General features: G+C 39.7%; 4 protein-coding genes across 4 annotated transcripts in view; 2 read left to right on the top strand and 2 right to left on the bottom strand.

Annotated features, from left to right (window-relative positions):
* Positions 1-1,180, top strand: part of ccdc14 (coiled-coil domain containing 14) — an 11,307-nt gene extending 10,127 nt beyond the window's left edge. Inside the window, exons 10-11 of the mRNA XM_053314496.1 lie at positions 264-366; positions 442-1,180. Coding sequence (XP_053170471.1) covers positions 264-366; positions 442-934 — 596 coding nt within the window. The 3' untranslated portion in view covers positions 935-1,180. The remainder of the gene's footprint in view (positions 1-263; positions 367-441) is intronic.
* Positions 1,181-4,533: 3,353 nt separating this feature from the next.
* On the bottom strand, positions 4,534-19,705 carry ankrd10a (ankyrin repeat domain 10a). The gene is made up of 6 exons (XM_053314495.1): positions 19,462-19,705; positions 17,173-17,325; positions 15,034-15,125; positions 6,686-6,912; positions 5,570-5,644; positions 4,534-5,062 (listed from the first exon to the last, which is right to left on the bottom strand). Exons 1-6 carry the CDS (start codon positions 19,663-19,665, stop codon positions 4,671-4,673), a joined length of 1,143 nt encoding a protein of 380 aa, XP_053170470.1. The 5' UTR covers positions 19,666-19,705; the 3' UTR covers positions 4,534-4,670.
* A 479-nt stretch (positions 19,706-20,184) lies between these two features.
* Positions 20,185-34,706, top strand: hsf2bp (heat shock transcription factor 2 binding protein). The gene is made up of 9 exons (XM_053314494.1): positions 20,185-20,235; positions 20,922-21,057; positions 21,497-21,600; positions 31,319-31,468; positions 31,575-31,719; positions 32,066-32,183; positions 32,993-33,096; positions 34,369-34,568; positions 34,698-34,706. Exons 1-9 carry the CDS (start codon positions 20,185-20,187, stop codon positions 34,704-34,706), a joined length of 1,017 nt encoding a protein of 338 aa, XP_053170469.1.
* A 6,062-nt stretch (positions 34,707-40,768) lies between these two features.
* cryaa (crystallin, alpha A) lies at positions 40,769-42,127 on the bottom strand. The gene is made up of 3 exons (XM_053314590.1): positions 41,930-42,127; positions 41,425-41,547; positions 40,769-40,978 (listed from the first exon to the last, which is right to left on the bottom strand). The coding sequence occupies exons 1-3, from the start codon at positions 42,125-42,127 to the stop codon at positions 40,769-40,771; spliced, it is 531 nt and encodes a 176-aa protein (XP_053170565.1).
* Between the last annotated feature and the right edge of the window lie 22,258 nt (positions 42,128-64,385).

Genomic DNA, 64,385 nt, shown 5'->3' with positions numbered 1-64,385 from the left:
GCTGCCTATAAAATAATAATAGAACTATAATAAAGCATTCAGAACTATAGTGCGCATTGATTTCTTATCATCCTTTTTGTGTTTTTCTGTTATTTATAAACTGTTATGATGAGTTCCAAAGCTTGAGGTTAATGTTTTTAGAAATGATGACTGTACATGTACAGATGTGTCTGGGAAGAACATCATGTCAGCTGTAGATTGATTTACAATATGTGTATAGGTTTTTGTAGTGATATCATTCATATGTCTGTGTGTGTTTGTAGACTTGGAGGCCACTACATACAAGTTGGTGCACAGTGAGAGAGAGAAAAGTGAGTTGATCTCACTCGCCCAGCAAAGACTGGAAGAGATAGAAAAGCTCAACAGGTACAGTAGCAGCTGAATGAACTCAAACAGACTGTAGCAGAGAAGTCTCTTCTATGTCTCTTCTCTCTGTTTCAGGATTCTTCAGTGTCACGACTCATCTGATCATCACACACTTGTTAACAGCTCAGTGTCGGATGCTCCAACAACAAAGCGACATCAGCAGAGACAGGATCCAGCAGAGCTCCCCAAAGACCGCATCACTCAGTACTTGATGTCTTTGGATCAGCTGGAGCCCACACACATAGACGGCAATGTGTGTGTGGCTGCAGAGAGGGAAGAAGGAGAAAAGAAAGTGAGAGAAACATCATCACAGCCTTACATGAGGTCACACTGCCTCAGCTCAGATGAAGTCCAGTTATGTGGCCTGCAGCTGGGGAAGGAACGCAGGCGCTTGTTTGACTCCACACTCTCTCAGTGTGATGTGGAGACTGTCACATCTGAGTGGAGCTTGAGGTCAGGGTCGACCTTTGACACCAGAGATGAAGCAGCGTTCAGAGACGGTCTGGCAGCTCTGGATGCTAGCATAGCCAGTCTGCAGAATACTATTAAACTGGATTTGGGGAGATGATATTCACTCAGTTGACAGCTTGATTTTAAATGAGCTACTCTTGCTGTCGTGTTTTAATGTGATACAGTGTGATGTAATGTGATATTTAACATTGAAAATAAAGGATTGTTTTGATTTAGTCTGTTGAACTTAAAGACTGTGTAAAGTGAATTCAGACATTTTCTTCTAAACACATTAAATAGGTCATAAATGTATTTCTAAAAAAGGTGTAAAAAGCATTTCAACCATTTAGATTTGAATTGTGGAGCTAGGCTTCACAAACTGTTTCAACATATCACCATAATTAGCATAAACCTCCCCCCTGCTGCTGTAGAGGTATAAATACATTCAGCACACACTACTACTACTACAGTCTACAGTTAGCCAGTTAGCTGAGTTAACCGCCGAGCTAGCAGCTGAGTTAGCAGCAGAAAGCTCTCAGATGTAGCGTCCATGTTTCTGGTAGAGGTGGTGACTTTGATTGACAGGTGACACTTGGTAGGGGGCGGGGTTTCAACAAACATGGCGGGCACTCCCACAGTTTTTGGGAGCAGAGAAAGAGGCTGATTTTGAAGCCTAATATATATATTTTTTTTAATCATTCAAATTTGGCAGGGTGGTTGACAACACACTTTTCAGTGTTATGTCAAACTCAGAACACATATTTATTCTTACTGTACACAGACTTTAATGGTTTTGATGAAGACAGTCTGCTTTGTTTCAGCTGCTCCTGTGTGACTGTCTTGCAGCAGTCTAGTCATGAAAAATGTAGTAAATTTATTTTTGTGAACTTTTCTGTGAAAGTAAAAAAAAAATGCACATGATTACTTTTTCTTGTCAGTGTTTTGGGGGAATTATGCTGTAAAAATGTTTTTCTTGTTTTTACAGTTTGATATTTCAGTTCTCTGTGCAGAATGACGTATGTGTTTGTTTTCACATTCATCTGAGCTCACTGAAAATCTGCTTTTAATGGACGAGCCTGATCTGTAACATCACAACCAGTTTGAAGCCAATCCTGCTCTGATATTCAAATCATATAAATGTGATGTGGAAGTTTGAAGTCTTCAGTGCACATACACTGAGCATCTTGTGTCCAGTAGGCCCCAAACAAGTTTTGATATAATAAATGATCCTTATAATTAAATTACAGAAAAAACCCTTCCTCCTTCAAACTGCACATCATAGAAAGGTTTTTGAGCATCTATATTGATAACAATATACAGGTGCTGGTCATATAATTAGAATATCATGAAAAAGTTGATTTATTTCAGTAATTCCATTCTTAAAGTGAAACTTGCATAATGTATACATTCATTCCACACAGACCGATATATTTCAAGTGTTTATTTCTTTTAATTTTGATGATTATAACTGACAACTAATGAAAACCCCAAATTCAGTATCTCAGAAAATTAGAATATTGTGAAAAGGTTCAATATTGAAGACACCTGGTGCCACACTCTAATCAGCTAATTAACTCAAAACACCTGTGAAGGCCTTTAAATGGTCTCTCAGTCTAGTCCTGTAGGCTACACAATCATGGGGAAGACTGCTGACTTGACAGTTGTCCAAAAGACGACCATTGACACCTTGAACAAGGAGGGCAAGACACAAAAGGTCATTGCTAAAGAGGCTGGCTGTTCACAGAGCTCTGTGTCCAAGCACATTAATAGAGAGGCGAAGGGAAGGAAAAGATGTGGTAGAAAAAAGTGTACGAGCAATAGGGACAACCGCACCCTGGAGAGGATTGTGAAACAAAACCCATTCAAAAATGTGGGGGAGATTCACAAAGAGTGGACTGCAGCTGGAGTCAGTGCTTCAAGAACCACCACGCACAGACGTATGCAAGACATGGGTTTCAGCTGTCGCATTCCTTGTGTCAAGCCACTCTTGAACAAGAGACAGCGTCAGAAGCGTCTCACCTTGGCTAAAGACAGAAAGGACTGGACTGCTGCTGAGTGGTCCAAAGTCATGTTCTCAGATGAAAGTACATTTTGCATTTCCTTTGGAAATCAAGGTCCCAGAGTCTGGAGGAAGAGAGGAGAGGCACATAATCCACGTTGCTTGAGGTCTAGTGTAAAGTTCCCACAGTCAGTGATGGTTTGGGGTGCCATGTCATCTGCTGGTGTTGGTCCACTGTGTCTTCTGAGGTCCAAGGTCAACGCAGCCGTCTACCAGAAGGTTTTAGAGCACTTCATGCTTCCTGCTGCTGACCAACTTTACGGAGATGCAGATTTCATTTTCCAACAGGACTTGGCACCTGCACACAGTGCCAAAGCTACCAGTACCTGGTTTAAGGACCATGGTATCACTGTTCTTAATTGGCCAGCAAACTCGCCTGACCTTAACCCCATAGAAAATCTATGGGGTATTGTGAAGAGGAAGATTCGATACGCCAGACCCAACAATGCAGAAGAGCTGAAGGCCACTATCAGAGCAATCATAACACCTGAGCAGTGCCACAGACTGATGGACTCCATGCCACGCCGCATTGCTGCAGTAATTCAGACAAAAGGAGCCCCAACGAAGTATTGAGTGCTCTACATGCTCATACTTTTCATGTTCATACTTTTCAGTTGGCCAGCATTTCTAAAAATCCTTTTTTTGTATTGGTCTTAAGTAATATTCTAATTTTCTGAGATACTGAATTTGGGATTTTCATTAGTTGTCAGTTATAATCATCAAAATTAAAAGACATAAACATTTGAAATATATCAGTCTGAGTGTAATGAATGAATATAATATACAAGTCTCACTTTTTGAATGGAATTACTGAAATAAATCAACTTTTTGATGATATTCTAATTATATGACCAGCACCTGTACATTACAAAATCAAAGACTCTGCATATTGTAACATTTTTATGAAACTGCAAAATGTGTTTAATAGGAAAAGAGGCAAATCCAGACCATGGTGTAGTATACAATCAGTGGTCAGACGCAGCAGTGCCTGGTGTGAATCCGTTTTTGGCACAAAGTGCACATTCCCAAAAAGCTGACAGTGTTTAAAAAAAGATGACTTGTTTTCAGCTTACTGTACAAAGATTTCCTAAAAAGTTTATAATATACTTTATAAAATGACTAACATTCATCTTCTAACACATAAATAACATGATTCTGATTGAGAAAGCAACAAAAACAAATCAATCATTATATTCCCTTTGGTAGATCAAGGTTTCTTGTTCCTCCCTGCTGAAGGACGGGAGATCAGTGCACACAGACACACATCACCAACTACACAACACACACACACACACACCTCACAGCCCTTATACTGTAGTACAAATCAGCCAACAGTAGCGCTAAATGAACAAAGATAAATGGAAATACAGAAATACTTTGCAGAAAATAAATGTATGTGTCATATTACATTTTTCAAAAGAAAAAAGGCTTCAAGGGAGCATGTGGAGAGGACAAGATTGGGACAAGATGGTCAATATCGGTCTAACTTGATTTCAAGGGGAAATCATTATGATTTTGAGGATGTATATTTTTGTTCTAAAGTGAAGCTAAGATACAACATGGAATATGAGCTAGTGATCATTACAGATTCCAGCTAACTCTATCTGCTGTTGGAGATCATGAGCTATAACTGAAAGCTCAATAAGCTAGTAAAGATGATTTAGTCAAACAAGGATGAACATGTTCTGGATCTCTGTAGTGACTCTAGATCTGACAGCAAATGTCAAACTGTTCCTTTAATAGCAATATGCAGGTGGACAGTCTTGTTGCATGTGTGATGATGAATCCTCACTCTTTACGAGCCATGGTAGAGGTGGATGCTGCTTGCCACTGCCTGGTTGTATTTCTGCTCTGCCTGAATGCTGCTCTTGTAGTCCAGGCGGCTGCTATCAGTCAGCTCCTCAGCCGTGTCTCCAAAGCCGTGGTAGTGTCCATAATGCTGGAAGTCTCCACAATCGGCTCCCATCAGCCCCCACCAGGCCGGCCGGTGGGACACACAGCTGCTGGGACTCCCGGTCAGATGGAGGGAGCCACACATGTCAGCTGAAGCGCGCTGACTGGATATGACTACTGTCTGCTGATTAGCTGGAGGGCAGGACTCCTTGTTACATGTGGAGGTTTGCATTGGTGCAGTGTGATCCTGGTCAGCAGCTGGCAGTGTGCTGCTGATGGCTTTGGTTCCATCTGCTGGTTTAAAAAGTTTCAAAGTAAATGTCATGTACACAACAGTTCTCTCTCTGTGTGCTCTGACAGCTTGCCTGAACACAAATGTGCGTCATATGGAACACACTTTGTTTTCAATCCAAAAAATCTACCAAAATCCTCTGAACTCTGAGGCTCTTCTAGAACATGTAGAGAAATATGGGAGCAGAATTATATTATTATATATTACCTTCCCAGATACGCCCGAATAAGATCCCACTTAAGTTGATGTACCTTTTGTCATTTATTTATTTAGTTCTACTATGACCTGTAAAGTGAGTTTATTGCATTTACTGTAATAAGTGAACTATGGCTGAGCTGACTGTCTGTGTAGTTTTGGTCTGTTGCAGGTTGCTGTTCTTCTTTTCTCCTTTGCTTGTATATGATATTCTCATGCACTTTATTATTGTCAATTTGTGTATTAAAAATCAATAAACAAAGTTAATAAAAAAGAAAAAAAGAATCCTAAATCACACACGCCTCCAGTCTCACCTGAGCTGAGCTCCTGTGCAGACTCCATGTTAAAGCTGTCCAGCTCCTCACCTGCATTACTCTGCATCAATACGTCTGCAACACAAACCATTGAAATGACATCATACAGGTGTGATGATGATTAGAAGTGTAGTTGAGTGGTTAATGACTTTAGGCTTTTAAAAAGAAAGAGCAGTCTAACTATGTAATTGACTAGATAGTAAAGAAGCAGCTCTGGAATCAAACCAGCAGTGTTACAGTTACAGTGTTCATTCCTTGTAATGCTTGACACTTTACATTTCACTATGCTTTCTCTGCTATGCATGTGAAAAACAGAAATAGAAATTCATGGATTCTTAAATAAGGAGATATAGATGTGGGAACACTCTCTAGTTAAAACTGTTTGTTCTTGTTACAGTTGAAGCTTAACTGTGCAGAGTTTGCTCAAAGTGCAAAGTTAAAGGCCTGTACCTGTCTGCATGATTTGTGACTTTTCAACTAGTTTAGACCTAATCCTGGTCATACATTAAGAATGGACTTTACATTGAAGCAGGACATCTGGTGTCCAACAGTCCAACAGTCCAACCACTTCTGAAATGAACTTTTTGTATTTTCATATATTCTGGAATTTTTAATGAGGGATGAATAGATGCCATTGTTAGGACTTAACATGGTAAAATGTGTACTTCATACTTCCACAGGTACAAAACCACTGTGTCTCATATGTTCTGAGAGGATGATGATTGTGAAGTATCACTAAAGCACTAATCTTTGGAACAAACATACCTGCTCTAATCTGAATTGAACACACAGAAAATAGGAATGATTGAAGAGCCCAATATGATCGATCCACTTCTTCTTTTTTTTGTTTTTTGTTTTTTAAAATGCAGACCTTCTTTTATTTGAAATGAGAAGAGAACATGCATTTACTACACTGCTAAAAAACACTTAATCATCACAGTGTAACACCAAGTCAGTTCAACTTCAGGGAGATCAATGTGTTCATTTAGGAAGTGATTGTGAATCAATGTCAACAGGTGCAATGGAGGGGCAAAAACAAGACACCCCCCAAAAAGGGAATATTTAGGCATGTGGAGGCCACAGTTGATCAAAGTTAAACAAACTGCTCATTATTACCGTTTTTGGCCTTCTTCATGTAACCAGCCTCAGTGGCAGTCAGCAACCTCTTCCTGCTGAGCACAATCTGACCACAAGAGGCGCCGTTTCCATTCTGCACTCCGTTCACATGGAGTCCACTCAGCTGCAGCAGGTGTTTCTGGGCATTGGAGATGAAGCGGGAGCAGTCGTGGAAGCCGTGAGTTTGGGCCAGGTCTGCTGCTGTCTGCCCGTTAGCATTCCTTAAACTGAACAAGAGGGAGGAGTGAGAACATGCTTTGTTGTTCCACTTCCACAATGTCTCATCTCTAACAGTTTGACTCTATCTTAACCTGCACTAATGACTGCCTGAAGGGTTACACTCACTCTCATTAGTTCTATTGCAATGGGAGATAATCATGATGCATCAAATCAAAAGAGTTTAGTTTGTTGTCAACATGTACAGTTGTGAACATCTCCCCCTGCAACACATCCTAAATGAATTCATCTTACATCTTAGTGCTCTTACTTTGATAGTCATAACAGAACTAATTGAATGTAGGCTTGGCATTGTTTACATTAGAACATTCATTTTACATTTAAAAATATTTTAAAAATTCAACATTATGTGTCATTTATGACTAAAAGCTAAAAATGCATTAAACACAATTAATGAAATGAATATGGAATTTATAGATCACAGTGGTGTTATGATGAATTTAACTCCCTGTACATTCACATAGCATCTGACATAAAATGAAATGTGTCCTAACAGGTTCTGAATGGACATGTCTTCCTAAATACAACACAATATAACACACTAAGCACAACTACTGAATATATGATGTTTTATTGTAGCTAAGTTTAGTCACTCATTTATATGCTGAGTTTAAAAAGAACAATGTGTGTGTGTTCATGGTGATGAAGGACCATGATACACAGTGCAACACTTATGTGTTTCTAACATTTTCTAGACAACAATGGACCAGGGGAACATTACAAGTATTAGCATTTCACAGTGGTGGATCAGAACCAGGTTGGAAGTAGAGTTTCAAAATGCAAAAAGAAGAAACAGGAGCAAGAGACAAAAAACAAAGGGGGCAATTTCAGCTGATCAAAAGGTTAAGACCATAGCCTTAAAAAGTCCACATCTGTGCTTTCATGTCATTTTCTGTCAGACAGTCACACTGTCATCACCTCCTGATGGTAAAAGCACAAAGGCTTTGTGTCTTTGAACATGTCAGGATTGTTGAGGTTGGACGCAGTGAGACATCCTGAGGGTTATGGAGCCGGACCCTGCAGCTCAGCGCAGGTGACATTTTTTTGGATGTACCACTTGACTTTTTTTGTCCCATAACCCTCAGGATCTTTAAAGACATTTAAAGTCTTACTGCGTCCAACCTCGGCAGTGACGGCTCATTGTGAGCCTTGCTTGTGCTCAACAATCCTGCAACGTTCAAACACACAAAGCCTTTGTGCCTTTGTCATCAGGAAGTCATGACAGTGTGAATGTCTGACAGAAAATGACATGAAAGCCAGATTTTAGTGCAGATTTGGACTTTTTAGAGCTATGGTCTTAAACTTTTGATGAGCTGATGAACAGCCCGTTTGAACTTAAATGCAGTTTTCAATAAATTGCCCACTTTATGTTTTTTGGCTTCTCTTTGCATTTTGAAGCTCTAGTTACAACCTGGTTACGATCCACCACAAAATGCTATTACCTGTCATTTTCCCCTGGTCTTAAGACTTGGTTCAGTAGTGTACATCAGGCTTTGGTTGTGGGATTTAATGGTAAGGGCAAAAAAATTGGATTTCAGGCTTGATTAAACAACTTGCTATTTTTTCCCAGAGTTTTCAACTGCATCTCACAGTTGTAATGAGATGGCTCAGAAGATGCTATACTTGTTTTAAAGCATTTATTTATTCAAACAGGAGAGGGCCACGCTGAGATTAAATAAACTTTGACAGGATGTCCTGGCCAAGATAGCTGCACCACATACTCTCTGTGTAGCGATAGCTTTGTGGCAACAAATTTAGATCCCCACGAGAATTTCCTGCTGACTACTTTAACCACAAGGGTTGCTATTCCATTGTCCTGGTAACTATGATGGATGGCTAGGGACTATTCTGTGCTGATGTGTCAGCTGGAACCCTGGGCAGTGTTCATCATGCCAGAGTCTTAAGGCAGTCTCACATTTGGCAGTGTGGCACTAATGGGCACTTCACACCACATCTCCAAAGGACCACAAGTGGGCAAATCATCAAATCATACAGTACTACCTACTTGGAGATGGTGTATATATACTGGATGCTTGACAGCAGAACAACAAACCTCCAACTACAAAGTCAGCAAGGCGAGGTTTGTGTTGGAGGATGTTCTCAGAAGGCTGAAAGGAATGTAGTGTTGTTTGATGACAAAAAAAAGACTGCCAATTAGATTATGACATGAATTACCATTACCTGCTGTACTCTGCACAATTAGTGTGAGACATGCAGAGAAATACTGAGACAGGAATGGCACTGCCAACCCCCGCTTGAGTACATGTGGCAGCACATACAACTGATGTTAGAAATGCCCTAATGCAACATTTGATGTCAATACAGTAGTGACGTCTCATTTGTATGTCACTTGCTGCTGACAGTAAAGAATAAAGAAAAGTGACCATCATTCCATGTACTCTTTATTTGAATACACAACTGTGAGATTAGCATGTCTGCATTCTCATAGAAATAAAGGAAAGGTCAAGCAGGCATCAGCATCCATACAACACATCTGTTTCACACAGCCTGTTCTAGCCATCATGTGCACTGTGATATTAATGTGTAAGAGACATTATCATTCTCTCTGAGATGTATTATTATATATCTAATGACCACCTCCATTTATTTACTGAACATATTGATGGTGGACAATTCCAGAGGGAAAGCAGGGAACCCTTTTTATACTCATCACATTAACATGTGGATGAGTTAAAACAGACCCTTGCTTGGGTAATCCGCCTCATCCACTGCAGTGTTTGCATATTATATGCAAATTACATATATAAAATGTATAGTGCATGCCTAAAGAGCCTGCTTTGCTTGAGTCCTAAACATGGCCACAGTTCAGTGCCAATAGAACATAGAACATGATGCTTCAAGTTTCTTCCTGTCTTTTTTCTTTTGCAACTGTCACCAAGTGTTTGCTCATGTGGTATTGTTGGGTCTCTAAAAATTCAATTACCATGTAGTAGTAGTCTATTATTATTATTATTATTATTTGGTACTATATGAATAAAGAAGTGAAATAAATTGAATTGGAGGTTCAAATGAGGTCTCTGTCTGACACAGACTCCTGGCTGACTTTGACTACAGTGGTTAACATTTACCATTATTTACTGTATTTCAATCACTTATTAGATTGTATTTGTGTTATAGAATCTTATTCGATTTTCCCTCAACCATTTGATCTGGTTTTATTTGAATCTATTAACTTATATTATTTTATGATGTTTTCTTCACTGTCTATGTCTTATAATCAGATTGTCAGTCATCAGTTTAGCACCTTGACTTGTACTAACCTGTATGAAAGGTGCTATACAATTACAATTTGACTGAGCTTGACTGATTGACAGTTCAGTCATGTGACAACAACAGAGCCAGCTTCATTCACCATTCACTGTGAGAAGCAGATAAAAGCTCCTGAAAAAGCAAGTAAGTGAACCTTTGAGTTTGATCATACAACTATTCTGGAGTCAAAATCAACATCCATGCTCAGTTCTCCTCTACAGGAAGTAGAGGAGAACCTACCTACACAGTTACATTTGATATTTCTGTGATATGAACATGCTAACACTGTGAATTACCAGTTACATCCTGCCATTCAGTGAAGAACCTGTTAAAGGAAGCATTTCATCTTATTCAGCTCCTGACATGCTTTACTACAGCACAATAACCTTCCAGCTGATTCTGTGATTCCTGATGCAGCTTATAGTTAGCTAGCACAGTGTTTCAATGACAGCAGAATAACTACAATAGTTGTAAGCTAAGCATGCAGGTCTAGATATGACTATCATCATCATCATCATCATCAGTGCTTTCTTTGCATGGAAACCAATCACTGCAGGAAATACCTCGCCAGTTTGCCAGTTGCAGAAACTGTAGGAAGCGATAGTGAACACTCATTGCCACAACTGTAAGATGCTCGCTGATGCACGTGTGGCAGATTCTGCAGTGCCTATTTGGACTGCTCCCCCTTTCTGGGATTACTCAAGAAAAGTCATGTTTATGTTCAATAGCTGTAAAACATCAGAACGTGCAGGAGGTTTGTCTCTGCCAGCACAGTGGTCATCCTTTCTTTACATCAAAGCACATGATCCAACAGCCAATGTGAATATGTAGTTCAAAACTGTAAGTGTAACACAGGACCAATTATACAATGTCAAATTTAAAGTAACAGGTACAATAGGTTTATACACATCCTCTTTACTGTCTCTGACTGAAACACCCTGAGGCTGAAAAGCTGATGTGAACAACACAAACTGACTCAAACACCACTCATTTGATTTCTCTTGAAGTGAGATCCAAAACCAACTGCACTCAAGTGATATAGATGTAAAAAAAGAAAAAAAAAGAAAAAGAAAAAAGAAGGGATATCAGTGTAATTAAAGACTGTGTAAAGTGAATTCAGACATTTTCTTCTAAACACATTAAATAGGTCATAAATGTATTTCTAAAAAAGGTGTAAAAAGCATTTCAACCATTTAGATTTGAATTGTGGAGCTAGGCTTCACAAACTGTGTTTCAACATTTCTGTGTTCAGGATTTAGTGGGCGGGTCTGAAAATCATATTAGCATAAACCCCCCCCCTGCTGCTGTAGAGGTATAAATACATTCAGTACACACTACTACTACTACAGTCTACAGTTAGCCAGTTAGCCATCAAGTTAGCAGCCGAGTTCTGGTAGAGGTGGTGACTTTGATTGACAGGTGACACTTGGTAGGGGGCGGGGTTTCAGCGGACTCGGTGGGCACTCCCACAGTGTTTGGGAGCAGAGAAAGAGGCTGATTTTTACAAAACTTTGAAGCCTAATTTCATATATATGTTTAATCATTCAAATTTGGCAGGGTGGTTAACAACACACTTTTCTGTGGTATGTCAAACTCAGAACACTTATTCTTACTTTACATGGACATGTAAAGTACATTAAATATTAAAACTGTATTCATTTTTTTAACCACATGAGGGCAGCAGAGAAAGCAAATCACTAAATTCTCTAACTATTGGCGCTTTTCCACTACACAGTTCCAGCACGACTCGACTCGGCTCGGTTCCAGGAACGACCTTTTCCATTACAAAGAATTACGTACTCAACGTGAGCGGGGTCATCATAGCACGGCTCTGCGAAACTGCCGTGACTTTGTTTTATACACGACACAAACACATAAACAATGGAGGACATGGAGGCAGTGGTGTACTTGCTGCTGTATGTGTCTTTCTGTCACACACAAAGCAACACAATTGAGCCGTATGGCTGTAACACTGCTGCCGGTATTTAAAAATGACGGGTTTGATTCTTGTGTGGGACGGCTCATAACTCTTCCAGCGACAACTCTTCTGACCAATCAGCGGCCAGCAGTCTGTTGACATCACATTTGGTATCGGCTTGGCTCGCTTGGAACCTCAGCAGAGCAGGTACTAAAACAGTAGCAGGTACCAGGTACTATCCCTCGTGGAAACACAAAGAAAACCGAGTCGAGGCGAGTCAAGTCGTGCTGGAAGTGTGTAGAGGGAAATCACCATAACAGAAAAACTTTCATGTTAGGTTGTTTCAGTTATTTCCTAAAAGTAGCTTCTGTGTGTTTATTTATTAGCTATTTACAGATTATCAGCTCTACACCAACCCAGATATAATCAGCAGCTACTTATAAACTACATCAACTTAACAGCTTTTTCTAATCATTTGTGTCAAATTGCACCATCCTCTCTGTAAACATCACAAACCTGCCAATTAGTATAAAATGAAGGGACCTGTAAAATAAAGTAAACCCATTTGTAATTTGGTAAAATAAGACATTAATATTTAACTTAAAAGAAGAACTTTAACTCAATAAATACAGTCTGTAATGATTTTGCTGAGCAGCAGTGTCTCAATTTCAAGAGAAATCTAAATGGTTTTCTGGAGCCAGGATCTTAGCACACTTTAACAGACAGTAAGAGTTTGACAGAGTAAGAGTACTCTTTACTTACAGTCAGGGATGGGCAGTATTTCTAATACATGTATTTAAAATATGTATTTAAAATACTAAATACTATTTTCTAATTTGTATTTTATTGACATTATGAAAATGCCTTCGTATTTTGTATCAAAATACTTCAGTGTGGTGTATTTTTGTATTTTCAAAATACTGTAAAATACTTTCTGTGAAACACAGTGATGACATCTATCTATCTATCCATCTATCCATCCATCTATCCATCTATCCATCCATCTATCCATCTATCCATCCATCCATCCATCCATCTATCTATCTGTCTATCTGTCTATCTATCTATCTATCTATCTATCTATCTATCTATCTATCTATCCATCTATCCATCCATCTATCTATCTATCTATCTATCTATCACAAAATCTCTGTCTCTCTGTGTGTCTGAGGCACCCTGGCATGGTCAAGCCCCTGTGTATGAAGGTATTATTGGTGCAAAAGGTTTGAGCACCTGTAACAGTGGAGTGTGTAGTTGTGTACAGTGATTGTGTATGTGTGTCAGTACATTTGAGGTCACATATTCTATGAGTTGTGTACTTGTAGATTTTTTTTCTCTCCACAAATACAACACAACACTTACACATTCACAAATTCTTAATTACCGGTGCACAAAAAGTCACAGATTAAAAAACTATTTTTAAGGTGGGTATTTGGTATTTTACTTGGAAATACATTTTGTGCCCATCCCTGCTTACAGTTCATATATAAACCTCAATCATTTCAAACAATGACAATGTCAGTGTTTGAGGTGTTTGAGATTAAAAATGAGAAGAAACAGTCGTTATTTACACAATTACACACTTTAGATCATTAGAGACTGTTATGTTACAATTTCTCTGTCATGTGAAATTCTGGAATTTCAATCAGCTTGTCAACAAGACAACAGAAACACATGAGCTTTTCTACCTTTGCATATTGTCTACACTCTCACACCTGTATCATATAACATAGCAGTGAATACAGTATTTTACCTGTGAAGCTGTTCAATAAAAGACAATATGAATAAATAACAGTCCAACTAAACTACTATTTAATGTCACTGTATAAAATAGGACTTTACTGTATGAATCCATTTTCAGTCAGCAGGTTTGGAAGGGAACTGGTGATGGCTCAGATTTAACAGCTTGTTTCAGGACTTGTAAGAATAATGTCATTACAGTGAAACAAGACTAAATGTGTGAAATTGCTGCACTACATTCAAACAAACTCAATGTGGAAGAGAATCTTTAAGAACCACTAGATTGTACATTAGCACACAGCAGATATTACTGTACTTCTATCATTAGGGCTATGAGAGATCCTGTTCCCTTCCAAACAGCTGATATGACATTAACTGAGACATAATGAAGAATAAGAACACACCACAGCAGCAGAGCTACTCATGTTATTGCTATATATGTTTTACATGATATTTAGTTGTGTCAGTACATGCTTCCTTTTGAATCCATGTGATCCATGCAGTATTAACTCCCTCCTAACTTGTATTGAGGATGTAAAATGCTGGATGGCACAAAGCTTCCTCCAGCAGGGACAACTCTGAAACCACATTCAATGCCTCGGGCATGGAAATCTATGTGAGGTGCTGACCAATCACTGCTCTCCATCCCACAACACCCAGTTAAAAACCAGAGGTGATCAAGCTTTTCAGCTGTTGGCTGTAAAATGTGGACTAGTCTGCCAAACTAGTCTCCCTCCTTTGATATCTTAGTTATTATCATGAAGTCATGCCTGAACACCCTCTAGTGGTTTGTGTTGTAATGTGATGTCCCATCTTATTCATGACTGTGTTGTTAGTTTTGATCCTGTGGTTTTGTGATTGTAACTATCTCTCAACATGTGTTGATGTTTTTAAATACATAAATTGACTTGACTTATATTCAGATGATCTTAATTTCAAGAAAATTGAGGCGTCTTAATAAAACTGAAATATTGTGTATGCTGCCATTAAAAATACTGTGTCAATGTGAACAGTTCAAACTAAAATGAAGCAAATTGTGATGATTCTCCATCAAACCCAGTGAACAGACTGAAGCAGAGTGACTGAATGTGTATTTGGAGCTGCAGCTGAGGAGCTCTGTTGCTGTGGTTCACACTCAGCATGTCAATGTTGCTGCTCAGAGGTCAGACTGCAGGATACTTACTGTGGTTTAGCACCTGCTATCAGCAGGACCTGGATACACTCCAAGCTACCTGACCTGGCAGCCTTGTGTATGGGAGCCTCTCCGACAAAGTCCTGAAAACAACATGAAAACATTGGTGTGCAAGTGGTGGAGTCGACCCCGGCTCAAATCTCAGCCTGAGGTCCTTTACTGCATGTTACACCCCCCCCCCTCTCCCATGCTTCCTGTCTGTCTACTGCTGAATAAAGGTGTCTATGACGAAGAAGAAAACAAGATTTAAGGCCATTGAAAACACATTCCATATTTGAACATGCGCAGTATGTGCCAATGTTTGAGAGTAGAGACAGTTCACTGTGTGCTTCTACATAAACTAGTGAATTCTTTTCACTTTTCATACAGTGTTTCCCACACATTCATTCTTTCGTGGCGGCCCGCCACGAAAGAATTACGTCCGCCACGAATAGATTTTTCGGCTTTTGGCTCGCTCGACCTCGCTCATAAAAGCATAATAATGGGACTCTGTCTGTGAATGTAGCTTGTCGTTACAATTCCGGGGCAGTAGGTGGCGGCAATAAAACCAAAGAAGACGCACTTAATTCACCTGGTCGGCCAGAAGAAGAAGAAGATAAAGAAGAAGAAGATAGACAGACGAAGATAGACAGACGAAGATAGACATAGACATATGTCTTTGCTAGAGGCTATCTGCTGGTGTGTGGTGTGTATGAAACAGGAGGAGTTCACGGACGTAAACAAAACAGTCACGTGTCCCACAGATGCAGTGTCGGGAAAGGGACCGTATATAGTTTGTTCCGTGTCTGTTTCCTTACGTGTTGGACTAAATACATGGACATATTGAGGAAAATATTTCGGTTTTATGGAAACGGATTTCATATTTCACCAGAATGGATACTTGGCGAGCTGTACAGAAAGTCCTGAGTCATAAGATGATCGTTGTGGATAAACAGAAGACTTTGAAGGTATGTAGCATTATAGCTGTTAGCTTACTTTAGCGGAGTTGCTAGCCGAGCTAACAGCTAATACTATTACAGCTGTGAGCAAGCTGGTGGAGTGGTCTTGAATGAATCAGGAGAATCTAAGCTTTCAATGTAACAATGTACGACATGAATATATATGTTTAAGGGTTGGTGTTTAAAACATTCAGAAGAACTTGTCGCTACCTCTCAACTTCCGGTCCGTCCCGTAGGCGGAACAGCGTGTTTTAAGTGTCTGCAGTTCCGATCCTTCATGTTGGCTGAAACAGACAAGTCACCCTCAAATATGCTGAAACCCATGTTGAAGTTTGGCCTGCAGTTAGTCTTCCCTAATGTTTATGTGGCTTTGAGGATGTTCCTTACGTTGCCGGTGACAAACTGTGAGGGGGAGCGATCATTTTCTCATTTGAGGAGAATCAAAAATGAGCTGAGGACCGCACCACCACAAATAGATGCCTGTCCTGTGGGAAACACTGTCATATTTAGTACATTTGCTGGATGTGGAAGTACACATAATTGAATATAATTTAATGTAAGAAATCTTATGTTGCATGTGCATAAAACACATTCTTGTGAATTTACAAGGATATAACCTTTATATTTATACACCACATCACTGCCAGTGGTGGAAAGTAACTAAATACATTTATGGTATTGTAGTATTGTACTCATACTTTACTCTGGTACTTTCATTTTGTTACATTTCAGAGGGAAATATACTTTGTACATTACTAGGTTTATTTGACAGCTATTTCTAGACTTAATACAAGTTTTTAAAAACCTGTAAGGAGCATATTAAACATGAGGCACAGTACATTTGACAACTAAACAGCATATAGGCAAATTCAATTCATTCCAACTCAACCAACTGACCAACTTTGTTTATGTGTTAATAATAATCCAATAATAAAATGTCTAATTATACAACACGTGGAGATTCTCAATATTGAGTACTTTTATTTTTGAAACTTAAAGTAAGCATTGCTGTTAATACCTAAAATGCAGTAAATGCAGTAAATGCATGACTTTGACTTGTAATGGATCATTTCCTACATTGTGCAATTATTACCTTACTGAAATTAAAGGGGACCTATTATGATTTTTCTTAATTATACACACTATACATGGTAGATTCAGCTGTAATTGCACAATAAAACATGTGACTGACCTGCTTGTTGACATCAGCTCCAGCCTGAGTCAGCCATACCACACAGTTAGGATGTCCTCCAAACGCTGCAGTGTGTGTTGGTGTCTGGTTAAAGCGGCTGGTCACCGTGTTCACCTCACAGCCCATCTGCACAAGGTGCACCACACACTCCAGCTGTGTGTATAGAAACACAGATGTTAGTGTTTGCAAATAATCTCAATCAACAGGAGGGTCAGGTTAGTGAACTGTTAGAGTACTGACAGGAGATTCCTGGTGTGCACTGATTGTTTATTGTAAGACATCTCTCTACAACCCTGTTTGAATATCAAGTAAGTGACACTATATGAGGTTGACCCTGAAGGTAAGAGACACTGGTGTACATAAAGCACAAGAAGGTTTTGGTGTTGTAATGTTAGTTAGGTTCATGACCTTTCATGTCTTACAGCAAAAGTCACATGTCCATATGCTATGAAAGAGTTGTTGATCACTGTCATTTCTCTTGTTCATTTTGTCTCTTTAAAAAAGAAAGTCTATGGCAAAAAGTCTTTTTTGGGCCCAATAGCATTATGTGACATTGTAATTTTTTGGCCCACTATGTCAAAATAGCTTCCAACCCTGCACTCTTCCTCAGGGCTGTCTCCAGTCTGACCATGTACAGATCCCTGCATAACATAGCTGCAACATCAGAGATGCCTGGTTCCATTCAAAAATGCATTTAAAGTTCAGATAAAGTCAATATAAATTGTTATCAGTCACACTTCGGATATCTTCCAAAGTTATTAAGCAAGGAAACATTATGTGTTTAAACACACAGAGGGAATTCAACTATAAAGACTTTTATTTTGGAAGACACCTACTGGATTTGCCTCATACTAGCTTCAGTTGAACTTCAGAATGTATTTACACAAACTGAGGACCTCCATCACTTTCATTGTGCCACCCAGGTTACAAGTAGAGCAATAGGGATAAACAGAAATTTAACAACCAATTAATAGATCGTAGAAAAAACAGATAAAAACAAATAATTCATGGCAATTAATAATCTTTCCAAAATATATGAAAATCATGCACTTATTTTTTCATTAAAATAAGATTTGTTGTAAAGAGATTTTTCTGACAGTTGGAGTGTTGTTTTTGTGAACATTCAGTAACTTTGATGAAGTTGACTTTAGATAAAAGTTTTCAACTGAGAGAGTTTTTCTAAAGACCTGATTAAAAAAGACACCCCAGTGTCCAGATGTGATCTTCAGGGTTGATTTAATTGAGCTGGGAGATATTAAACTGCTAATAACTAATAATTGCTAATGTTTGTATAGCCTATATCGTGGTAAGCAATCAAGTTAAACCATGGTCCAGTTTTTGCTGGATTTTTCATTGTGTGGCTGTTAACCAGTACAGTGGAAACACAGGCCTATATGTTTTGTTTATATCTTTTAAATCATTTAAAAATGAAATAGATTTTCAACACCAATAATGGCTGTATCTGACGGGGGAATAGTAACAACACACAAACCAGTGAAGAACAAATCTGGTCGCATAATTCAAAGTTGTAGAATGTACCATACAAACAGGATGCACCACTCTGATTCTAATTTATAGACTGCTGGGCCGCTTAAACACTTGAGATCAAGCTTTAAAAGCATGTTTGCACAGAATGACTGTGTGGACGGACACGCAGTGGATTTTGCCCCCATCAAGCACGTCTGGAGGTGATTTTTTCAATAGCACACATGAAAAATGGTGAACCTATCCTTGTTGTTGTTTACTAAAGTTTCGTGAATTGAAGCTAATACAAGTTGCTTTTCCTGTTTCACAGAGCTGTTTTGGCGCTTCAATGACTATTGGCTCCACTGGAACCAATGAAGAAGCTGCAACCAGTTACTTTATTTATTTAATTTTTTCAGTCCAAAATAAACTTTATTGAGCAGAAACCGCCACGACATTTTCTTTACAGCCGCTAAACATCAAAGCACGCTCACAACACTCAGACTCAGTGCTGCAGACGACTTTTTCGCTAATAACATACAAACACTGCATTTACATCAAATGTCAACGTTTTGAAAAGGTTCGCAATGGTCGCAACCGTCCACCGCTATGCTGTTGTTGAACACTCTTATGACAACAATTAGCGAAGCCGTGATTCAAGTTGCGGTTAAATTAAAACCTGTAACGTTATAATCACTGTTTTGCATGCAAGCAGAATGTAAAAACAATATAAGAAACACCCAAAAATGAATTTGACCCTTTATAAAGACTACTTTTCGAGAGGCAAAGCTCTTAATCTATCTGCGTTAGTAACTTAATCCCTACCTGTCCATAGTGAGCTGCCCAATGAATGGGGGTCCATCCATAACATGAGTCCTCAGCGGTGAGAGGAGCCCGGTCTATGTGTGAGAGCTGCTGTAACAGTGAAGCCAAAGCGCCAACATCTCCGTCCCGACAGGCGCGGTGGATGGGAAACATGCTGGTAAACACCTCATCACCAAATAAGTCTGGTTCTAGTCCCACAGACATGAGTAAACTGTGAAAGCCAGAGACACAAAGGATTCTCTCAGGTGTTCTCGGAGAGAAGAGCAGAGCAGACGACACACGGTTCAAACCATAGCTCCAACCAAACACAAAGGAAGAGGAGGCCGGTTCTGGCCAGCCGGAGAAGCACAAAACCCTGACTGGAGTTTAGTTGGCGGCAGCGGCAGTCACATCGAGGCGTTTAGACGGTGGTGGCAAAAACCTGGTCAGGAGCATTATCAGCGCTCTTCACTATAACACCCCTACTAGAAAATCACTTAGAAGTAAGAAAAATGATTCCTTTATCTTTGGAAATATTATTGATACTGGGCTCGAGGCTCATTTCCTGTATAGAACATTTAGCATGATGTACTTATTGCTGGGGCATGTTAGTACATTTAACCACAGGAACACGTTGGGATTAAACAATGAATTGATGCTACGGGTGATGCTAACGTTACTTTAACCATACATCAACCCCACAGGAAAAGTAGAATCAACAGCAGGAGACACACAGACCATAAGATGTCAGCGTCGTTAGGCGGGAAATCGCTAAATCTGTGTCATGGACCAAAGGTAAAAGCAACAACACAACCTGTGGTTGATTTATTTATTTGTTTATTTATTGATACTAAACTGCTGTAAAGGGCCAACTCATGGTACAAGCAAGCAGTTACATATTTTAATAGTTTTTGGCTGTACTTAAAGATCCCCTACAGACATATTTTAAAACAAAATAATAATAATAAAGTTGAAACATTGTTGAAATAACATCTACTCACAAACAAAAAAAAGAACCCATATGAAACTGTTTTTTCTTTTTAAAAGTTTAAGTGCTTGACATGTTTGTTTCACTTAAAAGTGTAGTAAGTCCACACATCACATCACACTTGTAAGAAATGTGTAAGCTACTGGACCTTTACTTTTTGGACAGTAAGGAGAAACTTTCCCTCTTCAGCAGATGGCAGTGAAAACAGTTTTACTGGTGAGCTTATAGGTCCAGTATTATCCTGAATCCTGAATGTGTACTGTTTTTTAATGCAGTACACATTCAAGTTGCTGTGGTTTTGATAGTTCTTTAACACTTTCCACTATATAGTAAATGGGTTACTGAACACTTGAAAAACCTTCAAATAACATGATGTACCACCTTGTTCACCCTGTGTTGTGTGCAGATCAGTTATCCAGTGGCTTGATTGCAGTCATACCTTTTTAAAATATTAATTTAAGTTTATTGCAAGTTTGTCTGTTTTTTCTTTCAGGATGGTTTTGTTACAGTGAGGAAAAGAGATTTAGAGAAGCTAACCACAGAAGTCATGCAGCTGAGGGAGTTCCTGCCTAGAGTTCTGAATGGGAACCTGATTGAAATGCTGCGCAAAGCTCAAGCAGCACAGACACGTACGCATAACTACCAAGGATTCACTCCTCCTACCTGACTCGTGACCATGTGGTGACATAGAAAGTTGGGTTAGCAGTCAGTACTCTGTAATAAACTTGATGATGTTGATCATGATGTCATTTATGTACTTCTGACTCCAGAAAGCAAATCGTGTTTGTAGTTATACACCTTAAAGTCAGATTTAGCGCAAGGCTGAAAAAATTCCCTCTCTGGCAGATGAATGTAAAACAAACACATGTATATCATTCTGCACAGAGGAGTTCAAACGTCACAATGAAGCAACAATAAGGAAAACACATTTTTGATTAGTTTATATTAATAATCCACTAATTAACATGATATTTGTATAGTTTATTGTCACTGTTAGAGTCAATGGCAGGTCATTATAAGTGTATGTAGAAATGCAGGAGAAAGTTAAGTGTGTGTGTTTGTGTGCAGTGAAGGAACATCTTGCACAGGAACAGGAACAGCTGCGACAGGAGTGTCTTCATCTTCAGTCCCGACTAGATGCAGTGCAGACTGAATGTCAGAAAGAGAGAGAGGTGAGAGAGAGAGCTCATATGTTACTATGATCCAGCTTTAAAGGACAGGTTCACAATTTTTCAAGTCTGTCTTAGAATAACAGCCAGTTGCCCAAATGAAATGAAACAGGCTTTTCTTGCTGTAATCATTCCTCCTGTTCATACTGACCGTTAGAAGATATTTCCACTTGCAATGGAAATCCACAGTCCTCCTTCTGTGGAAACATGTATTTAAAAGTTGATCTGAAGCTAATATGAAGCTTCAGCGTCCAAATGAGTCAAATCTTCATGTTCTATGTTTCAACGTTACAGTGTTTTTAGTAGCAAAGTCTTTGTTACTATACTTCCACCACAGCTCAACAGGAAACACTAAGAGGTAATTTGTAAATGTGTCAGATATCACTTGATATGACTAACTCACACTGATGAAGTTCAATAGAAGCTGATCATCTACTTTAAATGACTAGTATGTAGGATTTATTGAAATCTAGTGCTGAGGTTGCAGTTTGCAACCAACTGAATACCCCTCCCCTTTTAAGTGTGTAGGAGCAAGGCCCTCTCTAGAGCCAGAGTTTGGTTTGTCTGTCCTGGGCTACTGTTGAAACCTGGTCGGCTCTGTAGAAGAGGACCTGCTGTCTGTGTAAATATAAAGGGCTCATTTTAAGGTGACGAAAACACAGTTCTTATTTTCAGCCAGTGTTGGGTGTAACACGTTTATTTGTAACACAGTAACGTAACACATTACTGTGTCTGCATTCAATAATCACATTACAGTTACTAAACAAACAAATATGGCGTTACTTGAGTTACATCAGTTCTTTAATTATTATGTATAAATTGGGAGTATAAAAAATAATCAAAGGTACGTTTCATGAACGTTTGCCCAACAATTGCGTGAGCTCTCATGCTAACACAAAGTCAGACACAAACTCAGCAAAGTACAGATAATAGTGAATGGACCATATATATAAATATCAAATATAATAGATAGTAGTGAACTGATAATATAAAATATAATAAATAATAATGAATGGACAATATAATATAATATATAGTATAATACATAATAGTGAACGGACAATATAATATTATATACAATATAATACTGTACTTTGGTGAGCTATCTGGACCGGTGTTATGCTAATTCTGAGGAGAAACAGGCTGTCTATATATTATTTTGACAGTTATTATTTGTACTACATGGTGTTATGATGGTCAGGACCCATATTATTTTATCTGTTGATCTATTAGTTTCACATGACAGCGCCAGCGTTGCTAAGGAGTAACGCAAAAGTAATTTAATGAGTAATTGATTACTTTCCACAGGGAGTAAGTGTAATACAGTACATTTTTTGAGTAACAACCCCAACACTGTTTTCAGCTGATTATACATTAATTAAAACATTCTTGTGAATATTAGATTCCTGTAGGAGCTATTTGTTAATTTTGTGAAGTTTAGCTATTGTTTATAGTTTGTTTCAAATCTAATTTACTAATTAAGTAATTTTGTTTTGTTTACTTTATTTGGATTAAAATTGGATAATATTTTTTGTTAATTATTTGTTTAGTATATTTAGATTGATAGGATTTATTTTGGGTTTAGTTTTACTAGTTGATTATCACTGAGAGCACTTAAAGTTTATTTAAGTAGGTAGACACACTTGTACCAGCATGCACCTGGGTTGGCCTATGGTTTTTTACCAGCGCACTAGAGGCGGCAACAGCTTTGGATTTCTTTGTTCTTTTGTTTGTTTTTATTATTTTGAAATAAATCACCGCAAACGCAATATTTTTGAATGGACATTCATCTTTTCATCTCCCCTCTTTTGCCTGCGTTATCCCACACCCATGGTGCGTCAGTGGCCTTTTGATTATGTTTAGTTTAAAGTTGAATTTGTTTATTTTTGTTTATTTGAGGACAAATGGCCACTACAACAAGTAAAAAACCTGCCCATGGACTCAAAGGAAGGATTCTTCATCATTGGAAAGAGTGGATCTTCTTGGCTTATGGACTGATCATCAGCACGGATTGTTTTATTCAACGCCGTTTGTAACATCATCAACCGCAGTGGGAAATGGTCTTCGGCTCAGATCAACAAAAGCACCGGTATGTAACAGGACTGCTGTATTGGACAACAGCCAAACGATTGGAGTTTGAAAGTCAGTGTTTCATACAAAAATGGGAAAAGTTTGAACTGTGCTAAAGTGCGCCACGTCATCATTACGCACACTTTACGTCTATCTGCCAGCGGCTTTCATTCATAAAGTCGCCCGACTGCAATGTGTGATGTCTTTGTGTGATGAACTGGATCTGATCAGCCAATAATCATATTGATTTGCTGCTTTACCTGCATGTTTGGACATTGTGGACTTTGTTTTCTGCGCCACAAGCAGTGTTGGAAAGATCGCTAAAATGTCTGATGAAACTGTGAAAGAGTCTGAAACATTGTCAACCAAAAGAGACATTAAACTCACCTTTAAAGGATTGTGCTTCTACACAGAAATGTGCCAAGAAAAAAGGAGTGTGAAATGCAAACAAGCAAAAAAGTTTGTGGACAAAATCACTGCGTTAATGGAATCAAATGAAAATGTCAATTCAGTGAACTTGGAGCTTTCAAAGCTTATCCAGTGTTGTGACGACGCAAATGAACTGCATGAATCTTTAATAAACTTGCCTTTGCCACAGGATGAAATGAAAAGACAATGTGAATATTTCGAGGCAAAGATGATCAAATTGAATGATTTCACTGAAAGGGCAAAAATCTGGCTTTCTGAACTGGGTCATCCATATGTGTTTACCGAGTGTCACAATGAACAGGGTGTTACTGACGAAATACAAGCTGATGATATAACTGAATCTCCTGATGGTGACGCTGATGAAATAAAGCCTGATGATAGTGCTTCCAATGTGTCAAGTGTAAAAGCAAGCTGTTTAAAGCCTCCATCCCAGCTATCTCGTACCTCCTCAACAGCTTCAGCACGCATTAAAACCCAAGCAGAAAAAGCAGCGCTACTGGAGCGCGTTGCTGCGCTAAAAAAGAAACATTCAATTGAAGCCATGGAGGAGAAGCTGAAAAGAGAAAAGGAACAATTGGAGCTTGAAACCGAATTGGCTGCAACAAATGCAAAACTTGTTGTTCTGGAGATTAATTCATCTGAACGTGGTTCAAAACGGTCAGACGGTATGAACTCTTATTTTGAAAGGAATAAATCTCAGAGAGCAAGTGTATTAAATCCAGATGTTGACATGTTTGTGCCATTAACCTTGAATGAAAATGTGAATGTTACTGATGTGCCTGTCATATCTCAACCACAAGTTGTGAAGCCTAAACAAAAAACATGGATGAATGAAAAGTTTTTCAATGTTAATGAACCAGTTCAAGTCACATCAACTGCAAATCAAAATCAAGCAAGACTGATACCCCCTCAACATCAAACTGTGACAAATAACTCTCAAAATGAGATTGTGAATATAATGCAAAAGCAAAACGAAATCACTGCTCTGCTGGTTCAGCAAAATCTAAGCTCTGTACTTCCCTCTATAAGCATCCCTGTGTTTGATGGAGACCCTCTTCACTACAGGTCTTTCATTAGAGCTTTTGAGAATGGAGTGGAGGATAAAACATCTAACTGGAGTGACCGCTTGCACTATCTGGAGCAATATACCAGAGGAGAACCAAGAAACTTAGTGCACAGTTGTCAACACTTACCTTCAGAGATTGGATACAACAAGGCCAAGAGTCTCCTTGCAGAACATTTTGGTAATGAATACAAAATATCAAGTGCTTATATGGAGAAGCTTCTTTCCTGGACACCTGTTAAAAGTGAGGACATTAAAGCATTACAGTCTTTCTCTCTGTTTCTGCGAGGATGTGCAAATCTAACAGAGCAAATGACGCAAATGAAAGAACTGGATTTACCCTCTAACATGAGAAGTATAATCATGAAACTTCCTTACAAATTAAGGGAAAAATGGAGAAGTGTTGCATGTGACATACTTGACAAAAATGGTCGGAGAGCACAGTTTGTTGATCTTGTCACCTTTATTGAAAAGCAAGTCAAAATTGCCTCAGACCCACTTTTTGGCAACATTCAAGATTCACCACCCATCAAATCCAAATCCTCCAAGCCTAGCTCTTTCATGCAAAGGAAGAAGGAAAGCAGTTTTGCTACTAATGTCACCACAGTAAAGGACAAAGACATGGCTCATTGTACAAGTAACAAAGTCAAACTCTCTCCAATTCACAACTGTCTGTTTTGTTCACAAAGTAGTCACTCGCTGGATAACTGCTCACAGTTTAGAATGAAATTACATCGTGACAAGATTAATTTCATCAAAGCAAAAGGGATATGTTTTGGTTGCCTGAAAATAGGTCACACAAGCAAAGACTGCAGGAGTCGTTTGGATTGTAACGTGTGTAACCAAAAGCATCCAGGAATCCTTCATATCAAGTGGCAGGATACAGGTACATCCTCCAAACACTCACCTGTGAGCACTCCAAGTGTTACTACTGTAATGACACAGACCTGTGGACATATCGGGGCCGGTTCTGAAGATGACTCCATCTTTTCTATTGTTGCAGTTAAAGTTAAGAGCCACAAAAGTGACAAAACTGTGCTGACATATGCTTTCTTAGATCCAGGAAGCTCAGGAACGTTTTGCACAGAGAAGCTGGCAAGAAAATTAAATCTGAGTGGAAAAAGAACAAGTTTTTTGATGAAAACAATGGGACAAAGGAAAGTTGTGAATGCTCATAGTCTGTCAGGTCTTGAGGTGTCTGGTCTTGACTTGAATGATTACATCCAGTTACCTGATGTGTTAACACAGAGATCCATGCCTGTTTCCTCACTCAATGTTCCACGACAGGAGGATCTTGATCAGTGGTCTTATCTGAGGGATGTGAAAATCCATGACATTGATGCAGATGTAGAACTGCTAATTGGAACTGATGCCCCCAAAGTAATGGAGCCTTGGGAGGTAATAAACAGCCAGGATGAAGGACCTTATGCAGTAAGAACCAGGGTCGGCTGGGTCATTAATGGCCCGCTTCGTGGAACAAACAATATGAGCAAGAAGAACTGCCCTGCTGTGTCAGTGAACAGAATATCTGTTGAACACCTTCAAGACATGCTGATTCAACAATATAACCATGATTTTAATGAGAGATCATCTGAGGAGCAAACTGAAATGTCTAGAGAAGATGTTAAGTTCATGGATGTTGTAAGCAGCACGGCAGAAATGATTGAAGGTCATTATTGCATTGACTTACCTTTCAGACAAGAAGATTGTATCTTGCCAAATAATCGCTGTGTAGCAGAACAGCGCCTCCAAAGTCTGAAAAGAAAATTTGACAAGAACAACACATTTAAGGAGGAGTACACTAAATTCCTAAATGACATGATAACTCAAGGATATGCAGAGATGGTGCCTGCTGATCAACTAGAACAAAGTGATGGAAAGGTGTGGTATATTCCACATCATGGAGTTTATCATCCCAGAAAAGGCAAGCTGAGAGTCGTTTTCGACTGCGGAGCAACCTATAAAGGAACATCACTGAACTGTCAACTCTTACAGGGACCTGATCTGACCAACACTCTCATTGGAGTTCTCATTCGATTTAGACAAGAACCTGTGGCAATAATGGCAGATATCACAGCAATGTTTCACCAAGTACATGTCCCAGATAAGCACACCAACTTTCTCCGCTTCCTCTGGTGGCCAAATGGTGACATTACACAGCCTCCACAGGAACATCGCATGAGAGTTCATCTGTTTGGCGCTGTATCCTCACCAAGCTGTGCAAATTATGCTTTGAGGAGAACAGCAGAAGATAACACACAGCATTTCCCACTTGAAGTGATCAATACAGTAAAACATAATTTCTATGTGGATGACTGTTTGAAAGCCATGGCTTCAGAGGAAGAAGCTATTCAAATGATCCAAGATTTGACTGCTCTCTGCAACAAAGGAGGATTTATTCTTTCGAAATGGATTAGCAACAACCGTACAGTGTTGCAGTCTATCCCGGAAGAAAGCAGAGCAAACAAAATCATGGAGCTGGATTTGGATGCAGAACAACTTCCAACAGAGCGAGCACTTGGGCTTCAGTGGTGCATTGGTACTGACATGTTCAAGTTCAAGACCTCAGTCCGAGAACAATCGCAGACTAGAAGAGGCATTCTTTCAGTGGTCAGCTCTCTTTACGACCCTTTGGGATTTTTAGCCCCATTCAGCATACCAGCCAAACTGTTGCTTCAGGAGCTCTGTAGGAGAAACATAAAGTGGGATGAGGTCATTCCCCTTCCTCTCTCTGAGCAGTGGACTGAATGGCTCAAAGACCTAAAAAAAATGGCTGAAATTAAAGTGGAACGCTGCATTAAACCCAGAGACTTCGGAACACCTGTTTCAGCACAGCTTCATCATTTCTCTGATGCCAGCCAGGTTGGATATGGAACAGTGTCTTATTTAAGACTGGAAAATAATCATCAGACACATGTGGCATTTCTTCTGGGAAAAGCTAGAGTTGCTCCTCTCAAGCAGACTACAATCCCAAGACTGGAACTCACTGCTGCAGTTCTTGCTGTTAGAGTCGATAAAATGCTGCAAAAGGAGTTGCAACTTGTGCAAAAGAAGTCAGTTTTTTGGACAGACAGTACAACAGTCCTTAAATACATAGCAAACGAGACCAGACGATTCCATACTTTCGTGGCAAACAGAACTTCTGTCATCAGAGAGGCCACAGCTGTTGAGCAGTGGAGATATGTGGGTTCAAAGGAGAATCCAGCAGATGAAGCCTCAAGAGGAATGAAAGCTCAGGATTTCTTGAATGGCAGGAAATGGTTGAATGGACCTGAGTTTCTCTCCAAATCAGAGGAGGAATGGCCTAATCTGAAAAATGATCTTGCTGTGGTTTCTGTTGATGACCCAGAGGTCAAAAGGGACTTGATAGTGAATGCTATTGTCAAGGATGTAGAAAACCCTACCAGCCATCTAATCCATTACTTTTCATCCTGGATTAAATTAAAGACATCCGTGGCTTGGTTATTAAAAGTCAAAACAGTTCTCTTGACATTGGCCCAAAAGAGGAAAGAGTTTTGTGCTTCTGCAAGCCTAAATAAAGAACATGAAGTGGACATAAAAGTGCAGAACTTCAAAGTTACACTCAAAGGACAAAGTCTGACTCCTGAGGATCTGGTGAAAGCAGAAAAGTCCATCATTCGGCATGTACAAACACACAAGTTTAAAACTGAAATTGCTTCACTTAACGGCGGCTTCAAATTCATCTCCAAAGAAAGCCCACTATACAAACTGGATCCAGTGATGGATGACGGAATCCTCAGAGTTGGTGGTCGGCTGAACAAAGCAGCATTACCAGCAGAATCCAAACATCCAGTCATTCTCTCCAAAGACATGCATGTATCCACGCTCATTTTGCGCCATATTCATAATCAGCTGGGACATTCAGGCAGAAATCACATGCTGTCTAGGTTACGACAAAAATACTGGATCATAAATGCAAACTCTGCTGGCAGGAAGGTAATATCAGACTGTATTGTATGCAGACGTAACAGAGGAAAGCTGATTGAACAGAAAATGGCTGACCTACCAGAGGAGAGGGTGTTGCCAGAAAGGGCACCTTTCACAAATGTGGGAATTGATTATTTTGGCCCTATTGATGTTAAAAAAGGCAGAAGTCTTCTTAAAAGATATGGAGTGCTGTTTACATGTCTGACCAGTCGTGCAGTGCATTTGGAAGTGGCTTATACCTTGGATACAGATTCCTGTATTAATGCAATTCGGAGGTTTATCTGTCGAAGAGGTCCAGTTTCAACTGTCAGAACTGATAATGGTACGAACTTTGTCGGAGCTAACCGGGAGTTGAAAGAAAGTTTGGCTGCTTTGAATCACAGCAGAATTCAAAGAGCTTTTGTTCAGGATGGCATAAAGTGGAGTTTCAACACACCAGCAGCTTCCCATCAAGGTGGCATCTGGGAGCGTCTGATTCGTTCAGTTAAGAGTGTTCTCGTCTCAGTACTTAAACAACAAACTCTGGATGATGAAGGACTCCAGACCATTTTCTGTGAGGTTGAGGCAATATTGAATGACAGACCTATCACAAAAGTCTCAGACGACCCAAATGACTTGGAAGCTCTCACACCGAACCATGTTCTAATGTTGAAAGGAAAACCAATTATGCCACCAGGACTGTTCGACCAAAATGATCTATACCTGAGGAAAAGGTGGAAGCAAACACAGTATATTGCTGAGTTATTTTGGAAAAGATGGATTTCTGAGTATCTGCCTATAATGCAGGAAAGACAAAAATGGATAAGGCCAAGGAAAAGCCTCACTCCTGGAGACATTGTTCTTGTTGCAGATGCCTCAGCTCCAAGAGGATCATGGATCATGGGGAAAGTTTTGGAGGTCAGATCAGATGCGAAAGGTCTGGTACGCACTGTTCGACTCCAAACAAGGACCAGTATTCTGGAGAGGCCCGTGACGAAGCTCTGTCTACTACTGGAAGCAGCAGTCTAACGTCATCATTCTCTCTTTTCTACTTCTGATTTTTCTTTCTATTTCTTTCTCTAATTAACCTGTGTTTTATTTTTCAGGTTATTCAAGAAGACAATTTATGCAGGGTTACTACATGATATACAGAATGTTTCATAGTCGTAGTTTTATAAATAGCTCTTTTTTGTGTGTAATTGTGATATAATGCACAATTAGGGGCCGGAATGTAGGAGCTATTTGTTAATTTTGTGAAGTTTAGCTATTGTTTATAGTTTGTTTCAAATCTAATTTACTAATTAAGTAATTTTGTTTTGTTTACTTTATTTGGATTAAAATTGGATAATATTTTTTGTTAATTATTTGTTTAGTATATTTAGATTGATAGGATTTATTTTGGGTTTAGTTTTACTAGTTGATTATCACTGAGAGCACTTAAAGTTTATTTAAGTAGGTAGACACACTTGTACCAGCATGCACCTGGGTTGGCCTATGGTTTTTTACCAGCGCACTAGAGGCGGCAACAGCTTTGGATTTCTTTGTTCTTTTGTTTGTTTTTATTATTTTGAAATAAATCACCGCAAACGCAATATTTTTGAATGGACATTCATCTTTTCATCTCCCCTCTTTTGCCTGCGTTATCCCACACCCATGGTGCGTCAGTGGCCTTTTGATTATGTTTAGTTTAAAGTTGAATTTGTTTATTTTTGTTTATTTGAGGACAAATGGCCACTACAATTCCCTTTGTGCCAAGTCTATTCTGCTAGATACCACTAAATTCTATACACTGGTCCTTTAAATGGACTCAGCACATTTGAAGAGGATCTTTTAATAGCCAGGATGAACAGGAGGAAAACCTTTTTCACTGTTGATGTGGACACCTGACTGTAGTTTAAGACACATCTTAAGCTGACAAGAAAACATCTTATCTAAGCTCTTATTATTCTATTGCTACAGTCGTGCAGATAGCCTTTCCTTTTTAAATAAACATTATGATAAAAATATAAAAGTGACATTAAAAAATGTCCATGTATAGAATATATATTTGGCTTCACCTCTTACATGATTTGATCATATTAGAACCTTTTCATGCTTTACGTGTGTGTGTGTGTGTGTGTGTGTGTGTGTGTGTGTGTGTGTGTGTGTGTGTGTGTGTGTGTGTGTGTGTGTGTGTGTGTGTGTGTGTGTGTGTGTGTGTGTGTGTGTGTGTGTGTGTGTGTGTGTGTGTAGGAGAAGCTGTTGTTACGTGAGCAGCTGTGGCAGAGTGGAGCAGAGCTGCAGCAGCAGGCAGACTTCTGTTCTGGTCTGGGATCTGCAGCCTGCAGCCTGCTGTGGAGTTGCTCTGCCCAGAAGGACACAGTCACTAACTGGCTGGCTGATGTGAGCTGTGTAAACAGTAACATTTGATTTGTGACAGCTGTGACAACTTGGAGTTTTATGGCCTGATGTGTGTGTGTGTGTGTGTATGTGTGTCTGGATGGTGCAGGGGAAGTTGCAGTCCTTCTTGGCTGTAGCTGCTCAGACTCTGGAGAGCTTCGTCAGGTCTCTGGATGAAGAGGTGAAAACACAAACTGAAGACCACAACTCTCAGGAGCACCAGTTTGTTTTGGCTCTGGCTGGAACAATCACTAGTGAGTTCACAACTTCTGTTTTGCAACACATTGGTGTATTCACACACAGATTCATGTTGCATTACTTTTCTAATGATCATCAAAATAAATACTTTATACCAGTAGGTTTAATACTGCTGAGCCTTGCCTGGATCTACTGAGCTCATATGATTTGGATGTGGATCTCACTTAATATGTATGCAGATCAATGATGTCAGTCATTCTTCATACATGACCTGAGAGCAACATAAAAAAACCCAAAGAAAACCCAGAGTTCACTGAGGGAGTTGACTGAGGTTATCTGGACAGACAACGTTAGGCTCAGTGACCCAATCACCTGTGTTGTCTTTGTTTTGCTGTCAATCAGACATAGCAGCAGTAACATGTGGGAGAGACTTCCTGACCAGCTCGGCTCACATTCTGCTGGACACTCTGATGAGACTGCTGGAGCTGATGAAGCCTGGAGTCTTCCCCAAACTTAAAGTGTACGAAGAACTGTGGTAGAGTTAATATTAAATAACTCTGGTAGATTCATTGTTGACAGAAGTCCTTAGGCAGTAAGCACTCATTTGAACCCTTAAATGGGATGAAAATGAAGATGAAGAATTGTTTAAGAGAATTTGTTGCATTCAATCATTTTCTTGTACTTTGAACTCTCTGTGAGGTATGAATGAAATTCATGGGTGGTGCAGACCTTTCTAAACACTCTTTTGATCTTAAATCATAATGCCTTAAAATGAATTAATCAGACTTGAAGCTCTGTACTGTCAAATTCTTGTTTGACAAATAAGCACCTGGTTTTGAACAGATGTCATCTGTCAGGCTGAAAGAAGTGAAGCATGTTTGGTAAATCTGACTTGGAACACTCATGCAAGCAAACCCCACAGAAAAAAACCATCTGCATATGAAAAATCATTGACATATAGAAAAATATAATGTAAGTAATGTTCCAAAAAATAAAATAAATCAATTGTCACCCTCAAGCAAGTAATTTGCTTTAATTACAGGCTCACAAATGTCATTGAGTTCCTCTCAACCTTGGAAACCACAGTTTAGAAAACATACCACACAATTCCTTTAGCAGGTGGGAAATGTACTGAGAATAAATAGAAATTTCTAAATCGTATTATCAAGTCAAAAAAAGTATATTGATCCACAGGTAGTGGATGAAGTCTGCTCAGCATTTTAGATTCAATTAGGCATGTTAGTGTCTGGATGTGGCCAGTAGGTGTCAGTACTGTCCTTCTGCAGTACACACAGCATTGTAACGCTGACTGCTGGTGTTTTTCTACAGTTTGATGCTGATGGCTTTGTATAACGTCAGCATCAGTGTTAAAGGGCTGAAGTACATCAGTGAGAACCCAGGCCTGCTGCCTCTCATCTGGACCCTGCTGGAAGGTAAGGAGAACAGTAGGAAAACTAAACTACAAGTCACACACACACACACACATTAAGGTTTGTGAAAAGCTTTTACCTTCTGCTTCCACAATATAGGTCCCAACTTCCCTCACCTTATCAACGCCATTAACTGTCTGTTCCTTCTGCAGTATGTACACAAAAACACCACTGATGAACAGTGTTGAGCATGTACGTTCTTGTTATGTTTAATTTATTTGATATGTGATGCATATGCTCCAAGAACACACACCCTCTTAAAGTGACTCAACAAAGTTTTGACATTCACAACACCCTCCATGGTGAGAAGATTGTCAAAAATGTACGTTATGCTGTTACAGCTTTTTCTGACTTAAGACAATCTTTCCTCAATATGGATGCATGTTTGATGGAAATGTTCAAGTGTGCCTTGGGATTGAGGATGATTTGGTGTTTTATCAGAGTGAGGTCAAGAATACTGACATAAAATTGTAACCTTGGTCTGTTATTCCCCCATCTGGTGGGTTGGAGAGCAACGTAAAAGTTAAAAGGCTATTCCCTCCTTGATGGCATGGGTCACACTGGCACAAAGTTCACTCAAGCTGAAAGGCATTATTGGAAATTCATCTACTTCTAGCAGTGGGGAAAATTATATACAGAGGAGAGGAGAGGAGAAGCGCATGGTTCACCAGAACAATCCATGAAGGTGGACTTGGCAAAGAAGCTGCAATTCCCCTCAGTCATCCAAACATTCCTGAGGCCAGATATGATCATCTGGTCACAGCAGGGGAGGAAGAAAAAACACCAAGTATCTGGTCCAGGAGTGCAGGGACAGCAGGTGGCAGGCCAGGCTATTCCTTGTCCAGGCCGGATGCATAGGATTCCCATAGTGGACGACCTGCTACCTCCTGAGCCACTGTCACCCCTAGGTTTAAATATTTAAAATGAATGATTGCTAAAGCAAATTTAGCTGCTGGGAAACTTAGTTAGAACAGAGCTATTGTTAATGTGATTACTAACACCTTTGCTTTTCCTAATATGAAGCAGGCAATGGATGAGGCTGTGTGAAAATTAGCCTGCAGTAACAGCAGAGATCAAAACCAAATACATATAATCTCTATCTATATTATCACCCGATTTCCTCCTTTGCTCTTGTCATAATTACTACAGCAGATAAAGGGTGCTGACTACTTAGTGTAAGTATGTGTTGTTTTGGGGCATCTGCTGGATTTTCAGATAAGAGTGTCCAGCTATCAGCTTCCACACAGCTCTGATCTCTGTTTGTCTGTTTGACAGATGGAGACTGGGAGGTATGTCTACACTCTCTGCGTCTCCTGCAGTCAGTATTATTGGAGGAGGAGGCGCTGCTCCTGCTGGGCTCCTCTTTGCTGGATCCAGATTTCCAGACTCGTGTCAGCTTGCTCACCTCCAGTGTGCAGCCCAGCCTGAGACTAGCTGCCCAGCAGACCATGGAAGACCTGCAAGCACTCCAACAGGTACTATGGTCAAAGGACAGAAGTCCAAGAAAAGAAATGCTTTTCTTGAGAGTAGCGTCAAAGTAAATGTGTTTAAACAAATATAAATTTACTTTCACATAACTTATTTCTATGCTCATTCTGTTAAAGCCCGTGTAAAGTAAGAATAAATATGTGTTCTGAGTTTGACATACCACAGAAAAGAAGTGTTGTTAACCACACTGCCAAATACAGTATATGAAATTAGGTTTCAAAGTTGTGTAAAACTCAGCCTTTTTCTCTGCTACCAAACGCTGTGGGAGTGCCTGCCGAGTCCACTGAAACCCCGCCCCCTACCAAGTGTCATCAAAATCACTACCTCTACCCAAAACATGGACGCTAGGTCTGAGATAGCGCTCTGGTTCGCTCTATGGCTCTGGTCTGAGAGCTTTCTGCCGCTAGCTCAGCAGCTAACTCAGTGGCTAATGCAGCTAACTGGCTAACTGTAGATTGTAGTAGTAGTAGTGTGTGCTGAATGTATTTATACCTCTACAGCAGCAGGGGCGGGTTTATGATTTTCAGACCCGCCCACTAAATCCTGAACACAGAAATGTTGAAACACAGTTTGTGAAGCCTAGCTCCACAATTCAAATCTAAATGGTTGAAATGCTTTTTACAGTTTTTAGAAATACATTTATGACCTATTTAATGTGTTTAAAAGAAAATGTCTGAATTCACTTTACACAGTCTTTAATTATTTAAATAGTTTGGGTAGAAAATCCTACTATTGTTTTGAAAGAACAAGATGTTGTTAGATGACCAATCTGAGTGATTGAGGTCCACCATGTTGCTGCAACCAGGTTTTCTTGTTGTCCAGGATGACATTAGTTCTGCATTAAAAAAACACACTTTGACTGGAGGCAGCTTGTTGGCACTAACACAAAGATTTTTCCAGCATTCCTGGTGAATTAAGGTATAGTCACATTTAGACAAATTCATGCATGTATTTCCTGTTATAGTGAGATCTCCAGCTGCTCTGGTAGATTAGCAGGTCAGAGTTCACCTTTGTTTGACTTGGACCAAATAGAAACAGTGCTGGACTGTGTTTGGAAATTGAATGGTTATTATTGTCATTTATTTCATCACCATCTTTATAATCACAAAACCAGACTACAAACTGTGGCTCGCTCTTACACACCATTTATAGTTTGTGATGACTCTGACCTTTACTTTGTCATGTAAATACTGTATTTCTACTGTTTACCTTGCAATAATCACAGCAAACGATAAAATAGTTGCTGCCGTGATAACATTAAACAGTTTAAAAATCCTATCTGTGAGTATTATAAACCATTTTGGTGTTGAATCTGCTTTTAAATACAACTGGACTTTTAGTCATTGTTTAAGGCACAATACAATCTCAATAATTTGTGCAGAACGTAATAATACATACATTACAGGCTCAGGCTATTTTGATACTTAAACAGAACAGAGCCATTGTTAAAGGGGACCTATTATGCTAATTACCAGCTCTTTTCTTTTATTCTGGGACTCCACTAGAGTAGCTTTGCATGATTCACAGTTTAAAAAAACCTCATTATTTATTTTATACTGGCCCTTTATGCAGCCTCTCAGTTCAGCCTTTGTCTCAAACAGGCAATCTTAGCTCCTAGTTATTTACGGACCACCTCCTGATAAGTCCACTCTGTTCTGATAGCTTTCCAGAATCAGCAAAGGGGCAGTACGTACAGTTGTGACCAAAATGATTAGCCCCCCAGGAATTATGGAACATTTTCCTAAAATTCTTCCCAATGTTTGCAGCATTGATAAAACTCGATATAATCAAACATTCACCAGTGCTTTTTAGTAGCTTTTGGTACAGAATATATAATAACATCTTAGGCTTTATATCAAATATAGAGAAAAGTGGGGATGTCAAAAATATTAGCCCCCATGATGGGGTGGTCAATAATATTTCCCCCCATGTGAATTCTTGCCTTCAAAAACACACCTAATTAACCAACCAGCTTTCAAACCACACCTGTGCAGTCAATTGGCTTCCTAACAACACCTGAACATTCAATCAGCATAAAAGGACTTGAACACATTATTGAGAGGGACTACTTTTACTCACCATAGCAAAGACAAAGGAAATCAGTCTTGAGTTCAGAAAGAAGATAGTGGAGGCTCATGATAAGGGGGAAGGCTATACTGCCATTTCCAAGGGTTTAACAGTGTCTAGAACCGCTGTACGTTGCATCATTGCCAAGTACAAGGAGACAAATTCTGTAAGAAACAAACCTGGGCGTGGTTGTAAGCTCAAGATTTCAAGAACTCTAGAGAGGAAAACTGTCAGAGATGTCAGCAAGAATCCCAAGACATCTGCCAAGATGATTGTTGCTGACCTCTTCTGGAGTTGATGTTTCAAGGAACACCGTTGTGAGGGCTCTCCATCGTGGTGGGCTTCAGGGCCATCGTCCAAGAAGAACCCATTTACTCAAAGAGAAGCACATCAAAGCTAGACTGAGGTTTTGCCGTGAACATTATAGACTACGTTTACACGTGCCTGGCTATTTTCATGAACGGACATTTCATCCTCTCCGTTTACAAAAAAAAAACTGCGTGCACACCAGTCCGTTTTCAGAAAAGTTTCCGTTTACACTAACCCGTGTATATATGCCGTCAAGAGCAGCTCAAGCCCACGTTAGCCAATCAGAATCCCGCATAGCAACAACAACAACAACGTCACTTCATTCTTTTGGAAAAGATGGCGCCAGGAGCATGGTTTGTGTGGACGGACCAGGAGGTTGAGCCCCTCTTAAATGGATTGCACCAGCATAAATGTGACTGCTATTCTGCATCCATGATCACCATAGATTATAATCATCCGTGACGTCACCCATTGGTTTGTGGACTGCTGCTCGGATTTAACCCAGGAGCAGTTTCTGTCTCACAATCTGCCGTCGGCTCTTCAAATCTCCGTTTTTCTCTGTTTACATGCAAATGTGCAAACAGAGTTTTCATAAATCTCCACTCTGGCCGGAGTTTGTAAGAAGCATCGTTTTCAGGGGCCAATTCTCCGTTTGCGTCTAAACGGAGGGTGCTAACGATGGTTAATGTCTCCGTTTTTACTGGAATTGTTTGGGCACATGGATGTTGCTTATGTTTGGCGAAGAAAGGGAGAGGCCTTGAACCCTAAGAACACAGTTCCCTTACTCATGCTGTGAGGCTGTTTTGCAGCCTCAGGCAAAGGCAGCCTCAGGCAAAGGCAGCCTCAGGCAAAGGGAGCCTTGTTCAGGTGCATGGCATCATGAAAAAAGAAAATTATGTTGACCTTTTGAGGGATAATATGCAGAAATCAGCTCGTAGTCTATCCTTAAGTTGTCGCTGGGTCTTCCAACAAGACAATGACCCAAAGCACACCTCGAAATTGGTCCAACAGTTCCTGAAGGATACCAAAACCAAGGTCTTGGAGTGGCCCGCACAGAGCCCAGACCTCAATCCTATTGAGAATCTGTGGCGGGTGCTCAAAGTGAATGTCCATGCTTGGAAACCACGCAATTTGGACCAGCTGGAACAATTTGCAATGTAAGAATGGGCCAAAATCCCTCAGGAGACCTGTGCCAACCTGGTAAAGAACTACTCTAAGAGGTTGCTGTTGGTTGTGGCTCAGAAAGGGTACACTATTGACTATTAATGGCCAGGGGGCTAATAATTTTGGATTTCTCATTTTTGCCCTTTTTTGTTTCAACTCATTGTATCAATAAAATATCCTAATCAAACTTGTCAACTTTTGTCTTTGTAGTGTATTTGTTTCCAAAATAACAAACACGTGTTGTTAATGGCCATTTCCATCCAGAAGTCAAGAGTTTTGTCTAATTTCATAAGGGGGGCTAATAATTTTGGTCACAACTATATCAGTCATGTTAAGTTGCCGCCGATGCACACTAAACATTTCCTGCTTTTTCTGCTTCAAATGACTTTAAATGACTAAATAATGAGATGCATTTATTGGGAAGAATTTACAGGAAGTGAAATGTGTTCCTCATCGAATTAGCAGAGCTTTGTTTGTGGCGCTCAAAAGCGGTCAAAATAACAAGACATATTTTGGAGCTCTTTTTTCTTTGTCAGCTCGACCTTAACGTAGAAAAAAATGTTGGGAACCAAGTGTTCAGAGCAGTCTGAGCAGTTTGACTGGTTTGAGTGACAGGTGGGTGCCATCACACACAGCTCACTACAATGGTGACAGCATTGGTTAGTTGATTGTAGAGTGTTTTCACTTTATGAAAGTTAAATGTAGTTTAGTTTTTTCCAATAAGTACATTTTGTTTCAATGGATTTTTTAAGTGGCAAGAATGTAATATAATTCATATAAGTAGAGTGCAGGGCAAATGAAAAGAAGTGTGTGTCTGTGTTTCCAGCGTCGGGTGTGTTAGCAGAGCAACCTGTGATGTGGATTCAGCTTCTTCAGTCCAGTCCTCCTCCCATGTTACCTTCCTTTCATATCACATTACATCTGTACTGTAAGTGTGCTGTTATTGGTACATTTTGTTTGTCATTTCTTGTGCAAAGGTAACAGAAAAGAAACTGTTGAGATGAAAGTTTTCATCAATGTAGGAAGAGCATCACTGGTATTTCTAAACTTTTTTAACAGTTTAATGGCACTGTTCAATGTGGAGCACATTTGTTCATGTCGTTGTGTCTTGGTTGTTACCCACTTTGTGTGAATTTGATAATACAAAAGAGTTTGTACAACAAAATTAAAGATGACGTTTTCACTCTGTCAGAGCACTATCATTGTATTTCATAGGAAATATTAAGGAGACCCTTAATTTAGGAGCCCCAACTTCAAAGGTAGGTAGAATGAAACTGAAAAATAAGAATGTGAATGATCATACCCATCTCAGCAAAGACACAGTTGGCCTGAGTTTAGCAAAGTTCCTCAGCTAGAAAAAACTTTCTGAGCAAGTATTAAGTAGATGCAGAATCGAAACCAAAGTTTTAGTTCACCATGGCTGTCCCTCACTGTTCCATGATTTGAGTCTTGTTATAGACATATGAACTGGGGGCGGGGCATCAGACACTATCTGCAGTAGGGGTGGGAATCGAGAACCGGTTCCAGTTGAGAACCAATTGGTTCAATCCATCGAGATCATTTGCCTTCATGCTTAACGATTCTCTTATCGATGCCTTTCTTTCACGTGCCTTGCAAAATAATGATGTCACACTCGCGTGAGAGCCAATCAGCAGCGTGGCTGTACAAGTTGGCTGTACTTATACTTCGGCTACCGTAAAAAGACAGACGGCCACGGCTTGGAGGAAGAAGAGTGAAAGATGGGTTACATGCTGCAAAATGAATCCCTCATTCTTAGTTAATCTCAATCTAGAGCAGGAATGGTGAGCTCTGTCAGTGAAACTGCATTATAGAGATGTAATTATGGACTGTAAGCACATTTAATGGCTATTGCTGAAAAAATGCCAACTATAAACAGTATCAAAAACAGGGTTTGATTTCATGAAAATATTAAAGAATCAAAATTTAAATTCTATATGCCTAAGGTTGAGAAACACTATAATAGTTACCCAGATAAGTTGCACTAAACCACATTGATTGAACTGAAACCTGTTATGAGAGTAAAGAATAAATCCACACAGAAGTTGCTTTTTGTTAATTGTACAGCTTTATTATGTGTTTCTTTAGTATGGACTTCTCAGTAATGAGCAGGTATCCATTCAACAAGGTCTAGACTAGACAGGATATAGTCAAGACAAGAGAGGAGAGGGTTCAAAGAGTCAGCACAAGAATGGAAGCAGCCAGGGGCTCAGAAAACTGTACTGATGGAATATCTGGGACAAGACGTGTGACATTTACCTCCAAAGCCCAACCATCAGCACTGTCAGAGGGCTCACTCTGAAACAGACCAACAACAATCAGCAGAATGAAGGGTCTCATCATGTGAATGTCTCGTCCTTACATGAGTTTTTTCCTGAAAAACTCCAGCCACCCCTTACTTAACCATCCTCATGGGGAAATTTTTTGTTAAACTCAAAACAATGATACTAATAAAACTATAAGAATGTGCTAAGAATAATCTGCAGAGGAGAAAATGAAGCAAGTACACAGATATCCTCTAAGGGAAAGGGGGAAGAAGAGGAGGATAGAGATTCTGTAGTCATCCATCCCAGTTGGTCAATGCATGTTGTACCCGGGCAGAGCCCATTCAACACCCACTACTCAGCCTCTAGGAGGACGCAGCAGCATTGGGCTTGTCGTCACGGGTGACAGGGATGTTGCGCTCACTGCGGCTGGATTCACTCCCACCAGGGACCTTTGGCCCAATCAGAGTCAGCAAACCATCAACTGACAGGGAGCAGGTGATTGATGATTGGTCTACATTGGAGGGGAGGCGGTAGCGGCGGTGAAACTCACGAGAAATGTAACCATGGTCATCCTGAAAGCAGGGTTAAAGTTATGATTGCATATTGATTCACAGCTCACTGTCATTTGAGTTAGAAATAAAACACCCATCAAACTTGTCTTGAAGATAATCTTGCTGATTTTGTTGCAGCTTTCCTTACCCTACATCTTCCCACTTGCAATACAAATTAAAATGTTCAAGGTGATTTAGACCATGTGGGTAAAGATCTGACCTTTTCAATACCAAGACATTTTATTGTCATCATTTACACCATTTACAATTAGACAAATGTCAGTTGTTATAGCTGAGACTATGTCCTCAGTTCAGTTGTATTTATTTATCAATGTTAGTGAATGAGAATATGAATACTGTCTGTCTGCTGTGTAAATTCAGCCAATGCCTTATTAAATCCACACATCCTTGTGTGTGTGTGTGTGTGTGTGTGTGTGTGTGTGTGTGTGTGTGTGTGTGTGACTCACCTGTCTTTCTCCATGCTTGCCCTGGATCTCCACATAGTCATCAGTGATCTTAACACAGAGCTCATCAGGAGAGAAGTGCTTGACATCCAGGAAGACTGCAAACTTATCCCTGTCGGACCTCACCTGAGGGACACACACAAGCACAGAGTCCATTGTATCATAATAATGGACTCAGGACTGTCACAAAAAAGATCAAAAGTATAAAGAAACATAATCAGCTTAGGCAAGTACAAAATACAATGCTACAAACAAAAAAATCATTTTATGGGAGTAACAATGAGCTTTGGCATCCTCTTAACATCAGTAAAGACTTTCTTGTTTGTCCTGAGAGAAGAACAATCCCTCTATCTAAACTTCCCTTTGCTTTTTAATCAAGTGAAGTAAAAACATTAAAACCTTTTCTCCAATAAATATAGAAGTTTGTCTACATATTTATCCAAAGTGCTAATGCAGTCAGTCATGATGTGCTTCCCAACATGAGGAAGCATGTGTCTGGTCTTTTTACCTCCGACATGCCGGAGTTGGAAGAATCCAAAAAGTTGCGGAACAGCGACTGTCTGTAATAGGGGCTGATGGTTGAGGCGGTGTAGGGGAAAAGGTCGTAGTCAAACATGCCCTCTCCAAAAAACTGGTCGAAGAGACGGGCAGGGTAGACAGAGCCCAGGGCGCGTCTGAACCAGGGGTGCTGGATGGCAATATCCATAGTGACTGGAGACAGTTTAGTCTTTGCACAGCTTGGCTTGGCTCAGGTTAGCAGGTACCTCCTCAGCAGTCCAGCAGGTGGAGAGGAAGGTGAGGTGAGATAGAGAGAACAGACTGATGATGTAAAGCAGTGAGTGAATAATGTTTCCAGAGTGTTTGTCCTCTACTCCACAGCTCCCTCCTCTTTATATACCTGAGAGCCAGAAAGAGAGGCTTTAGCCACGATCCCTCTGGAATGGCATTATCTCATGGTGGGTTGGGCCCTGTCAGCAGAATCTGGCCAGAGGATGGGGGGGCACCCATTCGCCGCCAGACGGGTCCAGACCCTGGTGCAACTCAGTGCCATCCACACATCAGACACCAAGGGCTGCCAAAACAAACCCTGCTGGATGAGGAGGAGGGCATGACAGAGACAATAAGGCCAGGAAGCGAACTATGGATACAGAGCGTTTGACACCTGGGTGATAATACATCTAACATACAGACATATCTATTTAGTTAGTCAGTCTGTGACATAATGCTGCTGTATTGTTCTGCTTCTGTGGCTGGACGAAGGGCAGATTTAGAGACAATGCTGTCCAGGGGAGAACAAGGGTCAACAGAGCAACAACAGAGTTGAGGACGCATGGTTTGGGGTGCAAATGTAATACTGATATTTTACTAATACAGATTACTCAAATCAAATCAACTGAAGCATCTGAAAAATGGCCATTGGTGGTTTTGAATAGAAATGATGATTAAGTGATTTACTTATGGGCTCAATTTAAGGGAGCCAATACGACTGGGTGGAGGGAAGCAGGCACTTTTTTTCCCTCTTATATTTATTTCACTAATTTATTTGAACTGTGTTGATGTATCTGGACTTTAACCACACAACAGTGACACAGCTCTTGCTAGGGTCTTGAATTACATTTAGGGTACATGTTATATCTGCAATCTCATTATTTTAGCCATTATCCAAATCATGGCCTTAGGGAAGGTTTATAACCAATGAACTGAGAGCTTTCCCTTAACACTGTTCTATGCAGAGTCCACATTACTATTAAAGTAGCACCAATTCACCTTGGCTTCATATTCCATGTAACCCTTATCTGTGAACAGGACTCTCAACCTGGAGGATAAATCCACTGTTGGATTCTTGCAGAATACGATGGCCTCAGACTGGGAGCTACTGACTCTTATTACTGCTGCCTCACACTCACACTGGAAACCATCCCAGTGTGCATAAAAGGTTATGATCTGATGAGGCCAACAACACCAGGTCAATCTGGAAAGACACAAGCTGACATGAATTTAAAAGCTTTATGTGACTGTCTTTGGTGTTGACCCTTTTATTAAATGGATACATAAGGATGGGGCCCTGTGAATAGCAACTGATGGTGGAAGTGTGAAGCAACAATGTGACAAACCTTTTATTGTGATTTAAATAGCTAAGATGGTCATGGGGTAAAAAGAAAAGAAGCCCAATGAGGCCTCCATCTTGCCAAACAAGCACTGACTTCAGCAGGATGTCAGTCATACAATGCACTAAAATTAAATTCATGTGCACCATCCAAAATCAAACAGAAAAAAAAGCTCTGGCTCTGGTTGCCCTGGCCTTAGCCCTAGATCTGGTCAATTCCTAGATCCGCCCCTGTATTGGTGCATATCCAGGTTGCTCAAAACCAGAATAAGGCCAAATCCACGTTTCTAGAACCAGGATAAGGTGTTTACATTTGCAAAACATAACCAGCAAACACAATTTGCACTAATATCCTGGTTATGATGTTTTTTTGTAATATCCTGGTTATGTTTGTGCATGTAAACACCTGATCCTGGTTTCAGAATCCTAGATAAGGCCAAGATTATATAATGTGCTGTAAGTGGATTTCTTGGACACTGAAGTTGTTGAAGAGTTACAGAGAGCTGTCTGGACTCACATGGAAAGAACCTGATTCATTTGGAATCTAGCCAGTTTCTAATTGAGTGGTTTTCAGTCACCTGTTGATGTTGTGTAATTTGTGAATGAGTGTGCATGAGGTCTAGCTTCTTGCTTGTGAGCATTTCTTAATTTTTGTGCATTTCAAAGCAGTGCTGTATATTGAGTAATAAGCTAAAATAACTAGAATTACAATGTTTTAAATACCAAAAGTAAGTAGAATAATAACACTGTTAAAATGTCAGCTTTGTGGGCTACTTTTTGTATGTTGTGCATATAGATAAGAGTAAGCCATGTATTCAATAAATGCATTAATACTTTTTGATGTGAGCCTGCACTTACAAAACTGTGTGTTCAGCACTGACTGGTCCCTGTATCAGATTATAAGCTTTGTGGTACTTAATATATTTCTATATACTAAGAAAATACTTTGGAAGCATATGTAAATCATCTTTTTGATGAGAGCATAAATCTGTTTTGAGAACATATATTCCGTGTTAACTTTATTGGTAAGATGATTCTGAACCACTCCAGGGCTAAAATGAGCAATTAGTACACCTGTCCACACAGTGGCCCCTGTGGTTTGAATGGGCACCAACTGCATTTCACCATGGGAAGGAGAGTCTATCCCCTATCTAGGAGTTTACTCCACAGTCCAACTACATCCAGTTGGTACTGCTCCTCCTCCTTCACAAAATCCAGATTCTTCCCCACTAGAAAGGTGTTGTTCCACATACCCGGAACTGTTGTCATCTGCCTGCCCAATGGCTCATGATGTATGTATTTCCCTTTGGGTCTGTCTCACAGGCCTGGTTCTGGGGAGCCCCATCAGTCTTCTTTATCCAGCAGCACTAGCTTGCTTCTGAAGTTGCTGTTCCATAAAGGTTCTGGGTTAATCTTGTCTCAAGACCTCGTAAAACACTTTGAATTTCCTTGTTGTTGATAGGTGCTATACGTTTAAAAAAAATGCAAACATGTTTTTTTTGTATCATTGGCAGTTAAAGTACCGTATACATCTTTGTGGAAAATAAGAATGATAAATCAGAATAGATGATTTGGAAAGAAAAGGACAACAGTGAGGATGGAGGTCAGAGTATATAATATAATGAGTTGACTGTTTTCATTATTTTGACCACTGATGCAACCTACATGAAATGGATACAGCACCATTGTACAATCTAGTACAATTAAATGAACAAAAACACTATGAATGTGAAACTTCTGATATCTTGAGACTGTGCCAAAGAGTTGTTGATCCATGTTTATAGTAATGTTAAAGCCATAGTTTGTATTTAAGAATGAACTATCATGTAAAGATATTAGAGGGGTCACTTCCCATGCATGACTGTTGTTTCACTAGCACTGGCTTCCCGCCGCCTGCATTAGTCTAATCCAGCAGGGCTTTGGCCAGCCAGCACAGGGGCTTAGCAGCTCCATGGCCCCACAGGCCAAGAGCAACTGGGCCGGGCAGTCGGGGCTGGGGCTGTTTTGGGGGCAGTTGGTGGAGGTTGGTGGAGTTTGTTGGGGTTCGGGGTCGGCTAGCAGCTGCAGACCGGACGTAGATGCGGTTAGACTGGCCACAGTTCAGCAGAGTCAGCATTCTGTGTTTTTATCAATGGCAGAGACAATGCCTGTGTGCTCTGTGTTTCCGCAGTTCTGAAAGGCTGTTTTGGCCGATGACCTCTGGTTCTGGCAGGACGGAAATGCTCAAATTCATTCACTGATTTTTCCTCTCTATTATAAGGTAATTAAGTAGATGATGACTGTCACGTAGGGAGGCAACAAATGTCATGCCAAACTCTTCTCGAAAATCTGACCTTAAACTCATCATTAGCAGTAGTACACAGCATATTAGTAGACATTAAAAGCTTTTTCCTATACCATCTATTTACTTATTTCAACACATATCTCAAGGTATTTTCTATTACATATACAAACCATGATGCAATTTATTTATGGCTACAGATTACACCAAAAGAAAAATTAGAGTGAAACACCACATAAAGTGTGTTGGTAAGGTACTGCACCAAGAGATTCCACAACAACTGTAATACATCTCTCATAAATTTTCAAGTGTGTATTACTGTTCTGGAGGGATGAACACCAGTCTTCAAAAAGATATGCCTTTATTAGTTTTAATTCTGCTGGTGGAGAGCGCTATCAAACACTGCTCCAAGTCTCCCATCGATGTTCAGTGTAGTTCAGTGGGCACTCGTGACGTATGGAAGCATCTGTATTTCTTTGATCTATTATAAAAAATGAAATATCTCTCTCCTCTGTCTTACATTTTATAGACTTTTCCTCCAAATTAATCTCCAAGTTTGAGTTTGCAAAGATGCACGGGTGGATCAGGCATTTCCAGAGATAATTTTCATTATTTCTTATTATTTCTTCAGCTTCTCTAGTGATGTAACAATAACATTCAGAACTGTTCCTTCTTGGTATCCATGTGTTGGGGAAAAAAGTGTGATGGAAAATGACCAATTTCAATTCCATCAACAGGGATATATTAGGTTTAGGTGTTGTGGCGATCAGATCGTTCTCAGATAGGCTGCGCTCTGCTGCTCCCTGCTGGACTGATATTATATCACCTGCTGCAAGATCTTACTTTATGAACACCACAATAGCAAGATGATACAGAATATAAATGATGGGGATTTTTATTAACCACTTAGGAGGGAAAAGTGGGAAAATTGTATGTCTGGACCAGGTAAACTGAACTATGTATGACCCCTCGATTTTATCTTGTTTAACTTTTTTAAATGGTTTCATTTGTACTTTGTCTGGTTAATGCTGACTTCCTCCAAGAAGGGGTATATACATTCACCGAGCACACCTGCTTATTCTTGCTTTTATCCAGTCAATCATGTGGCAGCAGTGCAATGCAGTTAATGTTCACATCAAACAGGCTGGTTCAAGTATTTCTGAAACAGTTGATCTGTGATTTTCAGACCAACAGTCTCTAGAGTTTTGTCAGATGTGAGCAGTAGTTCTGAGGATGGAAACACTTTGTTGATAAGAGAGATCAGAGGAGAACGGGCAGACTGTTGGTGCTGAGAGAAAACCATCTCAGAATGCACATGTGGAACATGCAGGTCGGCTACAACAGCTGAAGATCACAGTAGGTTCCTCTCCTGTCATCCAAGAACAGAAATCCGAAGCCATAGTGTGCACCAGAAATGGACAGCTGAAGACTGGAAAAAAGAAATCTGATCTGATATATCTAATTTTTCTAAGGCATGCAGATGGTAGTCTCAGAATTTGGCATCAACAGCATTAATCCATGTACACAACCTGCCTTGTGTCAAAATCTAGGCTGGCATTATAATGGTGTGGGGATTATCTTTCTTACATACTTTGATAGCAGTAAATGATTTGAGTACTATAGCCTATCCAAGTATGTTGTTGACCACATGACTCCTTTTATGGCCATAATTTGCCATCTTCTAATGGCTGCTTCCAGCATAGTAATACACTATGTCAAGAAGCACAAGCAGTCTTAAACTGGTTTCATGAACATGTGTTCAGTGTACTTCAGTGGCCTTGCCAGTAACCAGATCTAAGTTCAATAGAACACCTTTCGGATGTAAAGGTAGAATGGGAGATAGGCAGCATGAATGTGCAGCTGACAAATCTGCAGAAATGATGTGATGCAATCATGTAAACATGGACCCAATTCTCAGAGGAATGTTCAAACATTTGAAGAATTGAAGCTGTTTTGAGAGCAAAGAGAGGCTCCACCCAGTGTTATGGTATTCCTACTAAGTGCTTCATTAGTGTATAATATAGTCAAGGTGACTGAGTAGAACTAACTAACTTAATTCATATAGGGGCATAAAATAAATTTAAGTCAATCCTGAGTTAACCAAAGCCCTAGCAAAACTGAACTGTTGTGTTCATTGTCTGGAGTGACAGGTGTCAATGTGGACTGCATTTGCACCTGCAGCTTCAGTTCTGTTTTTGACCTCAGTTTTGCTTAAAGCAAATGATTATGTTTATACAACTGTGCTATTTTTTTCCTTTCAGTGTTTTTGACATGGACAATATGAATCTGTTAACACATGGGCTACCATGCCTCATCCAGAAGGTATTACTAAAGAGCTAACCACTTCCAGGAAACAGATGCACACATAAAGGGTAGCTCTACTGAATTGATGCTTAACATCCTGCAATTGCATTATACTCTACGGATGGTTGTAAAATGGCACTTATAGAATGTGGTGTTGAATAAAAATGAAACCCTAGGTATGGAAAGATAGCTGAAACACACACACACACACACACACACACACACACACACACAAACACACACACACACACACACACACACACACACACACACACACACACACACACACACACACACACACACACACACACACACAAAAACAAAAAACAACACACAAAAAAACCTATTCAATGAAATTGAAACCCTAACCCTAACACCTAATGTCTGTTTGAATGGAGCTGTGTTTCAATAGTCACTTACAGGTTGTAAAAATGGGTAATTTGCATTGTTTAATACTGGGTCTTCAAACTCTTCACATAGTCAACTTTTGCATTGTTTTCACACAAAAAGCATTCAGTGACTACACATTTCCTTAATACTTGTCTCACTCACATACAATAGAAAATTGTGTAAAGATAGATCTATATTCAACCAAAAAACAAGACAGGGTGTCGTAATAATGCCCACTGCTGTATTTCTATGACTCATTTCTGTAGAATACAGTGTAGTCAATTCTATGGAGCTACAGATCTGACACTATCAACCATTAAACAACATATTAACATTAAAACAACATACAAACAACCAAAAAAGATCCTCACATGCTGCTTGTTAGTGTTTTTACATCAGTGTGTTCAGATTGACACAAGTGTTGATATCTGCTATAAGGATTTGCTTGTGTTTGTATAGTGAGCAGCACAGTGATGATAGAGTTAACTGAGGAGTTTTGAAGGTGTGAACTATTGAACCACGCAGATTCAATACAATATGCCCTGTATGCCCCTGTATGCCCCTGTATGCCCCTGTATGCCCCACCTCCATCAAACGTGTTGTTCAAACATGTGTGGGAGCAATATGTCAATGTTTGAGGAAGCTCCACTGCACTTTCTAGAAGAGATACAGTAACAGAAGTTGAAACAGATGTTGTTTGACTCTGGTTACTTGCTGAAATCATATTCTGTGATGTTTCTGTTTCTGCACTGTAGTTTAGTCTCACCAACTGAGAGAAGAGCTGTGGGAGGATTCCCTGGTGGTCCTGTATATGCTGAATAGACACCGTTTTTTAGACAGCAGATATGTAGGGTTGTACACCTCAGACTTTATTGTATAAGGTTTTGTGAACCATGTAACGGTGACTGCATCAGCTGGTAGAGTGGGTGGAATGTGGTGTTGGTTCACACTTGAATATCTGACTGAGAAATAATAGACTTCAGTGGACAGTAGAGACCAGATCAAGCTGTATGCCAAACCATTTTTTTCAGGATTGTCTGCTGATTAGTGAACTCTTATGTTCATTTTGTGTAAATATTTGACTAAATCCTGTTATATTTATTAGTTTGGGGAGGTGATGTATGATCCTTTGGCTTATTGACCTCTCCTGTCACATCTGTTTTAAGTCACTTAATAATCAGGTCATTAATAAAGGCATTAATGTATCTACCTTCTAATAAACTATTTAGTAAAGTAATAATAATGAAGGGTCACAGGTTTTGTAAGCACAAGGGATGTATTTGGTTTGCCTGTCTGTCCCTTGGTCACCGGTTGTAGTGAATATGTGTGTGTAGAGGTGTGTATATAAGTGTGCTTGTGTATTATGAGGGCAGGGTGCCTGTAGCTCAGGAGGTAGAGCGATTGTCCACCAATCGGAAGATTGGTGATTCGATTCCGGGCTCCTCCAGTCCACATGTCTATGTGTCCTTGGTCAAGATACTTAACCCCGAATTGCTCACAGTGCCTGCACCAACAATGAATGATAGCTTCCATCTGATGAGCAGGTTGGTACACTGTGTGGTAGTGTATGAATGTGTGAATGTGTGAATGGGTGAACGTGACATGTAGTGTAGAAGTGCTTTGAATGGTCAACAAAACTAGAAAAGCCCTATAAAAGTACAGTCCATTTACCCTTTAATATCATGTTCTGCTCCTGCTTGTCATTCAGTTAGTTTGTAACAGACTGGGTGAGTATGTGGGTCAATCATTTCTGTTGACCATTGTCCCTACATTTTTGTCCTGTTTATAGCCTCTATGCAGAGCATTTGTGTCGTGATTTCATCATGGGGTCAAATAAACACCCTTAAACGCAGCTACAGAGTTCAGTTCAGTTCAGGTCAGAGCTTTACTGTCCCTCAAGGGGAAATTTGGTTTGCAGTGACAGTACAAAAAACTACTAACACAACAACCATAAATAAATAAATAAATAAATAGTGATATAACAAACATCATCTCAGCATACAGCACAACCAAACCTGATAAGATAGCAGGGCCGGCCCAAGCCTCCATGGGGCCCTAAGCAAAATTTGATTTTGGGGCCCTCTATTACTGCCAATAATAATGATTATTGATCATTCACACACCTACTATAAACGTATTCTACTTATTCTACTCCGTCATTATGAATACACTTGTAAAACTAAATGTTATAACTTTTTGTTGTAGTTAGATTGTAATCAACAGTGATTAATGCAATGGAAGCAGACACCACATTTGCAAACTTACAGAAAAATCTTTCAATTAAAGGATCTGAATATTTCTTCCAGCACTGGGGCTAGCATGTTGTGAACATTCTCAGCTGACTGTCTTATATGCTTATAGGTGACTAGATGCCTTTAACTCTTACTTCAATTCCTTTTTTTCTCATATTGTCATCACTTAGTCTGTGTTCATAAGCTCAGGGGGAAAGAGGGTCTCTACTCCCATTATATAACAAATTTTCACATCTCATGTTTTACTGTTTGATGTAACGTTAAATTGTACTTAACTTGAAGGAGTTTCAGTGTCCTTAGCAACCAGCAGTGGTGTGCAGCACTGGCTGCAGTGCCTATGATAGTTCATTAATCTCATGCCAGTAAGGTGGCACATTGGATATACTTTTTCTAAGTGCTTTTGTAAGTTATTTTTTAATATAATGAGTTATAGTAATACCATTGTATAGGTTTCATATCTAGACATAAGAAACCTATTTGTTTCTAAACTAAAATGGGCCTAATGGTAAAGTCCACTCCTTGTGCTGTTTAAAGTGTAGCTCATTTGTTCTCTTGTGACAATCAATTTTGATTTGTGAATAATGTATAATTATTCATTTAACTTAGACAAGTGTGATGTGACAACCTGAAGCCTCCAGTGCACATTTACTTCACAGTGAAGTAGGAGGCATCAACTTCTTTCTAAGAAACTACTTCCACTAAAATATATTTGCATATTCATGAATTTGTAATGAAGGAGAAGGAGTAGGATATGTCTTTAAACATATCTGTAGGGGATCTTTGACATTGTGGCAATAAAGCTTGCTGAATTTGAAAGAGAGAGAGAGAGAGGGAGGGAGGGAGAGAGAGAGAGAACTAGCTCACAGCTGATTTCCTGCAACATTTAGTTTGACGGCAGAGTGGAACTACAGGACAAACACTTGCTTCTGACCACTTTTATTTTACTGCCTTTACATTTCATGCCTGCAGTGCATCATCTGTCTGTCATCTCTCAAACTGACTGACCGACTCTGCGGCATTACAGACCGCGATCGGTGGACGCATGATGGGACAAACGAATCTCATCTAAATCTGAACCGAAAAAACAGTCACGTTTATATAGCAGGTACCGCTCCTACTATATTGTAACATTATTAACAGTTAAACAGAGACAAGACAGAGAGAGAGACCGCAGGGATGATGAGAGACTCCGCTCCTCCGATTGTAGAACGGCCTGGGCTCGAGGACGTGGCCGAGGAGGAGGACGTGTTCGCCGCCGAGGTGAGCGCCAAGTGCGCGCTGCAGCCTGGGAGCTGTCAGGTGGGTGTATGTAGGTGTATGTGGGTGTGTGAGCTGGTTTATAAAACTGTGCTTCCTTCTGTCGACCTACAAATAGCAAACTCCCTATAGTTTAGTAAAGTAGGCTCCGATAGTTCAGTATATATGTAGGCTATATCACAGTATTAATGTCTGCTATGCAGTGGTTGTTTCCTTTGTAAAGAAGTTGCGCTTAAACCACTTCTGACATTAAACACTACACCGACTAAGAAATAGCCACCCGTAGGTTGTTTAGTATGAAACAGAAAGGAGTGTGTTTTTGTATTTATTTTAGGTACAAAGAGGGAACACAGAGATGGATGAGGGCCAGCGGTCCCAGGTGGAAGCGGAGTTTGCTCAGCTGACCTTTAGGAAGCAGGTGTCTTACAGGTAAGAAACACTAAAAACAGTAGAATGTGTTCCACTCTCTGCTAACCTGGTTTTCCTGAATGTTACAGTTCCTGGCTGTGCTGCATCCGGTTGCATCATAGTTTGTGTTCTCTGTGTGCTTGTATGGTTGTAAGGTATTTAGACAGTTGAAAGTTTAAAGGACAGGTTCACAACTTTCCTAGTGTGTCTTAAAACAACAGTCAGGTGCTCATATGAACACTGGAAGAAGTTTTCCTCTCTGTAAACATACTATTTTGAATCTTTTTATACACCACAAACTATACAACTACAATACAAAACAATACAATACAAAAAAAATAAAAATTGTCCACAGTAAACATGAATTAAAGGTTGAATATGTAGAATATTTATTAAAAGTTATATATTTTTTAAAATAATACAGCCACGCAAACTGTGAGAAAACCGTAACTCCTGTCCAAAAACCGAAAACACCGTGAGAGACACAGAAGCCGGCAGATTCTGACGGAGTTTATTTTATTCAGATATTCCTTAAAATGAGCGAGTAAGCTCAGTGTGAACACAGAGTGAGATTCTTTTGAAAAAAGAAGACGATTACATTAGAGTCAGTGGGGAGTGAGACAGGTATTGCTGCCGGTCTCGGCCCCCCCATTTAAATTTTGTGCAGACCCCGCCTGTCAAAGTCACATTTTATGAATCCCAACACCTATGTCTACATTTTGACAAATAATTATTTGTCTCCTTTTTCACGGTTTGGCCCGTGAGCTCGAGTTAAAAATAAAAATTAAGGTTATTTTTTACTGCTTGTCACACTCTAGCTAACTGCCGCTTCCACTCTAACTTTGAAGAAAAAGTGATTTCCACTCCTTGTTTGACTGCTCATAGTTTGAAAAGTTTACATGTTTCAAGTTTTACATGTTTCCTCTGTTTTAATGTTTGAATCACATTTCTACGTGCAGGTATGAAAAAGTGAAAAAATGTGAAAATTGTGGGGGTTTTCAAAAAATTCCCATTAATTTCCAATGGAGAAATCTCCCGTTTTTTTGGGAATAACGTTGGGAAAAATTGGAATTTCAACACCAAAAGTCAGCACATCTTTCCCAATCGAGCCGCACGTTTTGATGTATATATTGTTGGGGTTTTCTCAAAGCTGCGGGAGGAGTTACGCACTGAAATTTGGCGGAAGAATAAAAAGATTAAGTATGGACAAGATTAATAGATGCCTCAGGGCACCCCGAGGCACTCCTCGGGCTACCTCGGAGATGCGTGGCACTAATTACCCAGCTGTACATAGCTACATTTATTTGTTTCTGATTCCAGCGGTGACTGTTTCATATGCGAGTTTGAACATCTTTTTTCTTGAAAAACAAAATCACAATCATCTCCTAACTTTAATTGGTATTTATTATTGTTACTAGATGACTAGAGAGTTTTTATTCAGTGATTCCACTTAGTTAGTTTTCCTTCTCTTGTGTTCAGGGTGTGCTAATCAGTCAGGTCACATGGTATAGTCCTGAGTGTTACCATGCCTAACCATCATATGAGCTGTTGCTGGGTCACTGTGAATACATCCTCTGAAAGGATTCAGGAGACTGTCACTAAGGGTATCCCCTTCATCCTCAGGTAGGTAATGAAACACAGTGGGAAAGTTTCCAAATTGCCTTAGAAACTGAAATGGAATCTTTTCATGGTATAGTAGTAGCAGCAATGTATTTACAGCAGTTACTGTGATGTGAACTGTGAAGTCAGTTTGTCATGCAGGCAGTTGAAGAATATAATCTAGAAGAGATTATTTTACCAGCTTTAGTGTCAGCATTAATGTGTTTCCCTGTGAATAAAATATTGGCCATTTGTGTTGCCTTAGAAACTGTCAGTGTGTGATAGTCTCTAATCTAATTGGAGTCCCTCCTCCTCCATAAACAAGCCTTTCCTGTAACAGCTGCCCTCTTACTGCTCCAGGCAAACATACAAAATGAAGTTTGACCTTTGGTACCGGGATATTTTCCATTATTTCTTTTATTCATACAAAGATAACTTCTGTTGCCCTCTTGGAGAGATTTGTGTTTTGTTACTCATATAACACACACACACACACACACACACACACACACACACACACACACACACACACAGAGAAACATATAAAGCTGGAACTATGGTTCCCAGGAGATGCAAAAAGACATCACTGCAAACCTACGCAGAAGTCTGTGTTATGGGTAACTGTAGATTGGCTGCAGAGGCTTTCAGAGGGGTACGCGTGCACACTATGCAAGTTGATTGCTGTATTAATTTGTTGTACTGAGGTGTGTCCAAAAAAAGAGATGGAAAAAATACAATGTGCAACGTACAAGTATAAAGGAAGTCTCTGAGCAACCTCTGTGTATGTTTGCCTTTGTGCAGCCCAGAGAACTGTAATTGCACATAAAAGGAGACATACTATGCTTTGAGTGGTTTTCTGTTATTTATATCATGTTATGATCTCAGATGTTAAACATGGTCACAGTTCTAAGACTTGAGGTTAATGTATGTAGTAATGTGTGTGCTCCTTGATAGTCAAGTCAAGGCTTCAACCGTTCAACCTGCTCTGAACACTTACCTTTTTTCTACCTTGCTGATGAGCTGACATCCGATTGTTGTGCATGCCCATAAACTGCCGTTTATTCAATAGTCTTGGTTGCTAATGTTGTCGCTAATGTTTTTCCATGTGTTGTTAGCGTTATCCACTCTCATATTTCAGATCAGATTCTGGCCTGAACATGTCCGAGTGTATGTGAGAAGTTGACACTTCGAATAAAGAACCAGATAAAATAGATAAAAACAGCTGTGATGCAGTTTCCAGAAGTTGACCAACCAGCATGGACTTATTTGGAGGGGGGGCTTAAAGAGACAGGTTTGTTTCAGACAGAGGCAAAACAGTGCACCAGTGATATTAGGGGGTTGCTAGTTCTCAGATTGTGAGGCCCTCATTCATAGTTTTAATCCTAGAAAGATCCCCTGTCCTCAGAGTGTACCAGCAGATTCTGTTAAATGATTTTGGTTAAGTGTTGACTACTTGTGACTTCAAGATGCAATTCAGTGATGTTATCCGCACGGAGTCTCTCTCAAGCTTCATTTATATTTATATATCTTTTTATGGCAGGGGTTATGTGTACCTAATGTGTCTACATGCACATGCTGTAACTGCTCACTGCAACAGAGATACTGTGTAAGGATAGCAACAGTGTCATCAGAAAATATGACTGAAATGCAACATGTGAAAACATTTCCATATATGCTTCATAAAATGCTAAGTCTGTTTTTATTATAAGATTCAAGATTCAAGACAACTTTATTAATTCCTTGAAGGGCAATTCATGAGTCCTTCCTCACAAGCTTGGACATGGATGTTGTAATGTTTCTGGCTACAGTCTACAGTACAAACGTGTATTTTACAAAAGCCTGTCTGATGTTGAAGTGAATCATGACAAATACTAAGCACTGAATGTTATATTACGTAACATGTGCAGATCTCCCCCTGTCCTACTTCACATGTGTACTTTCAGTTTTCATATTTCTGATTTCAGGTTTATCAGTTCAGAAAAGGAAGGATGTTTTCTATCCCTGCATCTGAAGTCTGATGGTGAGATGGTGTCTTATGTCACTGTGAGCAGGAAGCCTAATCTCAACATAATTTAGTACAATCAGTAATCCAGATGGGGTTGTTTGTGTATGAGTAGTGGGGGTGGGGCTGACACTGCTGTCAATTCTCCTGACTCACCAGACGAGTTATGTAAGGATCAATTGTATCTGTGGCACTGCACTGTGTGTGTGTGTGTGTGTGTGTGTGTGTGTGTGTGTGTGTGTGTGTGTGTGTGTTCTTGATCTTTTTCAGATGAGGTAAAATATATTTATCATGAAGTTTGAAGGTTTTGAAAGAAATGTCCCTTTCCACAAGAAAAGTGAAATCCCTATCAGCTTTAAAGGAACACTGACATTTAGTTTGCCATGTGAAGCAGTGAAATCAGAGGAGTCATGACTCATGTTGTTCACTGCAGCTGCAGGTCCTGAGAGATTTCAGTGGTGGAAAGAGAAGAGAAAAGTCTTTTACTTGCCTTTTAACTTAATGCAAGAGCGAAGTATTTGCTGCAGATGGATCTTTTTTGGGGGAGGCTTTTTATTAGCACAGGAAAAAAATGACAGTTAAATTGTGACGTTGAAAATCAAATTAATTGAAAACAAAACCTGAACTGAAAAAGAAAAGATTAGCATCGAAACATGAATGTCTGTGAAAGGCTGCTGAAATGAGTGTGTTTTAAAAAAATGTGTTTTAGTTTGGAGATAATCGAGTTTTGCCAGTTGGTTCAGATCAGGAGGTAACAGACCCCCTCCCCTCCCCCCACACCCACACACTCCAGCCTCTTCAAGTTCCAATTAATGAATTGTAATTTTGAGGACCTTGTGCTTGAGTATTTACAATTTATGCTCCTCTATACTTCCCCTCCAATACATTTCATAGGGAAGTATTGTACCTTCCTACCTGGGCACCTCCCTCTAGAGGTGTTCTGGGCATGTCCAACTGGTGCATGACACTGGGGATCACCCAGAGACAGCTGGAGGGATTACATAGATCTCTCATGGGGAACTGGAGGGTTCCTTACTCAGCCACCACAACCTGGTCCCCGATAAGTAGTGGAAAATGTTGTTCACATTGTTCTTTCTACTCCACTACATTTATTTGACAGCTTTAGTTACTTTTCAGATGCAGATTTGACACAATGGATAATATAACAAGCTTTTAAAATACAACAGAATGTTAAAGATGAAACCAGTGGTTTACATCCTTTTTGTCTTTTGACATCTTACAAAAAGCAGTGTGTAGTCTATGAGTTGTTAACATCTCCACCAAATAGTGATTTCTCCCTCTAAACTTCACACATGCTTTCATTTCAATAAATGTTCAAATCAGCCAATATTTCACATAAAAATCAATCTAACCCAAATGAGAAAAAATATCCCAAAACTGAAAACAGGTTTTTCTCCTTTTCCCTTTTAATCATGTCATGACTCCTCAGTTGTATCTGGTGACAATTCAGAGGGAACGGACCCCTAGGTTGGGAATAACTGGACTAAACTAGCTAATTATATATAACAGTATATACAGTTAAACTTTAAAGTAGTGTAAACTAGCTAACTGTATATAAAGTAGTGTAAACTAGCTAACTGTATATAAAGTAGTATAAACTAGCTAACTGTATATAAAGTAGTGTAAACTAGCTAACTGTATATAAAGTAGTATAAACTAGCTAACTGTATATAAAGTAGTGTAAACTAGCTAACTGTATATAAAGTAGTGTAAACTAGCTAACTGTATATAAAGTGGTGTAAACTAGCTAACTGTATATAAAGTAGTGTAAACTAGCTAACTGTATATAAAGTAGTATAAACTAGCTAACTGTATATAAAGTAGTATAAACTAGCTAACTGTATATAAAGTAGTATAAACTAGCTAACTGTATATAAAGTAGTATAAACTAGCTAACTGTATATAAAGTAGTGTAAACTAGCTCCACCTCCAGCAGCTACAACAGTAACATGCTGCTCTAACACTGATGCTTCACTATTAATAATCTAATGATGCCATATATAATAATATATCAATACTTTTACTGTAATACTGCATACTACATCACTCATAATACTGCAGTACTTTTACTGTAATACTGCTTACTACATTACTCATAATACTGCAGTACTTTTACTGTAATACTGCATACTACATCACTCATAATACTGTAGTACTTTTATTGTAATACTGCATACTACATCACTCATAATACTGCAGTACTTTCACTACTAGTAGGATTTTCATGCAGAACTTTTACTTGCAATTGAGTACTTTTACACTGCTGTATTTTTATTTAAGTAAAAAGAGACAGAATGAAAAAGAAATTTAGAGAGCGGGAAGTTCACACCCTGGATCCTTTCTTATCTCTGGAAAATCATCTTTTTGAAAATGATATTAACTGTTAGGATGTATTGGATACCAAAATATTAACCACCAGTATTAAGTGGCATGAGTACAGGTACTGTTTGTACAAAATGTCGTCAGGTTTAGTCCTGTGTCTGTTGTGTGTAATCACACACAGACACTGCTTGTCACTGACAATAGAGCCCACATATGGAACACAGACCTGCTGCTTGCAGATGGGGAGTTAATTATCTGAAAGGGAAGGACCTCATACATATTGTGCTCTTGTAGATGGCTGATTGCTAATCTAAGAATTAGACATGAAACTCTGCCTTCCTGGAAATAATGATTGTAATTGGAAGAAAATTGTGTTTATTCTGTATAATTAGATGCGTCTACTCTTTGAAGGATGTATAATTTAGATGTAAGGTCTGCTAATTGAAATGATATAAATAGCCCGGAACACAGATGCCATGCACAGAGCACTGTTGATCTATGAGCATGCAGCAGTGGACAGTGGAAACATATTCAACACTGATACCATGAATATAATGTGGCTGACGGGGCCACACATCTCCTCCTCCACTTCTTCGGTTTGCCCGTTGGTCTGTGGTCCATCCAGGGCAGTTATCAAGCGTGTGTTGTTTAGTCCAGTTCCTACTTGGCAGTTATGAACACAGCAATCATAGTTTACCAAGACTGTTTAGAGGAAGTGATCTGTCACCTGCTGAAGGAGAAATGAAACAGGCCACTGCACAGTGCTGTGTTAAAGTAAAAAAGCACTAACTCTCAGACACATCACACAATGTTCTCACATGATGCTCATATTATTGTCCTTTGATTATGGCCACTGCAGCTGTACTCTACCACCATCATATGGCTGAAATGTCAGCTTTGCTCATCAGATGTTTCATAACCTCAGGCTGTGTTCAAACGGACAACAGCACTGAATGAAAAAACCAACCCTGTTTCCCAGAAATATTGTTATGTCAACTAAACTGGAACACCAAATATGTTTAGCTAAAAACATAATTCTGCATGATCACATCTTCTCTTAGCACAGTGAGCAAATGTTGGTAATTAACATATTTGGCCAGTTCTACAAATGTTGATACTGAACTTATGAGTGAAATGTTCAGAGACAATACACTGCCAGAATATCTATTCTTGCAGTAAAATACTGTATATGCTAGAAGAAACTACAGCAATACTAAAAATGTTATGGTAGGCTTAGATTATGAGAAATAAATTGATCTTGGTTAATACAGAAAAAAGTAATTTGACACATGACATGAGAGACACAGAGATTATGTTTGCCAACACAATGTAATTGGGAAACAATTTAGTTGTTTATGAATGTAATTTCTAGGAGACAGGGTTGACAAACATAACCACATCATTTAGTTCAGTGAGATCACTATGCAGATACAGCACAAGTTAGGACACAGAGGTTTAACTTAAAAAAGCAGGTTTGTCCAGCAAAAAGGTAATTCTACATTTATCTTTCAATTAGGAATGATATGAAAAGTTGATAGCAATCTGTTGTAAAATTTGCCCTTATTATTATTAAACATTAAAACTGCTGAGTGTTTGGTGGAGAAAAGACCTTTTTAATCAAATGACCTAATTGTCAGAACTGAACAAGGTCTTGAACCCAATCGCACGACTCGGAGACAAAGTACAACTGAAAAATTATTTAATAACAAAGTAGCAAAATAAAGTCACTCTTACAGAGGAATATATAATCAAAGTACACAAATCAAAATCACTCACACAGAGGAAAAACTGTGGAACCAAAAATCACTCTTTTGAGGAAAAATAACTAGGATACAGTACAAAGACAAAGTATCACAAATAAAGCAAGGCAATAGCAAAAAAACCTGACTTAGATCAATATGGCTGGCGTGGTTTCTCTGGTGACAAGACAAGACAAACTGGCACAGAAGGGAGGGACGAAGGGAAACACAGACTGTATACACACACAAGGTAATGGGAAACAGGTGGAAAAAATCAGGGCGGGGCAGACAATCAGACAGTGTGAAACACACAAGGGGAAGGGAAGTTACCTGAAACAAGGAGTAAAATTTCTAAATAAAAACAGGAAGTCACAAGACAGACAAAACTAAACAACTTAACATTTCTTCTTGGACATGACACTAATGGTATTTCCCCTAGTACCACCCTCAGTACAAACTTTGTATTTGAACTGCTTTATATTTAAGTAATATATAAGTATATTTTTTCTGGCTTTTTTTGCCTTTAATGTACAGGACAGTATAGATAGACAGGAAACAGGAGGCAGAGAGAGAGGGGGGAATGACACGCAGGATAAGACCGCTCGGCTTGGGATTCAAACCGGGATCACCTGCAACGAGGGCTATAGCATCAACACATGGGGCGGGTGCTCTACCCGCTGAGCTATGCTCAACCCCGCTAATGAACATCTTTGTAGTTAATACAGAAAAAGCAGCTCCTTAGTTTGTAGTAGCTTTGTCTTGTTTCCGGTAACATAGTGATGATCAAACATGTGCATGATGACAAGTGTTGATGATTTCATTTGACCAGCTGGGAGGGGAAGAACAATGCACTTCTTGCCTCAGGCCAGAAAGTTGCATAATGTAACACAACAGTGCACCAGATGGAAGCAAACACAAAATGGCAAAGATAAACAGGAAAGAGGACATACAGGAACTGTCAGGGAATAGTCCACCAATCCAAAAGTGTGTAAAATTATCTCTATTCATGGGACGTTGTGTAGGTTTCATGACTTTTAAAATCTCATTCATTCTGACAGTAGAGGACCACATTGTCTCTGTATGCAACACAGCCTGTTGAAGCAAAATACACTTATCAGATGCTAAAAACATAACAAAGACAACACAGAACATGAGAGCAGTCCAGTAGGTGTGACCTACACTGAGATGTGTGTCTTTTTCTACCTTCATCCTTTGAAAGATCTATGTTTGTTACAAATCAGATGAATGGAAATTAGTGTTATTCAGGGGTGTAACTACACACACAGCAGTTGTGTTATACAGACAGAAGAAGCAGTCAGGGTATCCAAGAAGTGTTGATCTGGAGAGTGAATGAGATTGAAATGAGTGGTGTATCCTAATAGGTTGACATGCAGCCTGTGATGATGATGTGTCATCTGTGACTCAATTGGATCAGATCCATATCTGATCCAATTCAGTCACAGTTCAGTCTGCTGGGTGGAGATATCAGTGAAAACAATGACTGACTGTAAATTCTCAAATAAAAGCTGGTATTCAAATAATAGCACAGCTCACATGTAAATTCAGCATAGTTACCTTAAAATGGTTTAGCCATCTTACATCAAATGGCAACATTTAACACTTTGACATTGTACAATAAATGGTCAAAATACACAAATTGTTACTGATATTCTCGGAATTTACAAAGAATGTACATTTTCTATACAGTACATATATTATATGAACTAATGAGTACCTATTCAAATATTTTGCAGTACAGTGTTTTTTAATTTAGGTATTTATGGAAATAACAACCATAAATACCTAAATTATACTGCATACAATCACAAATACCAAAAAGTGAATTATAAAGAATAGAAACAATCCTAGTGTATGAATAGAAATGAGATAAAGAGTCAAATTATAAACACAGAAAAAAAAACAGAAATAAAAGTAAATTGCACAAATCCTGTATCACATAAATACACAAGTAGAACATATACATTGTGTCATTAGGCTTCCATAGATGCTCCTCTTACCTCAGTCTCAGTGTAGAGGCCTGATGTCAACCTGTTCATATCACGTAATCACATAAACCCGCCCCTGCTGCTGTAAAGGTATAAATACATTCAGCACACACTACTGGGGGCGGCTGTGGCTCAGGAGGTAGAGTGGTCGTCCTTCAATTGGAAGATTGGTGGTTCGTTTCCCGGCTCCTCCAGTCCACATGTCGATGTGTCCTTGGGCAAGACACTTAACCCCTAATTGCTCCCGTTGCTATGCCAACGGTGTATGAATGTGTATGAATGGTTAGACTCCTCTGATGAGCAGGTTGGCACCCTGCGTGGTAGCACCTGCCATCAGTGTGTGAATGTGTGTGAAAGGGTAAATGATATCATGTGAAGTGCTTTGAGTGGTCGCACAGACTAGAAAGACGCTATATAAGTACAGTTTACATTTACTTCTACAGTTAGCCGAGTTAGCCGCCGAGCTAGCAACTGAGCTAGTCTCCGAGTTAGCAGCAGAAAGCTCTTAGATGATTGACAGGTGACACTTGGTAGGGGGCGGGGTTTCAGCGGACTCGGCGGGCACTCCCACAACATCTGGGAGCAGAGAAAGAGGCTGATTTTTACACTTTGAAGCCTAATTTCATATATTTGGTGATTTTTTTAAGCATTCAAATTTGGCAGGGTAGTTAACAACACACTTTTCTGTGGTATGTCAAACTCAGAACACATATTTATTCTTACTTTACACTGACTAACTACTGCAAAACTAAACCTATCTTTGTTTTGTTGTTGACTGTACCCCTTGAGGATTGGTTAGTTTAAATGATAAATATGAAATAAATCATAGCAGATTTATAATGTGCTGAAGAACTAATGACACAGTCCTCTCCCAAATGTAATATTCTAATATTATCTTTTAATATTAGAAGAGATACCCAATAATCTAAAGCATTACTTTATTTTCTTCCTACAGGTCTAAGTAGTGCCACAAAATCTGTGAATTTCATCTTGGTTCATGTTTCTAAACTCAACTGTGAACTGTTCCATGTTCACAATCCAGAGTTCAGTTCCCCTTGTTGGGGAACCTGCACCACAACTGGTACTGTTAACAAAGAACATACAGTATGCTTATTGTTGTATTATCTGGATATTTCAGACGACTACATTTCAGCAGCAGGAGCAGTCTAGTGAATAGTCTGTAATTTGGGGCAGAATGAGGCAAATGGTTTGTTTCTGTCTGTTCACATTGAAGTTATTATTTTTATATGAGAAAAGCTAATTTTGATCTGCATTTTTTAATACATGTTAGGATGATCATATTATATTGGATTATTTTTAAAAAAGTCAGATTTGGTCACTGGATCGGTTCGCAGCCGAGTGTGAAGCGGTCGGGATGAGAATCAGCACCTCCAAATCCGAGGCCATGGTCCTCAACCGGAAAAGGGTGGAGTGCACTCTCCGGGTCGGGGATGAGATCCTGCCCCAAGTGGAGGAGTTCAAGTACCTCGGGGTCTTGTTCACAGTGAGGGAAGGATGGAGCGTGAGATCGACAGGCGGATCGGTGCGGCGTCTGCAGTAATGCTGATGTGCACAGATCCGTCGTGGTGAAGAGAGAGCTGAGCCGAAAGGCAAAGCTCTCGATTTACCAGTCGATCTTGGTTCCTACCCTCACCTCTGGTCATGAGCTTTGGGTAGTGACCCAAAGAACAAGATGGCGGGTACAAGCGGCCGAAATGAGCTTCCTCCGTAGGGTGGCTGGGCTCTCCCTTAGAGATAGGGTGAGAAGCTCAGTTATCCGGAGGGAGCTCGGAGTAGACCCGCTGCTCCTCCACGTCGAGAGGAGCCAGATGAGGTGGTTCGGGCATCTAATCAGGATGCCTCCCGGACGCCTCCCTGGTGAGGTGTTCAGGGCACGTCCCACCGGTAGGAGACCCCGAGAAAGACCCAGGACATGCGGAGAGACTATGTCTCTCGGCTGGCCTGGGAACGCCTCGGGATCCCCCGGGAAGAGCTGGACGAAGTGGCTGGGGAGAGGGAAGTCTGGGCTTCCCTGCTCAACTGCTGCCCCCGCGACCCGACCCCGGATAAGCGGAAGAGGACGGTACAGTACGGTAGATTTGGTCTCACACTGTAAAATGTAACTTGTTGTTACAACTTACAAGTATGAGTGAAAGGTTTGTCTTAAAATGTTAAGGTTAAGTAAACAAATACAAATAGTTCTTCGAACACCACTGAAAGTTATCGTATATATATTGCATGTTATAAGCACATTGTCTGGATTTAGATTGGTTAAT

The sequence above is a fragment of the Scomber japonicus genome, chromosome 24 (assembly GCF_027409825.1).
Source record: "Scomber japonicus isolate fScoJap1 chromosome 24, fScoJap1.pri, whole genome shotgun sequence".
Taxonomy (NCBI): domain Eukaryota; kingdom Metazoa; phylum Chordata; class Actinopteri; order Scombriformes; family Scombridae; genus Scomber; species Scomber japonicus.
Note: the sequence above shows the minus strand (reverse complement) of the source record. Positions and strands in the feature narration are given on the sequence as shown.

What these genes read in the sequence shown, in the direction of transcription:
- ankrd10a (XM_053314495.1), bottom strand. Translation starts at nt 19,665, where the DNA reads ATGTCTGTGGGACTAGAACCAGACTTATTTGGTGATGAGGTGTTTACC. An exon ending in CATGAAGAAGGCCAAAAACG is followed by an intron (nt 5,645 to 6,685) that starts GTAATAATGAGC and finishes TTTGTGTTGCAG; the next exon opens with ACGTATTGATGCAGAGTAAT. An exon ending in TGCACAGGAGCTCAGCTCAG is followed by an intron (nt 5,063 to 5,569) that starts GTGAGACTGGAG and finishes TTTTTAAACCAG; the next exon opens with CAGATGGAACCAAAGCCATC.
- hsf2bp (XM_053314494.1), top strand. Translation starts at nt 20,185, where the DNA reads ATGTCAGCGTCGTTAGGCGGGAAATCGCTAAATCTGTGTCATGGACCA. An exon ending in ATCTGTGTCATGGACCAAAG is followed by an intron (nt 20,236 to 20,921) that starts GTAAAAGCAACA and finishes TTTTTCTTTCAG; the next exon opens with GATGGTTTTGTTACAGTGAG. An exon ending in TCACTAACTGGCTGGCTGAT is followed by an intron (nt 31,469 to 31,574) that starts GTGAGCTGTGTA and finishes TGGATGGTGCAG; the next exon opens with GGGAAGTTGCAGTCCTTCTT.
- cryaa (XM_053314590.1), bottom strand. Translation starts at nt 42,127, where the DNA reads ATGGATATTGCCATCCAGCACCCCTGGTTCAGACGCGCCCTGGGCTCT. An exon ending in CCAACTCCGGCATGTCGGAG is followed by an intron (nt 41,548 to 41,929) that starts GTAAAAAGACCA and finishes TGTGTCCCTCAG; the next exon opens with GTGAGGTCCGACAGGGATAA. An exon ending in GCAAGCATGGAGAAAGACAG is followed by an intron (nt 40,979 to 41,424) that starts GTGAGTCACACA and finishes CCCTGCTTTCAG; the next exon opens with GATGACCATGGTTACATTTC.